The sequence below is a fragment of the Pinus tabuliformis genome, chromosome 9, assembly GCF_031772625.1.
Source record: "Pinus tabuliformis cultivar Carrire ecotype Pingquan chromosome 9, CPIR1, whole genome shotgun sequence".
Classification (NCBI taxonomy): domain Eukaryota; kingdom Viridiplantae; phylum Streptophyta; class Pinopsida; order Pinales; family Pinaceae; genus Pinus; species Pinus tabuliformis.
In genome coordinates, this window is record NC_142307.1 from 598017209 (window position 1) to 598089297 (window position 72089).

The following is a 72089-nucleotide window of genomic DNA, read 5'->3' on the forward strand; positions in this document are numbered from 1 at the left end:
AGAGCCTCATCAACATCATGAAGAAAATGCTAGAAGAAAACAAGAAAAACTGGCACAAAAAGCTGGTGAATTCCCTATGGGCAGACAGACTTTCAAGCAAAAGATCAATTGGAATGATCCCTTATGAGCTGGTATATGGCATGGAGGCTAGATTTCCTTCATCCCTGGGCATTACTACTATCAAACTGTTATAGGAAATTCAAGCTGAACCAAATGACATTCAAAGAAGAATTAATCAAACAATTCATCTTCAGCAAACCAGAGAAAAAGTCTATGACAGAGCACAAATCTTACAAGAAAAGCTCAAAAAGATGTTTGATAAGAGGGCTAAGGCTGAAGATTTCAATATTGGTGACAAAGTTTTGAAGTGGGACTCAAGAAGAGAAGACAAGGGCAAGCATGCAAAGTTTGATTTCCTATGGAAAGGCCCATTTATTATTTCTGTTGTTCAAGGAAACAACACCTATTTTCTCAGAACCCTGGAGGACAACACTGTTGAAGAAGGCCCTGTGAATGGCTGTATGTTGAAACATTATCATGACCCTTGTTGTTGAAACAATGCAAGTTTTGTAAACATCTTTATACAGTTATATTGTGTATATATGAGCACTGTTTAATTCCTTTTGATAAGTAGGCCGATTATTGAGAGAACAACAGTAAATTCAAGAAGGCACAGCCGGTGCTGATTGTCCAGTTTTTAAAGACCTATCTCTGTATCAATCCCAGCAAGGCAGCAAGAGTAACAATGTCATAACAGCAGTTCAGGGCAAAGAGAAGCTGTTTTGCACTCGTAATTTTTAAGCAAGAAAAGGTTAACAGAAGAGGAAAAATTTCAGCAGATCGTTTCAGACCAAAGCTGAAGGAAGTACATCAATTTGCAATCCATGTTTTCAAAGATATATTCTCAGGTAGAATTGTACATAATAACCCAGCACGCAGAAGAAAGCAGGCGTTGCTAGGCAGTTCACAAAGATTCACTCGAGGAGAAGGTTGTTTTGTCACAAAGTTTCATATTTCTAACAGCCAGAGCAAAAACGTTTTTCAGTTTACGGTGACAACAGAGATCAAGGCAGTCTGACCTGCTGTTCTTGACTTTTCACAAGGAAAAGCCATCCCCAAGTGGAGCCACTGTTAGCCTCCTGTTGCAACAGGTTTCATTTTTCATGATTGACATTTTACATGCCAAATATGTCACCTTTCTTGCAGCAAGGTTCCATATTTCCAGAGAAGAGAATCAGAGAAGAAGTAATAAAGTGTGCCAATTCAAATGCCACTGTTGTTTCCAATTTTGATGAGTCGTTCTAGTTTTGAAGAATTTCTTAAAGGGTGGTCCAGACAGTCTAATCCTGGCCTCCCTAGGTTTCAATTTCCTGTTTTAGAATATAGAGAATGACATTTGTCCAAACAGTTTAATCTTGGCAGATTTGTAGATAGGTAGAGAATCAAAGGGACCCAACTGCTTAATGTGGGCCCTGGCAGAAATAAGTGCAGATCTAGATAGGAAAATTCAAAAGAAAAATTGTGAATCTGGGTCTGCAAGTCTAAGTGCACCCAAAACGAAAAGAAGAAAAATGTTAGGACAGTAGGTTGGGTAGGTAGTTGTTCGGTGGCAGAGTGATGATTGATGATCAATTTTGTATCTCACAATGTCTTATCCTTTCAGATCACAGTCATCAGGCATTTTTGTAGTCAAAGAAGGTACTCAAGCTGAATTTCACTAACCTCCCCTTCTCCTCATTTCCCCAAGTCACTTACTAACATCCCCCAAGAGGTCAAGATCTGCTTGAGCCGCTCAGTTTCACCATTTCCATGACATGTGCCTTGGTGAAGATCTGCTTCACTCAAGGATTGCTCACTCAGTGTTTGTGAGCCTTGTATTCCCCAACAAAGCCTAAGGTCTCATACCTTAGCGCCCTATTTTCATCTCCATATTAACTATTAACTTTATTGTATAACTCCCTAACAATTTTCCCATTTCCCTACTAAAAACTATGTATATAAATCCCCCTATGTAAATATTCCCCCCGGCAATATAGCCATATTTTACTAAGTCAGGGAAATCACAGTCCATATGGGACTGTTTTTAGCCCCTCCGTGTCCAGGGATTACTCTGACATCTGGTCAGAATAATAACCTTTTCCTCAGCCCAAAAACCCTAGAAAACCCATGCTTTCACATTTTTCCTTGTAAAATTTCACCCTAACGCTGTAAAAAAAACCCATATTCCACTCCTAACCCAAAGTTTCTGTGCATAAAGTGACTAAACCCCGCTCATAAATCCCCAAAAACCCACTTTATGCCCCTTATCCCTAAGTCTCGAGCACAATATATTAACTCGCCCGTTATTAAACCCCATATAACAGTCAAACCCCGCCAAACCATAGTTTAAACCCACCGCCGCGATATATTAAAACTGGAATATTCCTGCGAATATTCCCACTCGCTAACCCTCCATTACCCCGCGATCACCGCCAACCGTTGGATCGTCTGCCCCACAGATCAACGGCTCTCGGGCTTTCCTATATGCAACACGCCTGGCCTTTAGCGTCCGGGAGTTCGGCGGTTTTGCCGTCGTACTCCCGCCACGCGTCAGGCTCTGGGGTGTGGCGGAGCCCCTCCCTTCGAAACCGCCACCCCCGAAAAGCGGTGCACCACAATACCGCTTACCACCCTGTGACGTCACCACCCACGTCACCCCCCTGCGCAGTCCCTGCTTACGTCACCCCTTGTCCAGTCACATGCCCAGTCACCTGCGTGCGTGGCCTCCTGCCACGTCACTGCCACGTGTCTCGCCACCGTACCTGCCACGCCATCGTCCGTACATGATGACGTCATGCTGACGTCATCCTGCCACATCGCCCTACTGACATCATGCTGATGTCACCCACCGTACAATGCTGATCTCATCAACACTTTTTGGGCGCAGAGGCGCAAAAGTCGCACTTCGGAGCCCCGGAATCGAATTCTGAGGCATTTTTTGATGAGCAATTTGCGCCTAGCGCAAATTGCTCATCGCAGGATTTTTTAGGCCAAAATGGAGAATCTTCAGGGAATCTTTAAGGAATCGTTTCACCATGCGGTCCCAGGAAGCCCGAAAAGGCGCAAAAATGATCCGTTTTCTTCACAGGGCATACCAAAAGGACCAGAAGACCATTTCGGAAGATGCAGAGGCTGAACAACGACCATTTATTAGTGATTAGACCTGCAGCACATCAGATCAGCAGTCCAGATTTTGTCAAAGAGTATCAGAGAAGGAAAAAACGCCAAAGAGTATCAGTCGAAGATATTTTAGTGGCTTAAAGCAGCTAAGAATTAATGAGCCTCCTAGAAAGTCAAATCAAGCAGCTAAAGCCCATTCCTGCACTCAAATCACAACTTAAACTCTAAATGCAGGTAGACATCGAGGAGCAAGAACCCATGCATATTTATTTCAGAAGACGCTACAGCAAGCCACCAAGGACCAGATCATTTACTTATTTCTGATACGACGACCCTCAGCGCCGCTCAAAACATTTTTTGCATTTAATTCCAGATAGATTTAGGTCAATAAATTATTTTTATGACCTAATTAGGTCAATATGTAATAAAAGCAGTATATAGAAAGTTTTTCCCTATATATACCACCCTCTGTATAGTTTTAAGGGTTGGTTAATTGAGAATTTTCACTAGAGACTCGCTGTGTATACCTGAACTTTTCTGTAATCAAAGATTGCTTTAAAGCTTGGAGAGCGAACTGTCCATTGTTCATGAATGTTTTGAAGAGTTGAAGATGGAATTCATGCGCTGCGGCCTGAAGCAATAAGTGCCTCTTATCTCTGTTTATGTGTTTGCCATTATCTAAATAGCAGAAAAAAGGAATAGCCTAGAATTAGTTTAAATACTCTCTATGCTCAATTTCTGCTGTTTCTTGATGTTTTCCTCTAAAAGAATTGGTTATGAACATTGAATTCCTTCTGGCTCATGTTTACCCCAATTCACCTATGATTGGCCAATTATCTAGGGATTCTTAACTGCCCCTAGGTAGCGCCCCGTTGTTTTCCCTGCTAATCTGTTGGAGAGATTCCTAACTGCCTCTCTTTCTTTAGCATTCAGTTCATCGCTTAAACTTGAAAATTGCTTCAACCTCAGCTATCTTTCTCCATGTTCCCTCACTGTTATTAAGGAACTACACCGTCAGTTCCCCTCCTTGACTCCACACCCAATGGTTTGAAATATTCAGACTATGCTCTGCCTCTCTGCCTGAAAGTGTCAGTTTTCCCACCAAAATAAAACAAAAAACCCTCTGGACCCAAGACCTAGCCTAAAATCTATTAAAACAAAGCTAAATCTAAAAGAGAGAGCCCTCTCTGACTGCAGGTTGGCTAGAACCTGCAGTCCAAAGTTGGTTTGTGGTTACCTCGGCCGTATCCCTTTCTTAACCTTCAAGGACAACCTGAGTGATAACACAACTAATTTGTCTCTGATTAAGACTTTGGTGCTTTCAGGCTCTGTTCTTAAAAAATGACCAGACCTGTGATGCTTCTTCTCCTTTGACATCTTTCCTTTTGAATTCCTGTAACAGAACCGGTCTTGCTTGAAATTTTGTTGATCAGCCTCACTTGCCAATGGTGGTCAGACTCACCTGAATTATGGATGAGGAAAACCTTGGTGGAAAATTACCAAAGCTTACTATTTGAACACAATTATGTTTGAGGGTTTTCTTGCAAACTAAAATGATGAGACTAGCCAACCCTTTCGAATTTGAAATTATCTTTCATAATGAGCCCTAATTTCGAAATGATGAGTTTGGATGGCGACATGCTTAAGGACTGACTCCTAGCTGACACACATGCTTAAGGACTGACTCCTAGCTGACACACAATAATGAAAATTTTAATGGAATATTAATGGATTGATTTTTCACAAGACTCTTCTACAAATTCGCGATTTCGTGGCGCGCAGGGAAAGGTGCTACGAAAAGAGCACCTTTTTCGTAGCACAAAATAGACATTTTACACTATCTGCGCTATGAAAACGTGTTTTCGGGGCTAATTCCAAAAATTTTCAAAATGGCTTAAGCTATGAGTTTCTAAAAAGAATGTAAGACTCATGAAACATGGAAAAAGGATGTTAGGCTTTATTTGGATATGAAGAATGAAGCCTTTGAGACTCCTAACCTATCACCTACCCCTTAAAACATAGGGTGACTTGACACTTATCTAAGACTATGACTAGGAACAATGTAAACCCCTATTTTGGTGATAACAGTTGGTTTTACATTCTATATCTTAAACCTTTTCAACACCTTTTGTATGTACTCACTCTGATACAATGTTAATTTTTGATTCTTCCTGTCTCTAGTTATTCTCATACCAAGGATTTGTTTTGTAGCACCCAAATCATTCATTGAAAATGAGTTTGCCAATTTTCTTTTGAGCACATTTATTTCCTGCATGTTAGAACCTACAACAAGCATGCCATCTACATACAATAACAATATAATATAGCTGCCATCATTTTTCCTTTTAAGATAAACACAATGATCAAAGTGACATCTAGTATAACCTTGTTCAGACATAAACCTGTCAAAAATTTAGATACCACTACCTTGGAGCTTGTTTTAAGCCATAAAAGCTCTTCTTCAACCTGCACACTAGTTTCTCCTTCCCTTTTACCTCATATCCTTGTGGCTATTGTGTTAGCCTCCTATATCAATAGGGATTCATTTTTCATGATTGATAGTGAAAGTGCCAAAAATTTTCATCTTTGATGATCATTTTTGTGAAGGAAATAGATAGTTAAAAAATGTAAAGAGGGTATGCCTTAAAAGAATAATCAAAAGGCAAGAAAATGAATTGGTCAGAAAAGATAATTGAAATGAACCCCAAAGAAAGACCAGGAAAGTGGCCAACCAAAATTCCACTGCTATCTTGATGGATGGCCCAACAGTTCAAGTTGGGCCATGCTATGTTTTAAATTGCCTGTTCTAGACTAGAGAATGAATACCTGTTCAAACAGTTCAAACTCGATAGATGATTAGCTGGATAGAGAAAGGGAGGAGCCCAAATGCTTAATCTGGGCCCTCGGAAGACATAAGGGTAGATTTAGATAGGAGGGTAGCAAAAAGAAAAGAGGATTATCAGGGTTTGCAAGGCTAAGTGCACCCATCCAAAAGAAGAAAAAATGTTAGGTCTATTAGGCAGGGTAGGCAGTTGGAGGTTGCAGAAGCAAGCTAAGAGCACCTGATATGTTGAAAAACATATCTTATCTCATCAATAAGAGAAGGGCAAGAACAATGGTCCATATGGAAAACTACCAAACCATCTCTAACTTCCCTCATTCCCTTCAGCAACTTTCTTACTAACATCCCCTTGAGGACTTTAGGACCTGCCTAAGTAGTCCTCCTTCCATTTCTCCTTTGAAAAATTCATGACAAGTTGTGACCTTCTTCTTCGAAAAGAAGCCACATTTCTTGTCTAAAACCCTTACTTCATACTTCATCCATCTCTGGTTTCTAAATTTCAGTTCTCAAGCTCAAATTCTCCCTCACAGTTTATCTAACATACCCATATTAAATTCTAACCCTATTATATAGCTCCCTAGTTATATCCCTACCCCTATTTTCTACAAAAAACTATAGAAAATTCCAAAAAATATATTAATATTCCCCCCCCCCCCCCTTTTTAGCATTATAGCTAAGTAACATTGTCATGGGAGACATTAGTCCATCTGGGACTATACTCAACCCTTCTGCGTCCTTACCCTGGGATTAGTCTAACCCCTGGTTAAGACTAATAGCCTATGCCTAAACCCTTACCCACCTAAACCATTACCCACCTAAACCATTGCAGAAATGACCCCCGCAATTAAAACCCAATGTTTAAATGTTTTTTATTAAACCCTGTTGCATTAACCCACATTTATTCAAACCCCAAAACCCACCAGAACTAAAGTTCTTCACCCGTGCCACTAAATATCATTTAAAAATTGGGCGGGTCCCGCTTCCAAACATGCGCGCCACACAACAGGCCCCGCCAGCCGTTGATCTCCCGCTGTGCCTGATCCAACGGTGGGCAGGTGATATGGGCCACGGATGTGCCGACCTTTAACGTCTGGGGGATGGGCGGTTTTGCCGCCGTACCCCCGCCACGTGTCGGCAGCCCGGGGTGTTCGGAGCCCTCCCCCACGAAACCACCTTTCCCCCAAAGGCAGTGCGGGGAAACCAGAAACCACCTCCCGCAAACCGGTCGCGCCCATTACGTCAGCACCCTCGTTAGCATGACATCATGCCCGGGCCCCCGCCACTATCCCACGTCGCCCGCCACTCTGTCCTGACACCCCGCATTCCGCCAACGTGTCCCGCCAAGTTGTCATCCCAGTCAGCATCCACGTCACTCATCTGTACCCGGGGCCCGCTGATGACGTCATGCTGACATCATCGCGGGAAAGTGCCAAAAGCGCGTATGCGCCAAATTTGTGGTTAAAAAGGCCAAAAATGACCGTTTCTTATCATTTTCATAATACAAACGCAGCCGCGCTTTTCAGCTGGTCACCTCCAACTACCTCCAGATTCCAAATTCGTTGCGTCAGATGCTGCTACCCGCCAATTCAACGACATTCTCCATCTTCTAGTCAATTCGACAGCCCTCAGCATTGGCTAATCTAGGTATTTTTCCAAATCCAACCCGTTTGCCCGTCTTCTTCCCATTCTCTGCAAATTTTTCCAGTGAAATTGCCTAAAAACTCCTGAATTAATGATGATTGTCCTATAAATGTTTGCCCAAAAACAATCTAGACCACCCCTTGTTTAAAATAGCCGCGAACCATACATAATTTCACTGTTGCACAGTCGTTTTGGGCTTAAACGCGTGCTATACTCTCACACCTGCCCGGCATTGTTCCCTTTTGCCGAGTTTTGATTCAAGCTCTCATTATACTAAGCTGCAATCCTTTTTCTCCTCTGCAATTACCCTCACTATCTATAAATCCTTTGAGTTCACCAGAAGAAACCAAAGTTCAGTCAAATTTTTCAAGTTGCTCTTTTCAAAAAGCAACGTGGGCTCCAGCTGCACTCATTCTGCCACTCCTCTGCAAATTCTCATAAGCTATCATCTTCAGCCTGTTATACTCAAAATATTCAGTCTAAAGATAACACCTGAAAGTTCTACAATGGCTACACCATCAGCTCTTAGTGTCACTCCTATGAATCCACCAAACAAGGAGCTTGAATCCTTGCCTCTTGCTGACAGAGATTACCTTATCCAAGATCTTATTGGTGACAGAAACCACTTGCAGACCTTCCGCCAATTGAGAGACAGCTATCTAAGCAACAATGACACATATGGTATATGGGAGTCTAATCTGCCTTATTATTTCCTCCCATCTGTTAATATCTTTCCAGAGATCATCCGCTTGTGTGCAGAGAACTATGACCCAAATCAGAGAGCTGTGAAGTCTCCAACTGGGAGCATACTTTTCCACATTAATCCTGACTCCATTAACCAAATGCTTAATTTCAAGCAGACTCAGCTGTTGTTTCCATTCTCCATGAACTATTTGCTGGATGCAGGCGCCAAACTCTCCAGTGCTAACATCGAAAAGGTCACTAAGACATTCATGAGGGCAGACGCCAACCTAGAGGGCCACCTCCTTTCTTATATGTCCATTTCAATGATGTAGGCAAGCTCCTAGTTGATATGATCTCCTATGTGCTGGGTTTCAAAACCAGTGAGCACATTGATGAGACATTGTTGGTATTATTAGCTGCTTATAGTCCAAGCCAGCCCCCTGCTTACAAATATAACTTTGCCAAGTTTATAGCCAATAAAATACATGACCAGCTTTTGAAAGTGGATAGGGAGGGAGTGTTTAAATATTCATCATATATCTACCACTTATTCATGTATTATCAGTCTGAAGTATTTCAATGCCCCATCAAGAAATTTGATTCTAGGGGTGAAAAGAGGTCTGTCATCTTCTGGTAATTAGTTTTTCACCAGGTTCAAGACTCTCCATATTCTTACTGTGAGTTTATTGAACAATGTGTTTACCTAGTCTCTTGCCTCTTGATGAGATCCCCCCTCCCAGACTTTCATTTGAGATCCAGAAAACTTTGCAATTGTCCAAGAATTATAAAATAGGTGACTGGCACCTATATCAAAACCATACAGTCATTAGAATTTATGGCTGTGAGCTCTGTCCTTACAGGCTCCCAAGGTATGTACCAATGAGATTGTTTGCCTTGGAATACTATAGGCAACTCATTAGCTCTGACCTCACCCATTTTCATAGTGCCAAGAAGAAAGCACATCTCAAATTCAAAGACCATCTAGGCCCCTTCACCATGAACAAGAAAGAAGGTTGGCAAGATGCTGATCAAATTCTCAGGGATAAATATAAACTAAAGAGGAGCTTCTGGTGGGTCCCTTATGACACGAAAGGTTTTATCAGTGCTAGAAGAGTTAAATACAGGCTGCTAGGTTATGATCACTGTAAATATCCACAAATTGAGCAGTATTCCAATCAAGATGAATGGTTGCAAGGCACATTAGTTGAGGAATTAACTCAAGAGGAAAAAATGGAGAAAAATGTCAAGGATTTAGAAAAAACTCTTGACTTAGATTTTGTGCAGCAGGTGACTTTCAAACAGCCACATCAAATTGGAGAAGGTACATCCACTGCTGCAACTGCACCAGCCACCCAGGGGTCATCTACATCAGCAAAAGGAACAGAAAAGGGAAAGGGGATAATGGGTGCAGAAAAAGAAGTAGTCACAGAGCAGCCTGCCTCTTCAATTGGGCAACAGCAAGAACAGACTCCCCCACAACAAACAGAGGCACCAACAGTGACTGCCTTGCAGACTCCTGCACATGATGAAAGAGGCAAAAAACTAGACCGAGAGGAGTCCACACCTGCTAGTGGATCCACTCAGCAACCCGAAGCCAAAAGGCAAAGGTTTGATTCTCCAGTTATAGAAGAAATCAGTGAAGAGATCCTTGAAAGCCCAAGGAAAGAAAAAGAAGATAGTCAACAAACAACCACAAGCTCTTTTCAACAAGAGCAGGAAAGATAGCATGGGATGGAGGTGTCCTCCTCCACTCAGTAAAGCAAGAAGCCATCTAGTACCAAGGCCACCTTAAAAGAAATTAAGGCACAAAATGAGCTGCTAAAAGTACAGTTGTATGAACAATTTCTCAAGGCAACTCCGACCAGACAAGAAAGGCTGATGGCAACATATGATATCAAAGAGGAAAAGATGATCCTCAGCCATTTTCAACCCAAGGTACAGCAGCCTCAGTCGGCCGCAGATTTTGTTAGAACAAAGTTGGAGGTCATGGCAAAAGACATTCACCCCATGGATCAGATAGAACTGCATAATCAAACAGGGGAAATGGTCTATGCCACATTGGTAGACAGGGCCACAATGGCACACGAATTAAAGTAATCACTAAAGAACACTAATACTCAGCTTGATTTAGAGAGAATGTTCTCCACCGCCAAGGACAACAGAATCAAAACATTGGAGGACATTATTGTGGACTTAGGACATGATCCTAAGGATCCTAAGGGTGTGAAGGCCCTTATGAAAAAGAAGGATGATGACATTGTTGCATTGAAGAAGAGATTAAGATTACTTCCTACTGAACACCCTCAAACAGAAGAATTGCAGAAAGAAAAGGAAGCTGAGGATCAATTGGAGCTAATGATGAAGCTAAACCAAAGAGTAATTGATCTGGAAGGGGAGCTGGAGAAAGCACTGCAAGACAAACAGGGAGAATCAACCTCCCACCCTCTTCAACCTGCCCCAACCACTGCAACAACTACAGAGGCAGCAGTGACCCCTCCATCGGCTACAACAACTACAGATGTTGTAGCGGCAACGACAATAGCTCCTGAGGCTAGCATAAACATGGATGATTTGACCAAAGCTATCAAGGAACTGGAGCTTCAGGCAATAGAGATTAAACAAGCCAAAGAAAAGTTGGTTGAGCTAAAAACAAAATATGACAAATCCAAAATGACAGTAGCAGAGCAGAACAAAGAGATTAAGGCCTTAAAAGACAAAATAAAGGTCTTGGAAAAGGAACTAAATTTAGAAAATACTCTGGTAGAGATAAAGAAAATTTTGTGGACCCAGATTGACCACTCTATTACCAAACAGTGGAAGTCAATCAAAACAGTACATGAGCAGATGGAGTTAATAGGCCAAGCACAAGTTGAAAGCCAGAAGGCCAGAACAACACTAGGGAATAAGCCTGAGCAGGCCAACAGGATGATACATTTCCTCAACAATCAGACCAAGGAGGAGTTGGCAGCCCTAAACATCATCAGCAGAACAGATGCTGTCCTAACAGTTAAGAAAGTGCTGCCCCTCAGAAATTTTGTGCAAACTGTTGAGAGAAAATGTCATGAAATGCAGGCTGAGGTGGATAACTACAAACTTAAAATGGGAGCATTGCAAGACAAAGGATTGCCCAGCCTTTTGACCGGTGCAGGAAGACTACTCACCCGTGAGCAATATGCCACTAGGATGACCAATTTCATTACAAATCAGATCACAACATCCAGCAACACTTCTGAAGAAGCAGGACCTCCATCAGGGCAGAGCCTCTATGACAAGCTGGAAAATTTATTTTACATTGAGCATGAAATTAATCACCTGTTTGAGGTCCCACCAAATTTTTACAGGTATACAAAGACAGATGAAACTTTAATAAAAATACGAAGGCACCAGCTACCTAAAGAAGATTGGTGGCAAGAAATGTTGCAAATTTTGCCCCAGTAATCCCAATTTGGTTTCTTCTAATCAGCTTCAGGTCAATGAAAAATTAATGCGGCATAAAGAAAGCAGGCAAGTCGGGTGAGAGAAATGACCAAGTGAAATATTGGGACAACAAGCCAAAAAAGGGAAATGCGCAAATTTTGGACAATACAGCTCCAGCCGACTCAATGGGTCACAAAAGTCAATATTTTCTGACAAAGATGGACAGCTAATGCACTAAATAGTTATTACAACATTTACTCTCTCAGTTGTAATTCCTCAGGGGTTGGCATAGAATTTATGAGCCATTAACGCATAAGCTAGATATTTTTTATCTAAATTTTGTATATATACCTCCCCACACAATGTATTTGGGGTTGGTGATTTTCTCTCAGAGACACTGTGTTGTATATTTTCAGATTATCTAATACAAATGGCTGGAAAAGTTCATGATCTCTGCACTGTTTGATGTCAAATTGATGATCTGCGTTCTGCTACAGAATTCCTGTGTTGTTTCATGGAGCAATAAGTTATTCTAAACCATGTTTTGTCTTTCTGTTTTTACTTAATTCAAATATATGTTTCATTAGCTTAGCAAAGGAGAAAAAGAATAGTTGAGGAATTGTTTGAATACACCCTCTGCTCAATCTCTGTTGCTAAATATGTTTTCTTCATAATCAATCATAAACATGAATTCTTAAATGCTCATGTTTGTATTTGTTCTATCACTATGAATGTTGTTTAGGAATTCTTAAATGCTTCTAAGTAATGTTCCCACCATTCCCTCTATCAGTTTAGTGAAAGATCCTTAGTTGCCTTTCACTCTCTGATCACATCTCATCATATTACAGATTTGAAAGATTGTTCCATATACGCCTGCGCTCTGTAGCATAACCTTTTTCTTCAAAAGACATTTTCAACAGTTCACCATCATCGACTCCATGCCCAATGGCCTATATTATTCTGCAAAAACATATCTGTTCTGACTGAAATCATCATCCCAAAAAATTCAAAACAAAATCCTGTGCACCATACCTAGCCTAAAATTACATCAAAACAAAGACAAATCAGAAAGAGAGAGCCCTCTCTGGTTGCAGGTAGGCTAGGACCTGTGGCTAAAGATTGGTTAGTGGTTACCTCGGCCGTATTCCCTTTGGAGTCAAAGGGAACAACCTGAGTGTTAACATAATTGGCGACTCGACTGGGGATCGAACCCAGAATCTCTGGTTTCGCAGACCAGAACGAATTTTTCAACTGCTATCTGCTTTTTAAAACTACAGATGAAGCCTGAATGTCAGCCAGGAAGCCTTTGGAAGTGTTTTTGCTTTGCATGTACATGAGTAAATAAAAGCTGCTTTAGTCAAACTTCATGCTAGTTTTAGACTCTAGATAGTTGTTTTAGAATTTGAGCAGTTCCTTGTTAATTCTAAAAAAATTCCCAGAAATACCAAAATAAAATTCGGAAGCTGGCTCCTAAAAAGAATCCACGATATACTAGGTCAAATCCTGACCCAGATCCCCCAGCTGTTTTTGAAAATCCTAATTTAATCCCAAAGATCCTTAGGAATCAAGAAAGACAGGAAGATTTTGTTGATAATACTCCTGAAATAGTTTACCCAAGCAGTGTTCCAACTCCTGTCAAGGTTCTATTTCGTTCAAACCCTGCTTCCCCTTGTTCATCATCTACATCTCAAAGCACTCCTTCCACACCTCCATTTACTGCACATACTACAGCTACCACTACTACTGCTCCAGTTACTCCTGTCATCCCTGTTGTCTCAGTTGTTACACTTATCCCCATTGTCCCACTTATCCCTGCCAATATGGCTAATAGATATGCACCCTTGCAACTACCTGCTAATCCTAGGGTCCTCCCTCAGGATTACCAATCTAAAATCACTCATTTTGATAGTACTGGTCCTTTCACAGCCATACAACATACCAAAAAGATGCAAGATTATTTTTAGAACTACGAGATAGATTATGATAGCGTGAGAATGAGAATTTTTGTTCAGAGTTTAACAGGTGATGTAACAACTTGGTTCAGATCACTTGCTGCAAACTCTATAACCACTCCAGATGAGCTTTACCAATCCTTTACCAACAGATGGGAGAAAAAGAAACATCCCTTACACATACTAGCAGAATATGATACAATCAACGAGGCCCTCAAGGGACTGTTTTGGAGTACTGTGCAAGATTCAATAATGTCTACAATGCAATACCACAGAACTTGAGACTGCCCCCTGACCTTGCCTTGTACAAATTTCCTGATGGCTTTGACTTAGATATGGCATACCAGTTAAAGGAAAGAGCTCCTCAAACCCTTGCAGATATGCAAAATGTTGTTGTCAGCGTAGATGCAAATTTAATCGCCAAGAGAAACAGAGCTAGAATGGAAAGAAGAACCACCTTTAAGGAAGAACCCTCAGCGTTTGATCAAAAACTTGATGCTATTATCAATGGCCTACAAAGGCTAGGAGAAAGATTAGAAAATGTTGAGAGGAAAGCATCATGGGAAGGACAACATTCCAATACCATAAGGAACCCAAATTTTAGAAAGAATCAAAATCCAAATGTTGGAATCACTGATCCCGACCAGCACATTAGACCCCCTTTTTCAAGAAAATTATGTTGAGGCCTCAACATCTAGTGAACCTACCAAGGACCCTCACATCAACCTAATGGGTTTGGATAGCGAACATCAAATCTTTCTAACACAAGAAGATCAAGAGGCCCATAATTACAATCAATTTCAAACCAAATCAGGAGAGTCTTTTGACTTTAGGGAAGTCTATGATGCAGTGGTGTATGAGGTGCACAAATAGTATAAACTAAGGAGTAGAACCATAGATGTACCTGAACCTATTAAACCAAAGGACAATAAACAACCAAAAAAGACAAAAGATAAAACTGTTCTTTCAAAATCCTCTGATAAAACAGACCCGCATCCCACAGAAGTCACTGTGGAGGATATTTCAGATCAACAACCCTCTGGAAACCAGGCATCCCCATCCCACCCTTCAAAAGCAAGTTCAAACAACATCTCTGAAAATAAATCCAGGACTGATTTCCTTCAAAATCATACCAATCATGAAGAAAGGATTACCGAAAATCCAGCTAATAAGGAAAAATCTGCTGCACTTAATGCCAAGACTCAAATGGAAAAGCCCTTTAACTTAGAGACATAAATAAGTAAGCTAAAGATAGCTGTCCCTCTTTTTGAATTGGCCAAACATCAAGTGTGTAGACAACAGATTAATAGGTCACTCCAAATATCAGACACTAAGGATGCTGTGAATGTTCTAGATGATCAACCCGAATTACTGTTTGGTACTGAGGTTAATGGAAAGACAACAAATGGAGGGGTTCCACCCTTCTATGTCAGTTTAAACATTCATGATAAGGTTTTACACAATGCAATGTTTGATTCTGGGGCCTCACACAACTTAATGCCCAAATCTGTAATGGAAAAATTAGACCTAGATATCACAAGACCTTACAAAGATCTTTTTTCATTTGATTCAAGCCAAGTCAGGTGCCTAGGCTTGATTAAAGACCTGTGTGTCTCCCTAGTCCAATACCCAACCAAAACAATTTTGATGGATGTGGTGGTAGCTGACATACCTCCTAATTATGGTATGCTCTTGTCCAGATCTTGGGGGGCCAAACTCCAAGGATCTTTGCAACTGGACATGTCCTACGCCACCATTTCAGTCTTTGGACAGCCAAAGAGATTATACCGTGAAACATTAATGAAATATGTGGTGAGCAGTCAAGAGAAGCCCCAAAACTTCCCTATCTATTCAATACATTCTGACATGGATTCATTTATTCTCTACAATGCTGACATGTGCAATAAGGCTTATTTTGAACTATTAGTGGTAGCACAGGCAGAGGGATTGAATGAACAATTTGCCTACCAAGACCAAAGGACTTTTGGTATAACTGATGTAACAAAGGAGGATAATGTATCAAATGACTTACAAAAAACCAATCTGCCCATCATCCTACTTTCTAAGAGTCTCAATCCAAACCTTGACCATGAAACCTTATGGTATTTAGAATTTGATGGTTCTGTAAACATGTTAGGAGCTGGTGCAGGAGTCTGGATTCACAATATGCAGAATGACCAAGCTGAAGGTCATGCATATAGCTTAAAATTTCGATGCACGAACAATATGGCTGAGTACGAAGCCCTTTTGTTAGGCCTCAAACTCATAAAAAATTTAGGTGCAACCAAAGTTTCAATCTTAGGAGATTCAGATCTGATCATACAACAGATGAAAGGAAACTTAAGAGCTTATAAGGCAGCATCTATCCAAGTACTTGACACCTTCTCAGAATCTCAATTAACCAAAATTTCAAGAAATCTCAATCTACATGCTCATAGCTTGGCAAGCTTCGCCAACACTTGCAAGCTTCCTCTCAAACCCAATCACAGTTTCACTGCTGAAATAAAACATAGGCCTACAGTCCCGGACAACATCAAGAATTGGCAAGTCTTTGAGAGTGACACACAGATAAATAACTTCCTCACTCTAAAAGAGGAATTTTCTGGCATTAACATTGATTCTAGCACTATGGATGATCAACAGCTGGCATACACAATCAAGCAGAATATATCAGCTGAAAAAACGAATCTGGTTTTGCACCCTACTACCTTTAATAATGAAAATATACAGGAGCTGAAGCAAACAGATTTAGACGAAATAGCTGAGATAGAAGCCGAAGTAATTGATCTAAAAGACAATTTTCTGCCCACAGGTTTAACCCCTTTGGAGGATTTGTTTGATTCAAATGATATCTCAAGAAAACCAAAAATGCAACTGCTAAATGCTGAAATTGAAGACTGTAACATTGGAACTGCAGAAAATCCCAAAATGGTAAAATTATCCAAGGCACTACCAGCTGATCAGAAGTTGAAATACATCGAGTTATTTAAAGAGTTCCAGGATATCTTTGCCTAGAGTTACGAGGACCTCAAGTCCTATGATACCTCAGTCATCCAGCACACCATACCTTTAAAAGAAAACCAAAAGCCTTTTAAACAAAAGCTTAGAAGAGTAAACCCTGTGCTCCTTCCCCTCATTGAAAAAGAAGCGAAACGTATGTATGAAGCAGGGATCATTGCTCCAATCAGGTTCTCAGAATGGATTTCAAACCTAGTGCCTACTAGGAAAAAGACGGGAGAGATCAGACTGTGTGTTGACCTAAGGAATTTGAACAAAGTCTCTCTCAAAGACCATTACCCCTTACCAAAAATTGATCATATCCTAAAAAGGGTAGTGGGAGCCTCTAGGATCTCATTATTAGATGGCTTCTCAGGATTCAATCAGATTTTAGTACACCCGGATGATCAAGACAAAAATGCCTTCACAACACCTTGGGGAACTTTCAAATATGTAAAAATGCCTTTCGGGCTTAAGAATGCAGGGGCCACATTCCAAAGGGCAATGGATATAGCCTTTGCCAAAGAAATCCATGATTTCCTAGTTGTCTATCTTGATGATCTTACCGCCTTTTCAAAATCAGACCAAGAACACTTAGAACATTTGAGGCAGGTTTTCTTAATTTGTAGATATGGCATATCTTTGAATCCAAAGAAATCACTGTTTGGCCTAGAGGAAGGTAAACTCCTAGGGCATATAATCTCAAAGGACAGTATTAGGATTGATCCAGACAAAATTCAAGCCATCCTACAAGTACCTCATCCGAGAAACATCAAAGAACTACAAGGCTTTTTAGGAAAGATCAACTTCTTGAGAAGATTCATTTCTAATTTGGCTGAACTCATAAGACTGTTGAACAATATGTTGAAGAAAGATTCTAAGGTCAAATGGACCATGGAAGCTAAACAAGCCTTTGAGGATATCAAAAGAGCATTGACAAACACACCAGTCCTAACAAGCCCTAGTTTTGATAGAGATTTCATCATTTTTTCTTTTGCATCTGAGCATACAATTGCTGTTGTCCTGTTACAAAAGGATGACCAAGGATGTGAAAAACCCATTGCATTTTTTAGCAGAGCCCTTCGAGATGCCCCCTTAAAATATCAGATTATGGAAAAGCAAGCCTATGCATTGGTAAAGGCTATCAAAGACTTCATAATCTATATTTTGTACTCTCATATAATTGCCTATGTCCCAAATGCAGTGGTTAAGGACATTTTAACCCAAGAAGGAATTGAAGGCAAAAGGGGAAAATGGATTTCCAATATCTTAGAATATGACATTGAAATCAAGCCTACCAAACTCATAAAAGGACAAGGTCTAGACAAGCTAATGACTGAAACCAATTTCCAAGCCCTTGACATTAATGAACTGGACAACGAAGAGGAGATGGCGACTCCACAGATCAACCAAACCTTTTTTCAATCTCCCTGGTATGCTGATATATATTTTGTATTATTAAACCTGCAAGCTCCTCCAGGGTTGTCCAAAACTAAGAAAAGGTTCTTGAAAATGAAAGCATCAAAGTTTTGTATCATAGACAATGCTTTATTTTGGAGGAATCATGAAGGAATTTTACTTAATTTCCTAACATTGGATGAAACTAACAATGTCCTCAAGGAATTTCATGAAGGTGACTGTGGAGGACACTTATACTGGAAATCCACAGCTGATAAAATCCTACGGGCTGGATTTTATTAGCCTCCCTTGTTTACTGATGTGAGAAAATTTGTAATGTCTTGTCACAAATGCCAAATTTTCAAAGGCAAGAGACAACTGTTGCCTTTACCACTCAAGCCTGTTTCAACCGAGAGACCATTCCAGTAGTGGGGTTTAGACTTCATTGGTGAAATCCACCCTTCATCCTCTGGTCAGCATAGGTGGATTCTGACTGCTACAAACTATTTTACCAAATTGATAGAAGCCATCCCTTGTAGGCAAGCCAATGACTCCATTATTATATAATTTCTAGAAACCAACATCTTGTCCAGGTTTGGCTGTCCGGATAAAATTATTACAGACAATGCTGCTGCTTTCAAGTCCAAAAAAATGATCAACTTCTGCCATAAATATCAAATGACCTTGGGCCATTCTACTGCCTATTATCCTCAAGGCAATGGCCTGGCTGAGTCTTCCAACAAAATCCTTATCAACATCATCAAAAAGGTCTTGGAGGAGAACAAAAAGAATTGGCATAAGAAGTTGGTAAATGCACTATGGGCAGATAGACTGACCACCAAGAGATCCATTGGTACAAGCCCATATGAACTATTCTATGGAATGGAAGCAAGATTTCCTTCATCTTTAGGGATCCCTGTAATCAAGTTGCTGCAAGAAATATAGGCGGAGCCTAATGACATTCAAAGAAGGATCAATCAGACAATTCACCTACAACAAACAAGAGAGGAAGTCTATCAGAGAACCCAAGTACTGCAAGAGAAGCTCAAAAGAATATTTGACAAAAGAACCAAAGCTGAAGACTTCTTCATAGGAAGCAAAGTGCTGAGATGGGATTCCAGGAGGGAGGACAAAGGAAAACATGGGAAATTTGATTTCTTGTGGAAGGGACCTTATGTCATTTATGTTGTACAAGGTAATAACACCTATTTTCTAAAGAGTTTGGATGGCTCAAACACTGAGGAAGGCCCAGTCAATGGAAGGATGCCCAAGCATTATTTCGACCCCCTTTGATGAAACACTACACAACCACATATTGTACATAAATATTTGTATTTTCAGTATTTTCATTTACAACAGATAAATAAAGGTCCAAGTGAAGTAGATTTTGAGAAGGACCAAGGTGCTGCACCATTTATGTTGATCCCATCACTGGAAAACAAGAGAAAACGCCTGGGAACTATCAAGGTGATGAGTAATACTCAGAGAAACAAGTAAAAAACAGAGCTGTAATTTCACAGAAAATCAACTTGCAGAGTATTTCATACAAGTGTTTAGGATTCAGATCAATGGTCTCTAACAAAAGGAAAATTCAGACTGCAGCAAGAATGGAAAAATAAGGCAATCTGACCTGCTGTTCTTGGATTTTCATCGGGAAAAGTCATCCCCAAGTAGAGCCACTGTTAGCCTCCTATATCAATAGGGATTCATTTTTCATGATTGACAATGAAAGTGCCAAAATTTTTCATTTGATGATCATTTTTGTGAAGGAAACAGACAGTTAAAAAATGTAAAGAGGGTATGCCTTAAAAGAATAACCAAAAGGAAAGAAAATGAATTGGTCAGAAAAAATAATTGAAATGAACCCCAAAGAAAGACCAGGAAAGTGGCCAACCAAAATGCCACTGCTATCTTGATGGATGGCCCAACAGTTCAAGCTGGGCCATGCTATGTTTTAAATTGCCTGTTCTAGACTAGAGAATGAATACATGTTCAAACAGTTCAAGCTCGACAGATGATTAGCTGGATAGAGAAAGGGAGGAGCCCAAATGCTTAATCTGGGCCCTCGGAAGACATAAGGGTAGATTTAGATAGGAGGGTAGCAAAAAGAAAAGAGGATTATCAGGGTTTGCAAGGCTAAGTGCACCCATCCAAAAGAAGAAAAAATGTTAGGTCTATTAGGCAGGGTAGGCAGTTGGAGGTTGCAGAAGCAAGCTAAGAGCACCTGATATGTTGAAAAACATATCTTATCTCATCAATAAGAGAAGGGAAAGAACAATGGTCCATATGGCAAACTACCAAACCATCTCTAACTTCCCTCATTCCCTTCAGAAGCTTTCTTACTAACATCCCCTTGAGGACTTTAGGACCTGCCTAAGTAGTCCTCCTTCCATTTCTCCTTTGAAAAATTCATGACAAGTTGTGACCTTCTTCTTCGAAAAGAAGCCACATTTCTTGTCTAAAACCCTTACTTCATACTTCATCCATCTCTACTTTCTAAGTTTCAGTTCTCAAGATCAAATTCTCCCTCACAGTTTATCTCACATACCCATATTAACTTCTAACCCTATTATATAGCTCCCTAGTTATATCCCTACCCCTATTTTCTACAAAAAACTATAGAAAATTCCCAAAAATATATTAATATTCCCCCCCCCTTTTTAGCATTATAGCTAAGTAACATTGTCATGGGAGACATTAGTCCATCTGGGACTATACTCAACCCTTCTGCGTCCTTACCCTGGGATTAGTCTAACCCCTGGTTAAGACTAATAGCCTATGCCTAAACCCTTACCCACCTAAACCCTTGCAAAAATGACCCCCGCAGTTAAAACCCAATGTTTAAATGTTTTTTATTAAACCCTGTCGCATTAACCCGCATTTATTCAAACCCCAAAACCAACCAGAACTAAAGTTCTTCACCCGCACCACTAAATATCATTTAAAAATTGGGCGGGTCCGGCTTCCGAACATGCGCACCACACAACAGGCCCCGCCAACCGTTGATCTCCCGCCGCGCCTGATCCAACGGTGGGCAGGCGATATGGGCCATGGATGTGCCGACCTTTAACGTCCGGGGGATGGGCGGTTTTTCCGCCGTACCCCTGCCACGTGTCGGCAGCCCGGGGTGTTCAGAGCCCTCCCACCCGACACCACCTTTTCCCCAAAGGCAGTGCGTGGAGACCAGAAACCACCTCCCGCAAACCGGCCGCGCCCGTTATGTCAGCACCCTCGTCAGCATGACGTCATGCCCGGGCCCCCGCCACTATCCCACGTCGCCCGCCACTCTATCTTGACACCCCGCATTCCGCCAATGTGTCCCACCAAGCTGTCATCCCAGTCAGCATCCACGTCATTGATCCGTACCGGGGCCCGCCGATGACTTCATCGCGGGAAAGTGCCAAAAGCGCGTATGCGCCAAGTTTGTGGTTAAAAAGGCCAAAAATGACCGTTTCTTATCATTTTCATAATACAAACGCAGCCGCGCTTTTCAGCTGGTCACCTCCAACTACCTCCAGATTCTAAATTCGCTACTTCGGACGCTGCTCCCCGCCAATTCAACGACATTCTCCGTCTTCCAGTCAATTCGACAGCCCTCGGCATTGGCTAATCTAGGTATTTTGCCAAATCCAACTCGTTTGCCCGTGTTCTTCCCATTCTCTGCAAATTTTTCCAGTGAAATTGCCTAAAAACTCCTAAATTAATTATGATTGTCCTATAAATGTTGGCCCAAAAACAATCTAGACCACCCCTTGTTTAAAATAGCCGCGCACCATACATAATTTCACTATTGCACAGTCGTTTTGGGCTTAAACGCGCGCTATACTCTCACACCTGCCCGGCATTGTTCCCTTTTGCCGAGTTTTGAGTCAAGCTCTCATTATACTAAGCTGCAATCCTTTTTCTCCTCTGCAATTACCCTCACTGTGAAGAAACCAAAGTTCAGTCAAATTCTTCAAGTTGCTCTTTTCAAAAAGCAACGTGGGCTCCATCTGCACTCCTTCTGCCACTCCTCTGCAAATTCTCATAAGCTATCATCTGCAGCCTGTTATACTCAAAATCTTCATTCTAAAGATAACACCTGAAAGTTCTACATTGGCTACACCATCAGCTCTCAGTGTTACTCCTATGAATCCACCAAACAAGGGGCTTGAATCCTTGCCTCTTACTGACAGAGATTACCTTATCCAAGATCTTGTCGGTGACAGAAACCACTTGCAGACCTTCTGCCAGTTGAGAGACAACTATCTAAGAAACAATGACACATATGGTATATGGGAGTCTAATCTACCTTATTATTTCCTCCCATCTGTTAATATCTTTCCAGAGATCATCCACTTGTGTGCTGAGAACTATGACCCAAATCAGAGAGCTGTGAAGTCTCCATCTGGGAGCATACTTTTCCACATTAATCCTGACTCCACCAACCAAATGCTCAATTTCAAGCAGACTCAGCTGTTGTTTCCATTCTCCATGAACTATTTGTTGGATGCAGGCGCCAAACTCTCTAGTGTTGACATCGAAAAGGTCACTAAGACATTCATGAGGGCAGACCGCCAACCTACAGGGCCACCTCCTTTCTTATATGTACATTTCAATGATGTAGGCAAGCTCCTAGTTGATATGATCTCCTATTTGTTGGGCTTCAAAACCAGTGAGCACATTGATGAGACAATGTTGGTATTATTAGCTGCTTATAGTCCAGGCCAGCCCCCTGCTTACAAATATAACTTTGCCAAGTTTACAGCCAATAAAATACATGACCAACTTTTGAAAGTGGATAGGGAGGGAGTGTTTAAATATTCATCATATATCTACCACTTATTAATGTATTATCAGTCTGAAGTATTCCAATGCCCCATCAAGAAATTGGATTCTAGGGGTGAAAAGAGGTTTGTCATCTTGTGGTCATCAGTTTTTCACCAGGTTCAAGACTCTCGATATTCTTACTGTGAGTTTGTTGATCAATTTGTTTACCCAGTCTCTTGCCTCTTGATGAGATCCCCTCCTCCCAGACTATCATTTGAGATCCAGAAAACTTTGTAGCTGTCCAAGAATTATAAAATAGGTGACTGGTACCTATATCAAAACCATATAGTCATCAGAATTTATGGTTGTAAGCTCTATCCTTACAGGCTCCCAAGGTATGTACCAATGAGATTGTTTGCCTTGGAATACTATAGGCAACTCATTAGCTCTGACCTCACCCATTTTCATAGTGCCAAGAAGAAAGCACATCTCAAATTCAAAGACCATCTAGGCCCCTTCATCATGAACAAGAAAGAAGGTTGGCAAGATGCTGATCAAATTCTCAGGGATAAATATAAACTAAAGAGGAGCTTCTGGTGGGTCCCTTATGACCCGGAAGGTTTTATCAGTGCTAGAAGAGTTAAATACAGGCTGCTAGGTTATGATCACTGTAGATATCCACAAATTGAGCAATATGCCAATCAAGATGAATGGTTGCAAGGCACATTAGTTGAGGAATTAACTCAAGAGGAAAAGATGGAGAAAAATGTCAAGGATTTAGAAAAAACTCTTGACTTAGATTATGTGCAGCAGGTAACTTTCAAACAGCCACATCAAATTGGAGAAGGTATATCCACTGCTGCAACCGCACCAGCCACCCAGGGGCCATCTACATCAGCAACAGGTACAGAAAAGGGCAAGGGGATAATGGGTGCAGAAAAAGAAGTAGTCACAGAGCAGCCTGCCTCTTTAATTGGGTAGCAACAAGAACAGACTCCCTCACAACAAACGGAGGCACCAACAGTGCCTTCCTTGCAGACTCCTGCACATGAGGAAAGAGGCAAAAAACGAGACCGAGAGGAGTCCACACCTGCTAGTGGATCCACTCAGCAACCCGAAGCCAAAAGGCAAAGGGTTGATTCTCCAGTTATAGAAGAAATCAGTGAAGAGATCCTTGAAAGCCCAAGGAAAGAAAAAGAAGATAGTCAACAAACAGCCACAAGCTCTTTTCAACAAGAGCAGGAAATACAACATGGCATGGAGGTGTCCTCCTCCACTCAGCAAAGCAAGAAGCCATCTAGTACCAAGGCCACCTTCAAAGAAATTAAGGCACAAAATGAGCTGCTAAAAGTACAGTTGTATGAACAATTTCTCAAGGCAACTCCGGCCAAACAAGAAAGGCTGATGGTAGCATATGATATCAAAGAGGAAAAGATGATCCTCAGCCATTTTCAACCCAAGGTACAGCAGCCTCAGTCGGCCGCAGATTTTGTTAGAAAAAAGTTGGAGGTCATGGAAAAAGACATTCACCCCATGGATCAGATAGAACTGCATAAGCAAACAGGGGAAATGGTCTATGCCACATTGGTAGACAGGGCCACAATGGCACATGAATTAAAGGAATCACTAAAGAACACTAATACTCAGCTTGATTTAGAGAGAATGTCCTCCACCGCCAAGGACAACAGAATCAAAACATTGGAGGACATTATTGTGGACTTTGGACATGATCCTGAGGATCCTAAGGGTGTGAAGGCCCTTATGAAAAAAGAAGGATGATGACATTGCTGCATTGAAGAAGAGATTAATATTGCTTCCTACTGAACACCCTCAAACAAAAGAATTGCAGAAAGAAAAGGAAGTTGAGGATCAATTGGAGCTAATGATGAAGCTAAACCAAAGAGTAATTGATCTGGAAGGGGAGTTGGAGAAAGCACTGCAAGACAAACAGGGAGAATCAAACTCCCACCCTCCTCAAACTGCCCCAACCACTGCAGCAACTACAGAGGCAGCAGTGACCCCTCCAACGGCTACAACAACTACAGATGCTGCAGCGGCAATGACAACAGCTCCTGAGGCTAGCATAAACATGGATGATTTGACAAAAGCTATCAAGGAGCTGGAGCTTCAGGCAATAGAGATTAAAGAAGCCAAATAAAATTTGGCTGAGCTAGAAACAAAATATGACAAATCCAAAATGACAGTAGAAGAGCAGAACATAGAGATTAAGGCCCTAAAAGACAAAATAAAGGCCTTGGAAAAGGAACTAAATTTAGAAAATACTCTGGCAGAGATAAAGAAAATTTTGTGGACCCGGATTGACCACTCTATTACCAAACAGTGGAAGTCAATCAAAACAGTACATGAGCAGATGGAGTTAATAGGCCAAGCACAAGTTGAAAGCCAGAAGGCCAGAACAGCACTAGGGAATAAGCCTGAGCAGGCCAACAGGATGATACATTTCCTCAACAATCAGACCAAGGAGGAGTTGGCAGCCCTAAACATCATCAGCAGAACAGACGCTGTCCTAACAGTTAAGAAAGTGCTGACCCTTAGAAATTTTGTGCAAACTGTGGAGAGAAAATGTCATGAAATGCAGGTTGAGGTGGATGACTACAAGCATAAAATGGGAGCATTACAAGACAAAGGATATCCCAGCCTTTTGACCGACGCAGGAAGATTGCTCACCTGTGAGCAATATGCCACTAGGATGACCAATTTCATTACAAATCAGATCACAACATCCACCAGCAGTTTTGAAGAAGCAGGACCTCCATCAGGGCAGAGCCTCTATGACAAGCTAGAAAATTTATTTTACATTGAGCATGAAATTAATCACCTGTTTGAGGTCCCAAAATTTTTTTACAGGAATCTGAGAGGCAGATGAAACTTTAATAAAAATACGAAGGCACCAGCTCCCCAAAGAAGATTGGTGGCAAGCAATGTTGCAAATTTTGCCCCAGTAATCCCAATTCGGTTTCTTCTAATCAGCTTCAGGTCAACGAAAAATTAATGCGGCATAAAGACAGCAGGAAAGGCGGGTGAGAGGAATGACCAAGCGAAATATTGGGACAACAAGCCAAAAAAGGGAAATGCGCAAATTTTGGATAGCACGGCTCCAGCCGACTCAATGGGTCACAAATGTCAATATTTTCTGACAAAGATGGATAGCTAATTCACTAAATAGTTATTACAACATTTACTCTCTCAGTTGTAATTCCTCAGGGGTTGGCATAGAATTTATGAGCCATTAACTCATCAGCTAGATATTTTTTATCTAAATTTTGTATATATACCTCCCCACACAACGTATTTGGGGTTGGTGATTTTCTCTCAGAGACACTGTGTTGTATATTTTCAGATTATCTAATACAAATGGCTGGAAAAGTTCACGATCTCTGCACTGTTTGATGTCAAATTGATGATCTATGTTCTGCTACAGAATACCTGTGTTGTTTCATGGAGCAATAAGTTATTCTAAACCATGTTTTGTCTTTCTGTGTTTACTTAATTCAAATATATGTTTCATTAGCTTAGCAAAGGAGAAAATGAATATTTGAGGAATTGTTTGAATACACCCTCTGCTCAATCTCTGTTGCTAAATATGTTTTCTTCAGAATCAATCATAAACATGAATTCTTAAATGCTCATGTTTTTATTTGTTCTATCACTATGAATGTTGTTTAGGAATTCTTAAATGCTCCTAAGTAATGTTCCCACCATTCCCTCTATCAGTTTAGTGAAAGATCCTTAGTTTCCTTTCACTCTCTGATCACATCTCATCATATTACAGATTTGAAAGATTGTTCCATATATGCCTGCCTGGCTCTGTAGCATAACCTTTTTCTTCAAAAGACATTTTCAGCAGTTCACCATCATCGACTCCATGCCCAATGGCCTATATTATTCTGCAAAAACATACCTGTTATGACTGAAATCATCATCCCAACAAATTCAAAACAAAATCCTCTGCACCATAACTAGCCTAAAATTACATCAAAACAAAGACAAATCAGAAAGAGAGAGCCCTCTCTGGTTGCAAGTAGGCTAGGACCTGTGGCTAAAGATTGGTTAGTGGTTACCTCGGCCGTATTCCCTTTGGAGTCAAAGGGAACAACCTGAGTGTTAACATGTTGTATGTATATCTCTTCCTCCAAATCCCCACGGAGAAAGGTTGTCTTTACATCTAGCTGCTCAAGATGCAAATCTTCAGCTACTACTAGACTTAAAATAGTTCTAATTGAAGTCAATTTAACAATACGAGAAAATATCTCATCAAAATCTATAACCTTTTTCTGTGCAAACCCCTCCACCACAAGTCTAGCTTTATACCTTTTGCTACCTCCATCTTCTTCCTTCAATATGTAAACCCTTTTTTCTGCAATCCTGTTTTACCTGTTGATCTGAAAATCACTCGTGAGTGACCTCAGTTAATTAATTAATGAATGAAGGTATTACAGACTCATGTGCTAGTGTGTGTCTATGTTATCTTAGGTAACGGATCGATAAGATTGAAAAATACATAGACACGGGAAAATGGAAAACAGTAAGAGAAACACAGTAAACAAATATAAAAACACAACAAATTAATAAGGAGTTCACCCAATCCTCTTGGGCTACTTCTCCAGTCCAGCTTTCAGTGGTGGCCTTCTTTTATTGTGTCTTAAATTAGTGTTTTTACAACGAGGAGCTCAAATTGAGTCTCCTGAAATAGATGATGCTTAGTAGGGTGGTACTTGGATCCCCCAAGCCACTAGAGTGCACGGACTCTTCCTTACCAAGTCTCGACCTCAACTAGTCTTGATGGGATGAGTCCAATTTGGTACTCAGTTCCCGACAGATATCCCCATAGGGATTGCTTGAACCTCTCAAGCCTTCTGCCTACTTGATGTTGCCTTAGCTCTGGAGGTCAGCTCGACTGTCTGCATCTGCTTCTGTCTCTTCTATCTCCTTCTTCACTGTTCTCTTCTTTTTGACAATGCTTCCTTCTCCTCTTCTGTCTCGCTTATCTTTATTCTCTATTTGCTCATGGATTGAAGCTAATATGTCTCATGACCATTTGTTTCCTCTTCCGCCCCTTCAGATTGCCTGTTGTTGTTTGCTTGGAGTTCCCTGCCTCTGCATCATCGCCACTATGTAACGTCTCATAGGGAAGTGGCCACTTGTCCTCTCACAAACTGCGCCATCTCTTCCTCAAATGGTTTGGTATTTCAGTTACTCTGTGTAATGATTCATCCACCAACTCAGCGGTCAAATTGGACTTCAGACTTTTATATGCCATCACTTAATTCTCCCTCCAGATCTGGTTTCCCATCGGGCGTAATCTCCGCCGTTAGATCTGGGGCCTCCAAATCCTACAGTTATCGCTCATATCACGTGGTTTACTTGCTCGGACGTTAGCCCACAATGAGAGGCAGTTTTCTCTCTCATCCATCGGACACACATCGTTCGCTGTATGGCATCATTAGGTCTCCCGACAATTCCGCTTACCGCCCAAAACGCCTCTGATATTCCACCGATTTTGGAGCGCGGGACCCGCATTTCATTTTAGTGGTTTTCCCATGGTTTTAGGATTTCCTTGTGACTAAGCGCGCGGGGCCTTTCAATTTCCAGGGGTTTTCCCTAATCACGCATCAGAAACGGCCTCCATTTTTCGATCTGGACTTCCTAACTACTAGTTTGCACCCTGCGTAGTGTCCATCGGCCTCGATCAGTGCACTTTTACTGAGGTCCTCATCATTCCTTGCTGGCTACAAACTGCCAACGTCCAGAGGTCCTTCCTGATAGCTCATTGTCCACAAGTTTTTGAAGACTGTCCTGATTTGATTTAGTCATAGCACTTTGATAATTTTCATGGATCCAATTTGGATCATGGCATTCCCACTAAAAAAGCTTTTGGACCACCAAAAGTTGGTTTTTAAGCATCAACTAAGTGAGGGTACAATTGTCTCACTTGTCCAATCTCTATCCACTTTGCACTACTCAGCTTTGAACCCTTGATCCCAATTCTAAGGTACTCAACATCTCCCCTACGCGTCGTCCTCACCTTCCTATCCAGAACTGTGTCTTCCTGCAATTCGTTAATATATTCAAGTAACAGGTCATTAATAGAAGGAAATTGACTCTCCTCTTCGGGATCCTCAATTAGTGAAGGTTCAAATAACCTTAAGCAATCTGCATTTACGACTGAGTAGATGTGCGTGTAAGCTGGTAGATCAAGGCGAAAAGCATTCTCACCAATTTTCTCAAGTATCTTGAAAGGTCCATACCTAATAGGCTTTAGCTTTTTACCTTCACCTTGCATTTTGTCCTTTTTGATGTATAGCCAGACTTGGTCTCCGACTTGGAAACTATGCTCCATCCAATGCTTGTCATGCCTTGCCTTGTATTTGGCCTGGCTCTTTTCCAACTGTTCTTATACTTCCTGGTGGATCTCTTGGATTTGTTCAATGAACCTAGTTTCTTTGTCCACATCACTGTGTCCCTCAACTGTGGTGTCTTTACCAAAGAAAAAATCCAAAGGTGACCTTGGTGTGAAACCAAAACAGGTCTCAAAAGGAGATCTCTGTGTAGAAGAATGTTTGGCTCTGTTGTAAGCATGCTGCACATAACATAAATGTTCATCCCAAAGCTTAGGATGCTTGCTACAATATCCCCTGAGTAACTAGATCACTGTCTTGTTAACTATTGTTTTCTGGCCATCAATTTGTGGATGAAAAGCTATGCTTTTCTTCAGCTTGGTGTCCATCAGTTCCCACAAACTTGACCAAAAAATCCCCACAAATTGGGTGTCTCGATCAGATACAATAGAAGTAGGTAATCCAAAATGAACCCATACATGTTGAAAGAACAATTTTTCAGTTTGTTCGGCTGTAATCTATTTATTACAAGGTGTAAAAATACACATTTTGTTGAACTTATCCACAACAACATACAAATAATCATGACTTTTCCTAGATTTAGGCGGTCCTCCAACAAAATCCATGGAAACACTTTCCCAAGGGTGAGAAGGAACTGGTAATGGAGTGTACAAGCATAGTTTTCTATTGTTGGGCTTGCTTTTAGCACACATAGTACACCCTCTTACATATCTAGAAACTGTCTCATTCATTTTTGGCCAATAACAAAATGTTTGCAGTTGTGCAACTGTTTTACTTACCCCAAAGTGACCTGATATTAGAGAAGTGTGTGCTTCTCGAATTATCTTTACTATTTCAGTTTGTGGAATGCATAGCTTCCCACAATGATATAGTAGTTGGCCCTGTACAATCTAGTTCTTATACTCGTTTGCCTTGACTTAAAGTTGCATATACATCTTTGAAATCTATATCTTGAGCATATTGTTCAATGTAGCTCTCATGTAACACAGAATTATGCTTAAGTATAGTAGATGCATTTATAATGGGTCTAGATAACATATCTGAAACTTTATTGCATATGCCCTTTTTATATCTGATGACTAAATGAAACTGTTGTAGAAAACCCATCCATCGATAGTGCCTTGATTGCTGCAACTTAGTTTGGGAGTGTAGATATTGAAGTGGTTGATGATCAATATGTATTACTGTCTCATTGCCCATTAAGTAATGTTTCCACTTTTTCACACTCTGCAATAATGCATACAATTCTTTATCATATGTAGGATAGATAAATACTGCATAATTAAATGTCTTAGAATGATAACATATGAGTTTACCATGCAGTGCCAACACTACTCCCATGGCATAGTCACTAACATCCATTTAGATCTCAAATGGTCTTTGAAGATCAGGTAGTGCTAGTACAGGTGTTGTACTAATCTTTTCTTTCAAGGTGTCAAAGGCTTTCTGCTGTTTGCCTCCCCATTGAAACACCTTGTTCAATCTTGTTAAAGCATGTAAGGGAGCTACAATTAAGGAAAAGTTAGAAATGAACTTTCTCCAATATTGTGTTGCTCCTAAGAAGCTTCTAACTTCTATAGAAGATTTGGGTTTAGGCCAGTTCATAATGATTACCACTTTAGAGGGATCTATCTTCAATTCAGCACCCCTACTATACGTCCCAAATAATTCAGAGATGTTTTTCCAAATTCACATTTTGAGAGTTTAACATAAATTTTTTCTCTTTTCAAAACATCTAGTGTCTGCTTAACATGCTTTAAATGTTCTTCCCATGTTTTGCTAAATATCAGAATGTCATCCAGATACACAATAACAAAATCATCAAGAAAAGGTCTGAGTACATCATTCATTAATCTCATGAAAGTAGCAGGAGCATTATTTAATCCAAAAGGCATAACCAGGCACTCATACAATCCCTGCTTTGTTTTGAAAGCAGTCTTCCATGCATCTTGTTCTGCCACTCTGACCTGATGATATCCACTATGCAAGTCTAACTTGGAAAAGTAAACAGCTTCTTTCAATTGATCTAAAAGATCATCTATGCGAGGAAGGGGATAATGATTTTTTATTGTTATCTTATTTAGTGCTTGGTAATCAATGCACATTCTCCACGAGCCATCTTTCTTTCTCACCAAAACGATTGGTGACCCACATGGTGATGTGCTAGGTTTGATGAACCCCTTCTCGAGCAACTCTTGCACCTGCTTCTTGATTTCAGCAGTCTCTAAAGTGGACAACCTGTACATTCCAATGTTAGGCAATGGAGCATCTTGTTGAAAAATAATATCATGTACTATTTCCTTTTTCGGTGGCAGACCTTTAGGTTCTTGAAACAAGATATCATACTCTAAAACAACTTTTTCTAAATCTCTAGAAAACTTCTTCTTATACATGCTTCATCAACCATTATTCCATCAACATTTTGCATACATATCCATGTTACTCTATATCACCACTCTCATTTTCATCATCCTCAATCTCCTGGGTTCCTGACTCAATTGTAACCTTGATGTCGATGCTCCTACATCATACTCCCTAGGAACAAAAACTCTTCATAGACACACATCCATGGGCCCTCTATCTCTTGCAATTTTTTTCCTCATAGTTATCTCTTCTTTTTCGTATCCTCAATGATCATTTTATTCCTACACAAGCCCCTTTTTCATTATTTGAAATCTACCTGAATGCTTCCTGACTAAGATCAATGACTCTGTTAGGTGTAGACTACATCAAATCGGTGGTTCTACCGACATAGAGTTTCTCTCTTAATGATCTGACATCCTCTTTTAGTTTATGCTTACCATAATAACACATGATGAAAAGTATTTTACATTAGTGGTTTTTTACCACAAACTTTATTGACTTAGGTACACACAATTTTAAAAGTTTTTAATCTTTAGCCAATATCATTATTAAATGACATTATCCAATAACTATTTCTTAGGAATGTATTCCTTCAAGTATTTATTGTATATACCTCTCAACCCACACACAAAATACTTTTATTTATAACTCACTTCGTTTTCTTCTACATCGTTAACCATGCTTCTATTTATTTATTTTTCCATCTTCTGTCACTTCATCCTTTTCCTTTCCTACATCATTATCCACTTTTATTTCCTATTGTTTCATATGTGACTTGTAAATTATTGTGGACATTCCACTCAACAATTCATCACAATAAATCTCATAAATTGTACTTAAAAACCTGAAATCTACACCACAAGGGTTTAATTCTCTTTACGTTTCTAGATATGTAAATTATTGATTATTGTGTATGCATGCTAATTATAATTACGAAAAATAGAGAACAATGAAATAAAAACTCATAAACTGCAATTGACACAAAATATATCTTGGTAAACCCTTTTGGGAGAAAACTCACTTGGAAGGTGAGGTTGCTTCGCTCTCTTTATTTGAATAGAAAATGGATGCAAGTACAAAGAAGGCATGTGGCCTTTGGGCTAACAAAATGAAAAAATACTCTATGTGTGCTCTCTCCCTATCCCTCTTAGTTACTCTATTTGTCTATGCAACAAAATGCACTCGAAAAGAATGGAACCCCTTTTCCTCCTAGTGGCCCATTTATAACATAACCTAATAGCCAAGTAGTAGTTAGGTTTGACTTCCTCAACTCTTAACCAGAGTTACAATATGGACTATTCTAGAGTCTTATTCATTATTATCACATGTCTATCACATTTTCCATGAATAAATGGGGATGACATGGAATCCCCTCGAATTATGTTGGCAAAAACAAGAAGGTCAACTTCCGAGTGGCATAAATTTTCCATATGGACTCCAACTAAGTTCATTCTCGCATTGTTGGAAAGGTATTTGTGTGTAGAATAGGAGAAAAGAGTGTAGCACTAAAGTGTCAAAGTTTTACCCCCTAAAAAACACTCTTTGATGCCTCCAATTTCTCCCAGAATATTTTAGATCGTAATTTCCCAAATTGCGTTTCGCAAATAAAAATGGTCCTATGAGATGATTCCTCTACTTTTTGCGCCCTAAAATAATTGAGATGGATGAATAAAAATACAATTATCAAATATGAATCACTCCCCATTTTTTGGGACTTTTAGTCCTAAAATGCTTCCAACGAATGAGGTAAGGAAATTTTTACTCCACCTTCTCTCGGGTGTGCCATTTAGCTTTACCTAGAAGTTTTCCTTTCAACCCAATTTGTTAAAGTTCATTCTGTCCTTATCTTGTAGTTCTTAGTTTCTTTTGCAAAACTATATCCTCTACCATCTAACATACTTTGTGCCTGCAAGTACTGTAGTGGTTGGTGATATATTGTCTCCTTATCCATTAGATAATGCTTGCACCTCTTCACAGATTGCGCCATGGGATAAACCTCCTTATCATAAGTAGGGTAGTTAACAACTACCCCATGAAATAATTTAGAATGGTAGCATACAAGCCTTCCTCCCCACATCAAGATCACTCCCATAACATACTTACCAACATCTATCTCCACTTGAAAGGGCTTATCCAAGTTTAGTAGTGAAAGAACTAGTTCTTGACTAATCTTCTTCTAACTCATCAAAGGCCCTTTGTTGACCCTTTCCCTATTGGAAACTCTCGCCACTTATTATTATGGCATGGAGTGATGTTGCTATCGCTAAAAATTAGGCTATGAATTTCCTCAAGTATTGTGTCGCCCCAACAAAACTCCTAACCTTAGAAACATTAGTAGGCATGAACCGTTTTATGATGGCCTCCATCTTGATGGGATCTATTTTTGTCTCTCCTCCACCTATCACATACTCTAGATACACTAGAGACTACTGTGAAAGCTCACACTTCTTGATATTCTCTAGAAATTGGTGCTTATTTAATGTCTCCAATAGTTACGTCACAGGTGATATGTTCTCCTCCTAGGTAGCATTATATACCTGTATATAATCCAAATAGAAAATAACAAATGAATCTATAAAATGGTGCGTCATATAATTCATTATCCTCATAAACATAGTTGGTACATTGCATTGGCCAAATGGCTTGACTACCCACTCATACAAAGCTTGCCTAGTTTTGAAGGTTTTATTCCAAGTATCTTATTCTCTTACTCAAAATTGGTGATATCTAGACTTTAAGTCCACCTTGGTGAAGTATTTCACTTACTACAACTAATTCGACAAATCATCAATCTTGGGTAGGGGGTACCTATTCTTGAGTGTGATTTTCTTGAATGCAATGTAATTAATACACATCCACCATGTCCCATTCTTTTTGGAACTATGATGATAGTTGACCCACATGGCGGTGTACTTAGTCGAATGACACCCCATTCTAGTAGTTTTTGCAACTATTTCTTCACCTCACTTTCTTGTATAACAGACTAACTATTCAACCCAATGTTTAGTGAGGGAACCGTTGAAATATTTGGATCTTATGATCTGCTTCCCCCTTGGGTGGTAGCCCTTTAGGCTCCTAGAACACATCCCTGTAAGCCTATAGAAACTCTTCCAGTTGTTTTTTATGTTTCTTAGTACACCCCTCCAACGATGCCTTTTCTCTTGTTGACTCTTATACAAGATGATTCTCTCTTAAAAACAATAAAACAAACTTCTTGCCATAAATGATCATTTTCTTGGCTTGGTTGACATTTACTGGTGAAAATTTTAACTTTCCTTTGTGCACATTGATGGTGAACGATTTTCCATCATTTGCGAGCTAGTACTGTTGGCTATGCACATGAAGATTGCATATTACATGTACATGTAGGGAATTCCAAACACCACTCCACATACATCAAAGGGAACTACATCTAATTCTACCTCATTAATAAAATAAACATAGATAACTAATATAATTTCGCATTTTTCTTTTTTACCTTTAACTATGCTTCCTTATTTACTAAACCTAATGCTTGGATGATCACGAACTTCCAATGCAAATTTGTTTACTAGCTTTACTGAAATGAGATTTGCATGTGACTTGAGCCAAAGAGCATCAATATGTATCTTAATTACTTGTATCTTCATGTGGAAGAGTTTGGTCATTTATTTCTCTTCCTATTGCTAAAGGCTATTGAGTTTGCTATAATTTCAAAAATGAGTCCTCTATATACACTAGAACAATAATTTAATACACTCACATTCTAAAATCATAGATGGATCATCCCAATGCACTAGAACACCAAATTAATAAGCTTACATGCTAGGAAATAAGCTCTTTAGATGAGCAATATGATGAATTATCTTCCAAACGTCATCGCCAACCCCACCATAATTGTCAAAAAAGGTGTTGGCAACAACAACATTCACATTCCAATGGTTTAAAGCATGTTTTCAACATAAAAAACAAACATTGTTCCTGATACTTTCTTGAGTTTTGCTAAATTTGTTTTGTCTACTTTGATTTTGTTTAACTCTAATATGTATACATTCTCTCAAATAACATCTTTAAACCAAAAACTATTAATATTTTGTGTCTTACAATATAAAATTTATATTAAAGTATCTTTTGCTACAAAATATATAGAATTTAAAAATGTTCAAGGATGGTGAATATCCTTTTGGAAATATGTATATATATTATATAAGAAATATAACTTTACTTATTATTAAAATATTTATATATAATAAATAAAATATTTATATTTATATTTTAACATATATTTATATTTTATCTTTAATATATATACAATATGTAGATTTTCCTGTTAATCAATTCTATATATCTTTGTATTTATATATTTTACCTCTGCCATAATGTTTCTAGCCCCTTTAGATGCAAGATCCTTCTATTGCGATAATTGCACATGGCTCTCACTTTTTGGTAGTGATACTACATCTCTCCCAACAAAGGAGTTGAGATATCCAGAACTAGTGACTCTAACTTTGGTATGCAAATTTGAATTGGAAGTGATTTCGGAAGCAGTCTTCCTTAACCTTGTGTCTCTCAGGGTGTTATATTTAGGTGACATGGGGTAAAATTATTGCCAAGATCATTGTGGAAACTAAAACAATTTGAATTTTAGTTCTTCAATTTTCTCGTTGCTAAGGAAAACAGGTAAGGGCTAACCACCAAGGGTGCAATTTGTGGAGAGCGATCGTTGAGGGAGGGAGGGTTGAACAATGAACCCTGGCCTACTTGGACTCTTGTTCTTGCATCTTGGCCCAACTTTTTCGATTGTGCCCTCATCCTCTATTATTTTTGTCGTCATTGTCAATGTAGAAGCTCTATATTGGTTGGGATTCAGAACTTTGTTACAGTTCTTCTCAATGTGTCTTCTACTACTCGGGGTCACTGTTGCCCTGTTTCCAGTTACTGTCGTTGTAGATGGGATGGTCATGTGGAGAACCTTGTCTACTCGACTCTCATGTTCCTATGTATTGGCCTGCCTTGCTTGACTACACCCCCTTCCTTTGTAGTTGTCATACATGTGGCAATGTGGAAGCTTTGTTCGCATCAGGGTTCAAGACTTCGCTACGGTTTTTCTTATTATGTCTTTACTTCTTAGGATCATTACTGCCCTATTTCTAGTTTTCATCGTTGTAGCTTTCTTTGGTGAAAGTTCATCGATATGACTGTTTGGTCGTGGCCATGGGATTTGTCAGGTCTTGTCACTTGTTTTTCATTATCTCATTCCTATGTTGGGTGTTGATACTACAAGATATTTTATGGGGTCATTATCCCTAGTGTTGCTTCCGGCGTCGGTTGCTGGGGTTTCAATCATTTTTTATTTGTGGTTAGACCACCTTTCACATCGTTTATAGCTCCCACTTGGGATTTTTGCGGGCCTGCATTCCTTGGGGTTTTATTTGGCTGTGCGTGCATGCCCAAATTTTTTAAATCTCTTTGTGATGTGTTATGGTGCTTGTCAACCCTAGGGTTTTATACACCGAATCCTCATTTTCACATCTTGTCGGTTGGAGCATCTTCTGGCAGTGCTAGAATGATGTGTGGATGGTCGTTGTTAGGGTATATATTGTGCTCCTTTCGAGGTTTCTTTGAGGGGTTTTTGCACCCTATATATTGTTATCAATCATATGTAACTGGGATTATACTGGAACATATGTTATATGCATGCTTATGTAAACATATTTTTAATTAATAAAAAGTTGTTGGTTTTTTATTTCCTTAAGAAAAAAAAAACAAACAAACAAAACAAAACAAACAAACAAAAAACAAAACAAAAACAACTTGAATTTCTTAGTTGAATTATACTAAAATTGATGATGTGCATTCAAGCATTGACAATATTTTAAACAATCAATTTTTACACCTCAAGGGATGTAAATGGTTAAAATCATTTCCATGTGAAATTAGAGATCTCAAAAATCTCATATTTTTGGATCTCAATGGATGTTGTCATTTAGAATCATTTCCATATGAAATCGAAAACTCAAAGATCTCAAATATATGGATTGTAAGGGTTGTTGTAAGTTATAGGTGATTCCTCCTAATATCAAAATGCTTTCAAATTGTACAATAGAAAAGAGTGTGTTTGAACTAAGAAATTTTAATATAAGAAGGATTTTATCATATTTTTTGTTGATGAAAATTTATTATATTAGTATAGATATATCTTAATTACAGATTTAGCATGTTGCAAGAGGGATAAATCTCTTCAGGTGCAATCCTCTTTTAGAATGTAAAATATGAAAAAAATTGTGTCTGTCTCAGTATTTTATGGATCCCAATGAATTTGGTTCTCTCTCTATATATAGAATGTGTTTTTCCTCATTGTTTAAATTGTACTTTTGAATGTTATATTAAACTTGTTAGTATAAAAAAAATTATTGCATTTCACGGAAAATTGGCAAAAAAATATCTATATACCTAAAAAATATCAAAATGAAAAATAGTGAGACTACTTCAAAAAATTTACTCTTAAAATTTAGTTTCCGTTGTTTCTTTATAGGACATATACAAAAAAAATGTAAACAATATATAATATATACATAGTTGAGATTAAAGTATTTTGCATAGTATGTGTATTGAGACATTTTATCTATAGACTATATTGTCCACATTAATTTTTTTGTTATTAACATATTTTTAAGTATATGTCAATATTACTTGATCTTGGGTATTAGAATATTTTATGAGTAGAAATTAAATGTGTTTATTATTATAAATATTTTTAAATGTCACATATTATTTTTATATTAAGAATTGAATGAATTACACCTCCTTATTATGAAGTATTTGATATTTTTTATTTTATTTTGCAACTTTTAATTACATTTTTCTTTAGACATTGAATATTTTATTATGTACAACATTATAATATTTTCTTTCTATATATAGATATATATAAAATTGATATCTACATAAATTAGTTAACATAGATCTTCAAATAATTTATTTAAATCCTTTTGTGAAATATTTTAGAAATGTATAAGGTTTAAATATTTTATTCACACTTCTTTTTACTTCTAATTATTTTATTTCTTTTTAAAGTTAGATAACAAATTATGTTAAGTAATGTTGAAATATTTTATTTATGACTAAGTGTGAGTGAAATAATTTACCACATTGAGTTGTAATATTAACAAAAGATTGAGTGAGAATAGTGAGGGTGATATTATTGATTTTTTGTAATGCTTTTAATTAAAACTAATTAAACATGTGTATTCATTTTAGTTTTCTATTATAGTCGACATTGCTTTCCTATATAGAGAATATTTTATTTTTATCTTAGGAGGAACACATGTCAACTACAAATTGAGCACATAATCACACATTACTGAGTAGTAAAATGTGTAATTCACTTCTTGGGTATAGAATACTTGAGCTAACCCTTGGGGCAATAAAATTTTGGGCATTTAGTATAGACTAACTTAAGAACACAACATGGTTACTATATTCTAGAGTGTCAATAATATGTTAACTTACAAGAGAACCTGAGGGCCAATAAAATTTTGGGCATTTAGTATAGACTAACTTAAGAACACAACATGGTTACTATATTCTAGAGTGTCAATAATATGTTAACTTACAAGAGAACCTCAAATTTTGGGCATTTAGTATAGACTAACTTAAGAACACAACATGGTTACTATATTCTAGAGTGTCAATAATATGTTAACTTACAAGAGAACCTCAGTAGGGAGAATAACAACTATTCCGCCAAACAACTCAAACTAAACTCAATTAACTTTCCATACAAATAAATAGATTATATAAATATTTTGCTAATTTTAAATTAAATATATATATTATATTTAATTTAAATAAAATTATTGATTAAAAAATTATGTTTTTTTAATAAAAAATATAAATTCAAGTTTGAACAAAAACAATAGTCAAATTACTGTGCCCGAAAATGTGTCCTTATTCCATACAAAAGATGTAGTTATACCTCCCTTTCTGTGATCATTGGATGGATCAGCGGTGTAATTAGTGACCAAAATTCCGAAGTCTCTACGTGCTGCGACAGAATGGAGGCTTGGGAAGGGTAGGTCAAAGTTGTAATTATCTACGGAGACTCCAACGTTTGGGTAGGGCAGACACAAAGTTTCAGTGCGGGTGTACACTAAACAGGTATGTCCCCATCATCAAATATTAAGCCTAATACATAGGTATTTCTGCATGTTAAATATGTTTATGGGGTTAAATTTCTGGTCCGTTTTGTTGGATAATTAAATAATGCTGCAGTATTTGGGCTAAACTTACAGAACAATTTTCATCAATTTCCTGAACTGACTGAGAATTGAATCGTTTTTAAGTTGATTTTCACTCTAAATGCTCATTCTAGGTATAATATCTTATTCAATGATCATTGTAATTTTACTGGATTGTCTGGAATAACACTGTTTTTCCTTGTGCATATAGTTAAGTTCTTGGCTTTAGGGGCTTACATTTATCCCCCCATTTCCATATGTCATGGGGATTACAAAATTTAAAAGACAGTTTAACAGGTTTTCTCGCATACTGTTTATCTATTAATCAATTCGACTGTCATTTCCCGTCATGGCTCAAGCTTTCCAACTTCTTAATTATCTCTAACCCCTATAAAGTGCGGGTTTCAGTTATGTAATTTATGGTTTGTCTGTAAGCGGTGCTACCGCTACTGTTTGAACTCTAGATGCTAAAATTCATTGTTCTAGTTGCATTAAACCTTGTTTTAATGGACTATCATTGACATTCCTTCTCTCTTAGCTCTATCATACTTCTGTTAGTTTTCTTCATTTCCTCATCGTCACAGAACCCTGCCATAGCTCGCCACCTTTATTGGTCCTGTTCCTTCTCGGCCCTCTCAATTTTCCGCTGGTTTCAGACTTTCCCGGGCGGCTTCAACTTTCCCAGCGGGAGATGTGGGATTCCGGCCACATCTGACAGCGCATATCATTTATAACACTTATTCTATACGTGTCATCTACACTCATCTCAAGACACCTATTTATTTCCACATCAGGCCATATCCACAGTATCATTACTTTTGTCAATTTTTTAATAAAATTCCCATTCTGGATTGTCAATCGGCGGCGTTCGGACACAAGGTTCCATATAAATTTGTACCTGTGCCCCTCCTGCATTGCCTATTTTTTCAGAACTTGGTGATCCCAAGGGATTGTATAGTTAATAACGTCAGACTTTCTCCTTTCCATAACGTCAGCCCTAAAATTCTTTGAAAAGATGTTAGAATCCTCTAACTTATACGCCATTTCATACCCTAAAATTAATTCATGGTGGATTATCCTTCTGACGTTTCTGCCACCTATTCTCTCATTTGTGCCACTATGGAGGCCAAATCTCGTCGGATTGGTGCTGATATCCATGTCAGCCAAAGCAATCCACACTCACTTAATGCATGGTGCACTATCTTGGGTGACGACAGCATGCCAAATGTTGCTGAGAGGCCTTCTGATCAATTTGGTGGCGGACTTGCATTTCAACATGGACGTTCTAAACATCGCTCCATTAAAACCACTCCTCCTCCTCCGACTTTTGCTTTGGATAGTGATACCATGGCGGACTGTATTACAAGTCTCCAAAAACATGCCTTAGTTGGTAGATGGTATTTCTCAGAGATGGAAGACTCTGAAACATGTAAATGGATTGATAAGAAACAAAAATCGATGTTAGTGTACATGTCTACGGTTGCTAGGCTTCTAAAGGGATGGTACAACTTTCACTTTCTCACTCAGGAAGACTTGGAGAAAATTGTAGCCATCCCATGGATTCATGGAAAAAGTTTCATTTCCCTCCATAAGTGGTACATCGGGTACAATCCCCTTCGTAATACACCCTCCAACAAGCTCGTATGGGTAAAATTACCAGGACTCCCTCTGGAATTATGGACCAAATAGGCACTTGCTGACATTGGCAACACCATCGGAAAGTTTATCTACATGGACTCTCACTACGTGGGAGCACAGGACAAAAGGGTATCCTGGATCCTCATTGAAAAGGAATATAGAGGGGGATTCCCTGATCACATCGAACTTCATTGGGGTTGTTAGAGTTGGTCCTTACAGCCCTCTGTCAGAGATCATTTCTCCTTTTGCAATTCATTTTTAGGTGTCTCGCACAACTCACTTCGATGCATTTCGCTAGGGGCATGCCATTGTCTAACGAAAGGGTTTGGAGTTCTTGCTTCCCTCATGCTTGTACCTGCCTGGGCTAGTCAAAATTTCTCTATGTTCATCAAAGTTCATTTCAGTCATTCATAGTCATTATGCTATTTTGGTAAAAAAGTGTTATTTTCAGAGTCTAGGTCTAGTGGTTCGTCTTCAAACATGTCGAATAATGCCCGCAGGCCATGAGGATGGTTTTCGAAGAGGTTCTTAGTTCAAAAGTTCATCATCAAACACATTCGAGGACATTTCTTGTTCAAAACTCTGTTTTGAATAAGAAATTGTCGAATTCATTTTTTGTAATAATCATGTATTTTTTCTGCCATGGAGTTTTCAAAGCAGGCTCTGGTTTTCCTTTGCCAAACATCAACACCAATATCCCTATAAAAACAACCAAGTTCATCAGCTCAAAACTCAGAAAGTCAGTGAGAAAGCCAAAGGACAGAAGTTTCATTAAATGATAAAGTGCCAAAATGAAAAACATTACAAAATGGGTTTTGGGAGGAAGAAAAAAAAAAATCAAATCCAACTCTTGCAAGATATTTCTCCAATTTATATAAATCATTTGTGTCAAGTTACATTCATAAAATCTTATAGCAAAGTAGAATTTGGAGGTTGAAGAACAAACTGCAGTTTGAAAGGCCGTGACTGTGTTAAAAGTTGGAGCGCGGCGCACACAAAGTAGGCGCAGCGCATAGAATGCGCGCAACGCATTGGGCGAAAATTTGCAGTGTAAATTACCAAGGGCACGACGCACCAAACCAACACGGCGCATTGGGTCTGCGCGCGGCGCGTTGAGCCCTCCAGCCCGGAACTCATCAACGTTTTGTGATTTTTCAAATTCAAATAATCTTTCACCTCCAAAGTTTCTGATTCTTGATGATGGCTGGAAATCTGTTGAAATGGACCCTAATGCAAAGCCTCCTCCAGTTGGTAGTTCAACAAATTTTGCAAATCAGTTGACACATATGACAAAGAATTACAAGTTTCAAAAAGATGGAAAGACTAGGCAGAGACAAGAGGATCCCGCTTTGGGCCTTAGACGCATTGTTACAGAAGTAAAGAAGCCCCATAATTTAAAGCATATTTATGTTTGGCATGCTACTGGAGTGTTTATGCAACCTGATTGGGATATGTTTCATAGTCTTCATCCAACGGGCGAATACCATGCTGCTGCCCGAGCTGTTGGGGGGTGCTCAATTTATGTCAGTGACAAACCTGGTAAACATGATTTTGACTTGTTCAAAAATATCCTTCTTCCAGATGGATCCTTACTACGAGCACAGCTTTCAGGAAAGCCTACAAGAAATCGCTTGTTTATTGATCCAGCTCGTGATGGGACAAACCTCCTAAAAATTTTGGAAATTGAACAAGCATACTGGAGTTCTCTGTGTCTTCAATTGTCAAGGTGTCGGTGGTGCAGGGTTGACAAAAAGAACCTGGTTCACAATTCCCAACCCAAAGCTATTTCTGGTGCCATTCGCTCAATGGATGTAGATTATTTACCAAAGATTGCAGATGAAAATTGGGACGATGATTCCATTGTATACTCTCATAGAGGGGAAGAGCTTGTCTGTCTTTCTAAAGGTGCAGGTTTACCGATTACTCTTAAAGCACGGGAGTATGAAGTTTTTGCAGTTGTTCCTCTGAAGAGGTTAGCCAACGGCATCTCTTTTGCTCCCATTGGACTGATCAAAATGTTCAACTCTGGAGGAACTGTTAGTGCATATATGTTCGCTGGTATTAAAGGAGAAATTGCAGCTTGGACCGTGGATTATTACAGAACTGTAGATGTACAGGTGGAATTTCGGCATTCTTATGGCAATCAAATTCATGTCGCCGATGGATTTTCTGGCAAAGTCTTCGTTCAAAGGTGTTTTTATTGAAAGGTTGGTTTTCATTCAAATGGCAGATGGAAGGCGTAAAGTCAAAAACTGAAAGCCAAATTAAATGGAGAATACCTACCACAGCAGAAGAATAGGATTTGATTTCCTATTTATGACTTCAGTTAACAATTCAAATTGATCTGCGCTCTAGTTTTGGTCTTTCAATTGGCCATCAGAGGAATTCAAGGGGAACGATGTTCTGTTTTTAGAGCAAATGAATGACTTTTTCTATTCTTGTAATTTTAGTTGAAACGGCTCCTTATTTTCATCAATTTGTTTTCCCATCTCTGAGTTTTCCTTTTATTATTGTAAATCATTTGTTGAGGAAGGAGAGTTCTGAGGAAAAGTGTGGGAGGAAAAAACCCAACACTATCATTGTACGGTTTTGACAGATGATTAATTAAATGGTGCAGCTCTGATTTATAAGATTCTTGCGGTATGAATTTAGCATGTGTTTCTTCCTTTATGTTTCATATGTCTTTGTTATGTTTTGCCATTCATTCATGATCGTTTCCAGCCGAATACTTTTAAGTGACAAAGGTAGAATTCAGTCATTGCTCTGCCTTGAGGAAGTGTTCAGACTTTATGTGTTTTCTTATTCCTGGAAAGGATTCATACATTAATGCCCTTTTCAGCTTCCTTAAACAGTCTTTTCACCCCATTTAAATTCAATTTGATTGCTAAACCTCATGCCTATCTCACCTTATGAAATATCCTGTGCCTTTGGTTAAATCTCTACTCATGCTATCCTTGTCCCATAGAGCCCAAAAACTCAGTCATTTATTGAATTAACTATTTCATATCAGTTTACTAGCCTAAAATCATTATCAGTTTTGCATTTGGGTCATCTTAGGCTCTATTGGATATCTTTAGCCGAGATAGACCTGGAGAGAGCCCTCTCCTGTCCTCGTTGGGCTAGCTACGAGGCTAAGCGTGGTATGGTATTATCTTGAATCCTACCTTCCTTCAGCCTAAGGCATATTTTGGCTCTAACATAGTGGCAAATCCGATGGGGAAGAAAATGGTTTTCTTGAAGATTGTTTTACCCCAGTACATATCTCAAGTTCAGAGCTGATTGTTGATGGTGAACAGCGATCGAACATAAGAAGGATAAAATCATTCACCTAGCGACTCCATTCACTGAAGAATCCAGCAATCAATCCTTCATGGTGACTCCACTGCAGAGAGATTAGTAGCTTTGAGATTTTGAAATGGAGCGGGTTGCAAGAAGATACGCTCCCATGAGCTGAGATTACATCCCAGGTTTTCCGAATAAAATGCCCAAGGTGGATTGGCTTCAGAATTTGCTTATGTTCAGAAATGTGGAAGATGATGATGCTGCTCTTCATCTGGTGAAATTTCACATTCATGTGCATAAATTAAAGATCAATTTTCCTGAAGACTGTTTGATGAAAATGTTTATGGCTACTCTCGAAGACGAAGCTCGATCGTGGTATGAAAGTTTGCCACCTGCTTCTATTCATTGTTTAAAATATTTTCATACGATATTCTTTGAAAGGTATAAAGAATCGTATCCATCCTTTGCTTTAGTTCAGGACTGTTGTAGCCATGTTCATAGTTTTATTGAAGATCTTGAGAATTTTTATGGGCGTGATGACTTAATGGATGGAGAAATCATGGAAACCCTGTATGAAAATCCATTTCAGCAGCCTACATAACTCTTAGAGGAAACTTTGCAGCAGGATCAAAATTAGCAGGTTGAAGATTTCCATATGGTTGAAAATGATGAAAGAAGAAGTTTTATTTCAGATCTGGTTGAAATAAATGAGGATACGTAGGAAAATGATGTTCCAATCTAAGAAAATGATGATGATAAACCAAATCGAGAGACAGATTGTGATGAGGAAAAACATGTTGTTCCGGATCTCATAGAAGAGAATTGCATTGTTGAGGCTGCCTCAAATGAAGAAGACAGAGTTACAGACCTAACTGCCCTCATCTCATCAGAACACAACCTTCCTAACGAGGTAATCCAGTCAATTCATGAACAACAAGAGGATATCTTTGTTCAAGTAGGTGAAAAAGTTTCTCTGGATGAATTTATGATAGATGATAGAAATGTCATGCTTGAGTTTCACGAAACATCTAAAGTTTTTTTTCTTATGATTAATGAATGTAATGAGAATCTGGTTGTCATATCATATGAAGATAACCTGCAAGATGTTCAGACTACCGAAGATCAGACCATTCAGGATGCCATTTTAGATTCTTCTTCCTATGTTTCATGTTTTGAATTTTTTGAGGACCACGATAATACTCTTATTTGTGAAAAGAGATCAACATCACAAGAAATGGACCCCTTGTTTCTTCAGCAGGAGGTAAATCTTCATGTTTTTCTAGACCCAATGGAAAATCTGTTGCAGTTGGCAGTGAAGGTGTTTATTGCAATATTCGGTGATGAAGGAGATCAGGGACAATTAGCTTTTTGGATGCCCAGTTACAAGTATCTACTGTTGACCAGGAGATTTGATCAGGAGAATCAATCAAGAAGGCATCTGCTTGATTGGTTACATTGGAATTTTGAAATAGTTTGATCGTATATTGCCTTGTAAGAAACACGGGTGGCCATGTACTGCCACCAAGCTTTAAGTTTTAAGTTCAGGTCTTAGTATTTTTGAGTACAGTTTGTTGAGTCAGTTTTTCAGTCATTTCAGTTTCACAATTGAGGCGGTTTGAGTCAAGTTTCAGTCAATAAATGCGTCAAAGTCTGTATTGTTTGTCGAAATAATGACTCCATAGCCCAATGGACGAAGGCACTATCTGCTCTCCCAAAGATCTGCAGTTCTTGGCACCTCCATGGAGCTGGAGCTACCATCCCCATTGGAGACCGTGTTAGAGTCGGTCCTTACAGCCCTCCGTCAGAGATCATTTCTCCTTTTGCAATTCATTTTTAGGTGTCTCGCTCGACTCACTTCGTTGCATTTCCCTAGGGGCATGCCATTGTCTGACGGAAGGGTTTGGTGTTCTTGTTTCCCTCATGCTTGTACCTACCCGAGCTAGTCAAAATTTCTCTATGTTCATCAAAGTTCATTTTAGTCATTCATAGTCATTATGCTATTTTGGTCAAAAAGAGTTATTTTCAGAGTCTAGGTCTAGTGGTTGGTCTTCAAACATGTCGAATAATGCCCGTAGGCCATGAGGATGGTTTTTGAAGAGGTTATTAGTTCAAAAGTTCATCATCAAACACATTTGAGGACATTTCTTGTTCAAAACTCTGTTTTGAATAAGAAATTGTCAAATTCATTTTTTGTAATAATCATGTATTTTTTCCGCCATGGAGTTTTCAAAGCAGGCTCTGGTTTTCCTTTACCAAACTTCAATGCCAATATCCCTGTAAAAAACAACCAAGTTCATCAGCTCAAAACTCAGAAAGTCAGTGAGAAAGCCAAAGGACAGAAGTTTCATTAAATGATAAAGTGCCAAAATGAAAAACATTACAAAATGGGTTTTGGGACGAAGAAAAAAAAATCAAATCCAAATCTTGCAAGATATTTCTCCAAGTTATATAAATCATTTGTGTCAAGTTACATTCATAAAATCTTATAGCAAAGTTGAATTTGGAGGTTGAAGAACAAACTGTAGTTTGAAAGGCCGTGACTGTGTTAAAAGTTGGAGCGCGGCACAGACAAAGTAGGCGCGGCGCATAGAATGCACGCGACACATTGAGAAAAAATTTGCAGCGTAAATTACCAAGGGCACGATGCACCAAACCAACGCGGCGCATTGGGTCTGCGCACGGCGCGTTGAGCCCTCCAGCCCGAAACTCATTAACGTTTTGTGATTTTTCAAATTCAAATAATCTTTCACCTCCAAAGTTTATGATTCTTGATGATGGCTGGCAATTTGTTGAAATGGACCCTAATGCAAAGCCTCCTCCAGTTGGTAGTTCAACAAATTTTGCAAATCAGTTGACACATATGACAGAGAATTACAAGTTTCAAAAAGATGGAAAGACTAGGCAGAGACAAGAGGATCCCGCTTTGGGCCTTAGACACATTGTTACAGAAGTAAAGAAGACCCATAATTTAAAGCATATTAATGTTTGGCATGCTACTGGAGAGTTTATGCAACCTGATTGGGATATGTTTCATAGTCTTCAGCCAATGGGCGAATACCATGCTGCTGCCCGAGCTGTTGGGGGGTGCTCAATTTATGTCAGTGACAAACCAGGTAAACATGATGTTGACTTGTTCAAAAATATCCTTCTTCTAGATGGATCCTTACTACGAGCACAGCTTTTAGGAAAACCTACAAGAAATCGCTTGCTTACCGATCCATCTCGTGATGGGACAAACCTCCTAAGAATTTTGGAAATTGAACAAGCATACTGGAGTTCTCTGTGTCTTCAATTGTCAAGGTGCCGGTTGTTGGGTCCCTATAATACTAGTGATTACCCCATTAATATTGTAGTTATACCCCTTATTTATATTGTTGTGCCCCTATTACCCCCCATATTGTTATTTCTGTGCCCCATAGAAGCCCCCTATTGTTATTTGTGTGGCTTTATATTATTATTGTTAGGTCAGATGGATTATATTGTGACTCCTTAGACTCCTATATATAGAAAGGAGGTTTTGTCATTTGTATCATCCAATAATTGTTCATTTATGTAATGTAAAGGAGGTTTCCCCCTCGAAGAGGCTGAATTCTAAGGCGTTGATCTATCTTTTCTATCTTTTCTTGAGTTGGTTTCATAACATTTGGTATCAGAGCTTTGGATTCTAGGGTTTCGCTGCTCCAAACAGGTCATCGTGGCATTTTCGCTATAACTTTTTTTCTGTGACGTTTCAGAAGTCGCAAAAAAAAACCCACTTGAGAAGAATTGGCGCTGAACCTTGGGTCCGAATTTCAGAGCTTTTCGCGCGATATTTTCGGAGATATGATCTGAGGAAGTTGGCCTTTCTGCAGACTCCTGAATTACATTCAAAACAGGTGACCTGGGGGAAATCGTCATAACTCTCTCTCTGAGGATCGGATTGAAATTTCGTAAAAAGGTACAGAAAGAGGACGGACTGTAGTTTCTTGTATGTGTGTTTCAGATTCAAAGGTTGAAACAGTGACTTGTGGCATGTCGTATAAGTTCGCTCTACTGAACTAGTCTAAAAGCAAGTCACTGTGGGAGATTTCACATAACTCTTACTTGGAGAATCCAATTTGGCTCAGACTTGTGGCATTGGAAAGAGGACGCAGAAGACTACTACAGGTAGTAATTTCAGAACTGGATGATTCGAAATTACAGAGATACATCAGATTCAATATCAGGCTTCTATAAAGTGAAAAAAGGTGTGTAGTTTTTTTTAAATTTTTTATGTAAGCTTGGTTTAACGAAATTCAAAGGGCATAGTAAAGCATTATTATCGGTAACTGATGCCCCAAAGAAAGAAAATGCAAACACCTAGTAAGGAACCTGAAAGCTCTAGCATGACGCATGAAGAAGAGGAAGAAATGCTACATGATATATCAAAATTACAAGAACAAGTGCAACAAATGTCACGCTCACAAAAGCTAACAGAAGCTAAGATAAGTGGCGTGGAATCGAAGATAAATGGTGTGGAATCTAAGATAAATGGCGTGGAATCTAAGATAAAGGGCATGGAAACTAAGGTGGAGGATTCGATGGTAAATTTGAAGATAGATTTGAAGACAGACATGGAAGAATTGAAGAACTTGCTGCAAGAAAGGGTCACTAATGCTGAAAAGGTAGTAAAGGAAACTCATGATGAGAACAAAAGAAATGCTAATCATGATTCCATAGACTCTAATGTTGGATGGAAGACTCACCATGTTCCAAAAATCGATATGAGGAAGTTTGATGGCAAGGATCCCGCCACATGGATATTACAGATGGAGCAATTATTCGATCTCAATAATGTGCAAAACACACAAAAGGTACGTATGGCAACTTTATATTTGGAACCAAATCAGTTTGTATGGTATCAATGGCTTTGTTCTCGTAAACAATTTATCACTTGGGAAATTTTTACGGAAGAATTGATAGCACATTATGAGGATACAAAAAGCAACACTTTTTTTAGCCAATTGATAAGTCTCAAACAAAAGGGTTCAATAATGGAGCACATTGAGGAGTTCCAAAAATTGAACATAAGGGTGAAAGATATTCCAGAGGAGCATAGGATTGATGTGTTCATAGGGTCTTTAAAGGATAATATCCAACATGATGTGCGCCTTTGGGAACCTGATTCATTAGAGAAGGCATTCAGGTTAGCAAGAAAAATGGAAAGCAAAATTATGGCAGCTAGGAAGCATACCACTCACAACTATAAAGATGGAAGTGTTGTTGCCCTTAGTCTTCCACAACCTACAAGGTTGACACCACAACAATTGGAAGAAAAAAGAGAAAAAGGGCTTTGTTACAATTGTGATAGCAAATATACAAAAGGTCATAAGTGTGCTGAGAAGAAATTATTCTACATAGATTGTGAAGAGGAAGAAGAAAAGGAGCAAGAAAGGTCAAAAGGAGAGGATATATTCCAGGAACAAAGCCTAGATGAAGAACAAATAAATCCAACCATATCTTGTAATGCATTGGCGGGAATTACCACTCCTCAAACCATCAAGATAGAAGGACAAATCAAGAAGAAAAAGGTAATAGTGTTGATTGATTTAGGAAGCACCCACAATTTTATTCATTGTAGGGTAGCAAAAGAATTGAATTGCTTCCTATATCCAGCACTAGAGTGTCAAGTGATGATTGCAAATGGAGGAACAATAAATTGCTCTGGAAAGTGCCATAATATCAAGCTATCCATGGGAGAATATGTATTGACTAGCCCAATGCTTTCCATTCCAATGGGAGCTGCGGATGTTGCACTTGGAGTCCAATGGCTACAATCCTTGGGTACAATAGCTTTTAATTTTCAAGAACTTTTCATCAAATTTTCTTCGGAAGGAAAGGAAGTTGAATTAAGGGGTATTGCAGGGAAACCAGGAAAGATAATCAGCTCTCATGGTATGACAAAGCTTCTAAGAAAGGAGCAAAGAGGTGTAATTGCACAATTATGCTCGCTAGACGTTTCCACATTGGAATCATCTATTTCTCCAGATCTCTAAAAAGTCTTGGACAATCATTCGAAGGTATTTGAGACTCCCAAGGGTCTCCCACCTATGCGTGATCATGATCATGCTATTCATCTGATTCCAGGAAGTGTTCCTCCAAACATCAGGCCGTATAGATATCCCTATGTCCAAAAGAGTGAAATTGAACGTATGGTTGCAGAAATGCTAGAGGCTGGTATAATTCAACCGAGTCAAAGTTCTTTCTCAGCTCCAGTAGTATTGGTGCACAAGAAGGATGGATCATGGCGCATGTGTCCAGATTATAGGGAGCTCAACAAGCTCACTATTAAAGATAAGTTCCCCATTCCTGTTATTGATGAATTACTGGATGAATTGCATGGATCAATTTACTTCACCAAGTTGGATCTTCGTTCGGGATATCATCAAATCAGAATGAAGATTGAAGACATTCCAAAAACGGCATTTAGAACTCATGAGGGTCATTATGAATTTTTGGTCATGCCTTTTGGCCTTACCAATGCACCTTCAACATTTCAAGGTTTGATGAATTCAATTTTCAAACCATTCCTTAGAAAATTTGTGTTAGTATTTTTTGATGATATACTAATCTACAGCAAGTCTTGGAAGGATCATGTTGAACATGTTGACAGGGTGCTACAACTATTGGAGGAGAAACAATTATGTACAAAAAGATCCAAATGTTTCTTTGGAGTCCAGGAGGTGGAATATTTGGGTCATATTGTATCTCATGAAGGAGTGAAGGTAGACCCTAGCAAAATTAAAGCCATTAAGGAATGGAAAATCCCCACATCCATAAAGCATCTGCGAGGATTTCTTGGGTTGACAGGGTATTATCGCAAGTTTGTTAAGAATTATGGGAGAATAGCAGCACCTCTAACAACATTATTGAAGAAAGATTCATTTTCATGGACTCCGGAAGCAACAAAGGCCTTTGAACATCTTAAAGAGGCAATGTGCCAAGCACCGGTCTTAGCTACACCGGACTTCACAAAAACCTTTATTGTGGAATGTGATGCTTCAGGAAATGGAATTGGTGCTGTTCTAATGCAAGATGAAAGACCCATTGCTTTTGAAAGTCGTCCAATCAAGGGAAAGTTTTTAAGCAAAGCTATTTATGAGAAGGAAATGTTGGCAATACTCCATGCACTTAAGAAATGGCGACCCTACCTAATGGGAAGACACTTCAAGGTAAAAACGGATCATGATAGCCTTAAATACTTTTTAGAACAAAGATTATCCTCTGAAGAGCAACAAAAGTGGGTCACAAAGATGTTGGGTTATGACTTTGAAATCATCTACAAAAAAGGGAAGCAAAATGTGGTGGCAGATGCACTCTCAAGAAAGGATGAGGATGTGGAAGCATTGTTGTGTGCCATTTCTATTATCCAACCAGATTGGATTAGCGAAGCAAGGGAGGAATGGAAGAATGACGAAGAAGTGTGGGCACTTATTCGAAAGCTACAACAAGATTCCAGTACTTCTGATACATTTAGCTGGAAAAATGATTCGTTATGGTACAAAGATCGCTTATACCTCTGTAAGAATTCCCAGCTAAAACAAAAGATTCTTATGGAATTGCACACCTCTCCCTTAGGAGGGCACTCAGGATTTTTAAAAACTTACCACAGGGTTAAGAAGGATTTTTTTTGGGATGGCCTTAAATCAGATATTCAAAAGTTTGTGGCGGAATGTTTGGTTTTCCAGCAAAATAAAGTTGAAACAATTAAGACGCCGGGTCTATTACAACCTTTATCCATTCCAAGCCAACGTTGGGAGGAGGTTTCAATGGATTTTATCACAGGTTTACCCAAGTCTGAGGGAAAGAGTGTCATCATGGTGGTAGTTGATAGAATTACCAAGTATGCACACTTTTGTGCATTATCACATCCATTTAAAGCCAGTACAGTTTCTACTGCATTTATGGAAACAGTTCAAAAGCTACATGGAAACCCAAAGATTATTGTAAGTGACAGAGATCCCATTTTCACTGGAAATTTTTGGACAGAATTATTTTCTTGTCTTGGTACTCAGTTAGCTCATAGCTCATCTTATCATCCTCAATCTGATGGGCAAACTGAGATAGTAAACAAATGTTTGGAAGGATATCTTCGTTGCTTTGTATCTGATAAGAAAACACAATGGGTCAAATGGTTGCCTCTGGCTGAATGGTGGTATAACACTTCCTTCCATACAGCAACAAAAATGACCCCATTTATGGCACTTTATGGGTATCAACCACCATCCATCACATCATATTTAAGAGAAAATTCTAAGGTTCAGGCAGTGGAACATCACATCGAACATCAACAACAAGTCCTCCAACTCTTAAAGGATAACCTCGTGTTGGCACAAAATAGAATGAAACAACAGGCAGATCAACATCACAGTGAAAGAAGTTTTGATGTAGGTGATTGGGTATTCCTACGGCTGCAACCATATAAGCAAATGTCCCTAAAGCAAGCTAAGAAGGATAATAAATTATCACCAAAGTATTATGGTCCGTACAAGGTGTTGTAAAAGATTGGTACTATGGCATACAAATTGGAGCTTCCTGCAGCTTCTCGATTGCACCTAGTCTTCCATGTTTCATGTTTAAAGAAGGTTATAGGTGACAAGCTCCCAATTCAAACAATATTGCCAGAACTTGATGAGGAAGGAAAAATTATATTGGAACCGGAAGCAGTCATAGAAACAAGAACTCGACAGCTACGAAATCGATCAATTTCAGAGTATCTTATCAAGTGGAAGAACTTATCCGCTGAAGATTCCACATGGGAGGATGAGAATTTTATGCAGAAGTATCCAGAACTACTCAAGCGTTGAGGACAACACTTTTTTGAAGGAGAGGGGCATGTTGGGTCCCTATAATACTAGTGATTACCCCATTAATATTGTAGTTATACCCCTTATTTATATTGTTGTGCCCCTATTACCCCCCATATTCTTATTTCTGTGCCCCATAGAAGCCCCCTATTGTTATTTGTGTGGCTTTATATTATTATTGCTAGGTCGGATGGATTATATTGTGACTCCTTAGACTCCTATATATAGAAAGGAGGTTTTGTCATTTGTATCATCCAATAATTGTTCATTTATGTAATGTAAAGGAGGTTGCCCCCTCGAAGAGGCTGAATTCTAAGGCATTGATCTATCTTTTCTATCTTTTCTTGAGTTGGTTTCATAACACCGGTGGTGCAGGGTTGACAAAAAGAACCTGGTTCATGATTCCCAACCCAAAGCTATTTCTAGTGCCATTCACTCAATGGATGTAGATTATTTACCAAAGATTGCAGATGAAAATTGGGACGATGATTCCATTGTATACTCTCACAGAGGGGAAGAGCTTGTCTGTCTTTTTAAAGGTGCAGGTTTACCGATTACTCTTAAAGCAAGGGAGTATGAAGTTTTTGCAGTTGTTCCTCTTAAGAGGTTAGCCAACGACATCTCTTTTGCTCCCATTGGAATGATCAAAATGTTCAACTCTGGAGGAACCGTTAGTGCATATATGTTCGCTGGTATTAAAGGAGAAATTGCAGCTTGGACCGTGGATTATTATAGAACTGTAGATGTACAGGTGGAATGTCGGTATTCTTATGGCAATCAAATTCATGTCGCTGATCGATTTTCTGGCAAAGTCTTCGTTCAAAGACGTTTTTATTGAAAGGTTGGTTTTATTCAAATGACAGATGGAAGGCGTAAAGTCAAAAACCGAAAGCCAAATTAAATGGAGAATACCTACCACAGCAGAAGAATAGGATTCGATTTCCTATTTATGACTTCAGTTAACAATTGAAATGGATCTGCACTCCAGTTTTTGTCTTTCAATTGGCCATCAGAGGAATTCAAGGGGAACAATGTTATGTTTTTAGAGCAAATGGATGACTTTTTCTATTCTTGTAATTTTAGTTGAAACGACTCCTTATTTTCATCAATTTGTTCTCCCATCTTTGAGTTTTTTTTTTATTATTGTAAATCATTTGTTGAGGAAGGAGAGTTCTGCGGAAAAGTGTTGGAGGAAAAAACCCATCACTATGACTGTACAGTTTTGACAGAGGATTAATTAAATGGTGCAGCTCTGATTTATAAGATTCTTGTGGTATGAATTTAGCATGTGTTTCTTCCTTTATGTTTCATATGTATTTGTTATGTTTCGCCATTCATTCATGATCATTTCCAGCTGAATACTTTTAAGTGAGAAAGGTAGAATTCAGTCATTGCTCTGCCTTGAGGAAGTGTTCAAACTTTATGTGTTTTCTTCTTCCTAGAAAGTATTCATACATTAATGCCCTTTTCAGCTTCCTTAAACAGTCTTTTCACCCCATTTAAATTCAATTTGATTGCTAAACCTCATGCCTATCTCGCCTTATGAAATATCCTGTGCCTTTGGTTAAATCTCTGCTCATGCTGTCCTTGCCCCATACAGCCCAAAAACTCAGTCATTTATTGAATTAATTCTTTCATATCAGTTTACTAGCCTAAAATCATTATCAGTTTTGCATTTGGGTCATCATAGGCTCTATTGGATATCTTTAGCCGAGATAGACCCGGAGAGAGCCCTCTCTTTTCATTATAGGATAGCTACGAGGCTGAGCATGGTATGGTGTTATCTTGAATCCTGCCTTCCTTCAGCCTAAGGCAGATTTTAGCTCTAACAGTGGTGACACCTTCCTCCAGCAAATATTGGACTATTGGGGGGTTGCTTTCAAATGCTCTTTCTACCACAGAGCTGGACACATGCGTGATGAATTCCCATTTGGTTCGGGCAGATGCTTCCATAGCAGAAGATGCTATAATGGTGCCATGGGGCCTCACTTGGATATGGGTCGTCAGACTCTAAAAGCTAAAGAGAACATGCCACATGAGCATCCTCCTCATTAATCAGGTATGCACTCACGCCAGAATTCCCACCTTCCACATGATTTCGGATCAATTTTTTCTTCGCCCTTTACCATACCATCGTCACCGATAAACTCAACCAGATCAGATTTTCCTTCTTCTGACAGCCAACCAACTTTTATGTGTCACCCACCTCCCGAGCCTGCAACTTCCTAGGACATACCAATTCCCATTACAACTCCACATCCATATCCGGATATTCCATCCACCTCACAAGTTGCATACGTTGCCCCTTTGGCTCCACCTCGCCAACAATCAAAAGATAAAGGTTCATGCCTCAATATTACTCCTCCAAATTCTCCCACAGCCTTGCCTACAAATTTGGTTGGGAGTGACTTAGACCTCCTCCTACAAAGGAAGACCCTTGATCTCCATACCCTCACTATCCACAAACCAGCAAGCAGCTCATCCCCCCACATTACCCCGACCTTGGCGGGAAACTTTATAGTGCATAGAAAGAAAAACCATGGCAGTCATCACTTTCATGGATGATCCAATAAAAATCTATTTTCCTCCCCTTTGGATAGGTTTCTCATTGACATACCCATAACTAACATCTCCCCTGCACGGGCCCTTACAGCACGGATGCCTGAGAAAGACCTTCCATGATGTGCATCATCTACCTTAATATTTAGGGTCTGCAGACTACCCCAAAATATTTTTCCCTCAAAAAACCATTGTTATCTCTACAACCTTTCATTATCCTTATTCAATAAACAATGCACAATGTTCCCGACACTATTCAATATTTTCGGAAAATGTTTCCAAACTGGTATATATCTGCAACTGCTGCTATGGGCCTCTTGGGTGGTCTGGTGGCCTTATGGGACCGGAGCTGGATCAATATGAAATACTTTGAATGTTTTGCTGGTATACTGTTGGAAGGTAGTATTCATGACCTGCAAAGTCATGTACATATCTTAAACATATATGCCGCATACAGAGATAGAGGGAACTTCTGGGACCAGTTCATATCATTTGGTTTGATGGATCTTGAGATGCTCACTATAGTAGGAGACCTAAATTGTACTATCAGCCTTAATGAAGTTTGGGGATTCTTCAAGAAATCCGATCCTCTAGCTAGGAAAATTCAGAATGCCACCACCATGAACAATTTTATGGATGTTTGCCCCTCCAAAATTGCCCCTACATGGGACAATGGATGCTCTAGCTCTGCCTATGTTGCTAAGAGACTGGATCATTTCCTGATCCATGAGCAATTGCTGGACCACTTGGGAGATGTTCAAGTTAACACCATCAGTAACTTTATATCAGATCATAGGCCCATCACTCTGCAATGGAGGAAAAGGGAACTTTGCTCGGGTTTCCCCTTCAAATTCAATAAAATAGTCTTAGAGGATCCTGACTTTAATAAGATAGTGCTTGAAAATTGGGGCAATATTAATGTCTCAGGATCCTCTCCCATGCTCAATATCCTAGAGAAACTAGACTCCCTCCGGGGAACTGTTAAATACTGGCAGAAAAAGAAAATTAGGGACAATAGAAAGGAGCTTGTGAAAATACAAAAATGTCTGGACTCTCTCCAGGCCTCCATGTCCACTCATTTCTTTCCTGATCACATCTGATCCAACATTCAAGCATTGGAACATAGGAAGAAGCAAATTCTAATGATGGAAGAATCTACATGGAGACTAAAGAGCAGGGCACTCTAGTTAAAAGAAGGTGACCGAAACACAAAATTTTTCCACAGATATGCTAACTACCGCCGAAATATAAATTCCATATGGCAAATCACTGACTTAGATGGACGCATATCCCAGACACAAGAAGAAATAAGCGATGCTACTATAAACTTCTTTCAAAATGCTTATGGAAGCAATGAAAATCCTTCTATGGAAGATATGATTTGGGGAATTGATCCATACCCTATCATGTTTGATCTGGAGAAAAATGAGGATTTTTTAAGGAAGTTTCTGAAGATGAGCTACTGGGAGTTCTCAAGTCTTTTAAGAGTGACAAAAGTCCCGGTCCTGATGGGTGGACTATCGAACTTTTCTCTCACTTCTTTGAAATTATCAAGATGGACCTGCTGGGTATGATTGAGGAATCCAGGAATATTAGCTTCATTCATCATAAGATAACTTCCACATACATCGCTCTCATCCCTAAAAACAAATCTGCTGAAAGCTTCTCAGACTTCAGGCCTATTTCTCTGTGCAATGTCATCTATAAAATCATATCGAAGACTATTGCGGGGTGGTTGCGCAGGATTCTCTCTCTCTCTTCATATCCCCTGAACAACATGGATTTCTTCTGGGTAGAATCATCCATGATGCCGTGGAAAATGCACAGGAAAGCATGCACTCCATCCACACAAAAAACATGAATGCAACTATTCTTCAAGTTGATCTTTGTAAAGCATATGATTTTTTGGATTTCAGTTTTCTTAGACTAATTCCTAGCAAGATTGGTTTACAACCTAGGTGTATTAACTGAATCATGGTCTATGTGGACAATGTAAACTATGCTATCATTATCAATGGATTCCCAACAATATTCTTCTAGGCTGGCAGAGGTCTTCGTCAGGGATGCTTGTTATCTCCTTTATTATTCATTCTGGTCATGGACTATCTGAGTTTGCATATCAAAAAAGCGGTCCTGGAGGACCAATTCAAACCACTGAAGCTGGGGAACAACATCAGTATCTCTCATAACCTCTTTGTTGATGACATCCTTATAATGGGTATGCTTTGTCGTTTTTCCTGGTATTATCTTTTTCATATTTTCAGTAGATTTGCAAATGCTTTGAGACTGTGCATGAATTCCAATAAATCTGTTCTTTATCATAGTCAATCTGTTATGGTAACTATTGCATATATTAAAGACTTATTTGGAATTGAGGCTAGACCTATGCAAAATGGATTGAAATATCTTGGTTATCCACTTAAATCCTCCTCCTATAGAAATTCTATCGGAAATGGCTTACTGAAAAATTCTATAGTAGAATTTCTGGGTGGGAATTTAGATGTTTGTCCTTAGGGGATAGAACCATCCCTACTCAAGTTTTTCTAACACAACTGGGTGTCTATTCGTCACATCTTTTTCATATTCCTACCTCCATCATTAGTGACATAAACCGACTTATGGAAAATTTCATCTGGGCAGGCAACCACAATAAAAAAAAATTCCATCTGACCAAACTATCAAATATTACTCTTCCAAAGGACATGGGTGGTTGGGGAATTTTGGACCTTCGTCGTTTTGGTGAGGCATTGCTTATCAAATCTCTCTGGAGGGGTTTATTTGGAGCAGGCACATGGAGCAAGATTATCCATCATAAGTATTTAAAGAATAAAGACTTCATTTTTTGGTACCGATTTGGATCAATTGGTATAAAACAAGGTTCAACAATCTGGTTAAGTTTCCTAAAAATTGAGAAATTTTTCATTCAGCATCTGGCATGGAAATTCTAGATTGGAAATAGTATTCTTATTGGCATTGACCCAATATTGGGTGCTGAATCAAACTTCTCCATTTCTGACATTATCATCCAACACCTGAACGAGCATGGTTTCTTTTTCTGGGGCCAAGTCATAAAAGGCTGGCAGGGTACACTCCCCATATGGAAAAGTGCCCTTGAACTGGGGTTAACTAGCCACTTGGAAGGGGAATGGTTTCAAACCACCTCAACAATGAAGCAACTTGGCATTTGCCAATCAAGGACTCAGGACATAATTATATGGTTGGGCAAAATGATTTCTGATAACATTATTTTGGTGAACACTTATCATGCATTATCAAATAACGTCGATAGAAAGCTCCAATAAAAATTATACTTTTCATATGACTTGTTTATCATAACAGGAATCTTGTATGGAAAAAACTGCAAAAAAGGAATTGGTATGGCCCTGGTATATGCTACTTATGAAAAAATCATTCAGAAGATAATGATCACATCTTTCTGCACTACCATTTCACCACTCAGGTTTGGAAAAAGACTTCTTCCCTATTTGGCTTCCCATATATTCAACACACTTGCATTAGAGATTCATTGAAATGGTGGAGCTCGCAAAAGTCTGCCTGGCGAATTATTCCTCTCTTCCTCTTCTGGGCAATCTGGAATTGGAGGAACAGAAGTATCTTCCAGAACTGTAGGGAGGAGTTCTCTATGATAATTGAAAAAATTGCCTCAAATCTTTCTCTTTTTTCTGCACAACCTATATGCTCTAAAGACGATCCTAAAATGAAGGATGATATTCAATTCACTTACCCTATGGGGTTTTTTGATGGGGCTGCACAAGGGAACACCTGTGCTTGTGGTTTTTGGATTGCCATAAATGCCGATTTGTCATACAGAATGTACTGGAACTGTGGTGTTGGTACAAACACAAAAGCTGAAGCAGTGGCTCTCTAGGGTCTCCTATGGTTCAACAGCTTCCTTGGGAACCCCACTCTACACATATATGGTGATTCGATGATTATAATTGATCAAGTATTGGGGAGGGCATCCATCAACAATCCTAGACTTCAAGGATGGATGGAAAGAATCAAACTTCTATGGCAATGTCAAGATAGCTATACAATCCAACACATTGGAAGGAGCCTTAACAAGGAAGTAGACATATTATCTAAAAAAGGTTTGCAGGGTCACATTGGAAAATGGTATCTAGAGATCACATGGGAGCAGAACACTTTTGATATGGGGGACCTTCCAAATCCGGGTTAAATTTCCTCTCTGCATCACAGTCTTTTTGTAAATTTTGTTATATAGGCTTATAAACTCCATAATGTAGTTCAATATGTACAAAACCTTCATATGGCAGCACATTGTGCGAAACTGGCATACAGATAGGTCCTTTTAAGGTTGATCAACTGTGTTTAAATTTATATATATATATATATATATATATATATATATATATTTGTGACATTATTGGATGACTACCTAGTTCTCCTTTTTTCTTTTTGAACTTGTTTGCTTAGCCACTGGGCATAAACAGTGTCCTCTACGAGGGACTTTTATTAGTTTCCTCGTTAGATGGTGTAATATTAAGTTCCTATATCTCTGTTTTGACTGGGGTGCATTGTACTAATAGAAATAGTCTCATTGTAACTGCCTCCAAATGCTACAAGTCTCTCATGTGGGAGAAACAATTTTATAACTGATTCATGCAGCATCAACACTGTGTGGTTTATATTTCTGTATTCATCACCTCCACTCAATATTGATGCAAGACAACACTACAGTTCTGAATTGATGCATATCTATATTACTGATTAATAGTTGTTGAAATATGAATCTACTGTCATCCACCATTTCCAATTACTGGAACTCATCTTGTATCAAATTTTTTTGCTATCTGGTTTGTCATGATGTAAATGGACTATGGACTATTTATTTCCTGGTCACATCAGACTTTTAAAATGCAAGGGATCTGTATTTTGATTGTGTGAAGAGGCACTTGATATGAATTATGGCATATGTATATCCTTTTTCCAATATAATATAAATGAATCTTTTTTCGTAATGAAAAAAAGTCCCAGCATGGTGAAGACGAAGTCTGTTATTAGCCAAAAAGAAAGTCAAGATAAATCGTGCGGATGTTCGGTTCTTAATGGAGGGGTTTCTTTCTTTTCTTTCTGCTCTAAGCAAGAATATAAGAAAATTCAATATAAAGTCTATATAGTAAAGATAAACTTTAAAATTAAAGAAAAAATCAATAAAGTCAAGATAAATAGTACGAAGGTCACCCATGAAAGTTTGAGACCTTTCTTCTAAAAAAAAAATCCATAATTTTCTTTTTATAATTTTATTATATTTAATTTAACAATAATATTAGCTTATTTTAATGATTTTTTTTATTCTTGAATTCTCATTATAATTTTTTTTTGCTAATTTATATTAATAATATTATTAAACTTATTTTAATAAATATTATAATATTTTTTATACAATTTTTATCCTTTGTATTATTATTAATTTTATTTAATTCCTATAATATTATAAATTAATTTAATTAATATAGATACATATAATTAAAATAAATAAAAGCTAATTCTTAACAATTAGTTTATAATTGAGACAAAACAAAAAATAGCATTATAGGATAGTACATGAGCGAGATCTCATCGATCCTAGAAATGGAGTTGGGGATCTCAGTACGGGTTTTGTCGCGGTTTAGGGTTTCTTACAAGTCCCTGAACCACATTTACAACTACCCTTATGGTACCTCACCGCTCTTACCTGCTCGTATGCCTCTACTATTACTTTTCTATGTATGCTAACAATCGGTTGCGGTTAACACAGCCTCTCAGCCGTTTAGCCTCCCATGTCCCTCCTTATTCCTTACTATTCAGGGTCATTCAGCGATGGGCTCCCTAACAATTTGAAGGCAGTTGACACGGGATTTTAGTGACAGTTATGCAGGACATAGTTGATTATTCAGCAGACCCTTTGGAGGGTATCTCTATTTGGACACATCCTCATTCATCCCCGGCAGGTGTCCTCTCCTTTGACTGTGAACTGTCTGAGGCCATCGAAGCACTGCCATCTATCTTGGGGTCCAAAAGCTTGGTTATCACCCTCCAGGAAATCAGCCCCACCCTGCCTAACCTCACAGATCAGCCTCTATCGCCCTCTACTCTCCAGTTTGTAGATCATCCTCCAAACCCTAGTAGCGAAACCCTACCGGTGGGACCTGGCCCTTTCCCTCCCTTGGCTGGCTCATGGGCCTCCTTGATTGCTCAATCCCTCAATCCTGTGTCTCAAGGTGACACCCATCATCCCTCACTACCTCTTCCTGCCCCCTCCATTTGGACACCTCACCGGAATCCCTCTTTTATCTAGTGTCTTCACCTTGGTCCCTAACTCAGACTATACTATCCCTAGAACTAGCCCCCCTTTGACTGACTCTCAGCAACCCTCACTTGATGATTGGACTAGACCAACAATAAAAGAGAGGTGTTTGAAACCTAAGGCCTATGAGGTATTCCTTAGGCTCACCAAGGACACTCAATTGTGCGATTCCATGGACATAATAGATAGGGTTTTGGTGGGTTGTGTCAGGGGGCGCAACTATACTGCGGCAAGACTGAAGCAGTGGAAAACTGAGGTATGGGGTCATCACTTGGATGAACCTCCTTCCATCAAAACTTTTGTCAAGGGATGGTTTTCCCTACATTTTTCCATGGTCAAACACACAAACTAGGTGCTCTCAACCGTCTGACACGTAGAACAGGCCTTTGTGCTCCTACGGAGATGGACTCCCCTATTTGATCCTGAACAAGAGTGGCTTGAAGCTGTCCCCTTCTGGGTCAATCTTCCATGGTTACCATTACAATTCTAGTCTGAGGACATCTTCAGACGTATTGGGAATGCACTTGGTACTTACTTAGAACATGAAAAATCCCACCTCACTACAAGGAAGATGGCCTATGCCAGGGTCCTAGAACATTTGGATACCACTAATGGATTACAGGAGTTCATCCCTATCCAATGGAGGAATTTCTCTCGGTGGAAAACATTGGATGATGAAGGAGTTCCCTTCAGATGCAGAAGATGCCATAAGGTTTGGCACCTATTTCAGGATTGCCCTCTTAATGGCAAGTTGCGCATAGGGGGTTCTGGAAGGGTGATCCCACCAAAGTTACCACCGAAGCCGGGAGAAAAACCCCCTGGAATAGACACAAAGGTCCAAATAGAGCCAAGTACTAAAAATAAGACCCCAGCACAAGCAACCCCGAAGAAGCGAGGTAGACCACTTCTTCGGCCACTCTCTCCTCCTCTCACAAGGGCTAGGGCGGCTGCAAGGACTGCGGATGCTTTGGGTAAGAACTTTCCAACTACAATTTTTCTCGTCTAGTCTCTAATGTAAATGGTAATATTTCTTCTGCTTTTGGAACTATTCATGGCTTGGTCCGACTCTCTTTTCCCCCTTCCTCTCTAGCCTCCTCCCTTGGGCCCCCATCTACTTTCTCTACCATTCCCCCTTCGTTCCCAGATCCCCCTCCTCAAAACTCTTTTGCACCTGAGTTGGGGGGCCTCCCTCCTCACCATATCCGATCTAGAATTTATCCAGGATAAAGAATTAAAGGTATTACAGACTCGTGTGCATGGATGTGCCTATGTTACTTATGCAACAGATCGATAAGATTGCTAGAATACATAGACACTAAGGCAAACAACAAAAACATAACAGTCAAACATGTAAACAGAAAATTTTTAATAAGGAGTTCACCCAATGCTCTTGGGCTACGTCTCCTGGTCCAACCTTGTAGTGGTGGCCTCTCTATTATGTTTTCAAGTAGAGTTTTACAACAATGAGCTCGATTCAAGTCTCACTAACAGAATGAAGTTAGTAAGAATGGAGTGCACAAACTCTCCTTACCGAAATTCGACCTCTCAGGGTCACAGTAGTATGACAGACCTATACGAGGAGCTTGCTTGAACCTCTCAAGCCTTCAACGGGGTACAAAAACTCTCTGACTCTCTCTGGCTCTGTCTAGCTCGATGCTGCCTTCGGGTCAGCCCGGCTTCTACTCTTTGTTCTCTGCTATTAGCTTTTTATGTCTCTGTGTATTTACTCCTTTCTACTTCTGTCAGCTCATGGCTTTAAAGCCAGTCTGCTCTTCGACTGCTTGTTTTCTCTTCCCGACCTTCTGGTTTCCTTTCCTTTGTTTGTTCGAACTCCTCTGCTCTGTGTCATCATCACCAGGTAACGCCTCACAGGGAGGTGGCCACCTGTTTTCTAATGAACTGGGTGTCAGATTCCCTGAATCATATTCGAATGGTCGTTAAATCTGTTTGCTTCAAGATCGCCCATGAACACGAATCATTTACCAACTCATTATCCACGTTAGACTTCAAATCCATGTCATCTTGATTTTTGGCCTGTCAAATCTAGTCAGCCATCGGGACGTATCTCCACCATCGATCTGGGCCCCCCAAATCCAACAGTCATCCTTCATATTGGGCAGACAAGTCGCACAGTGTTTACCCATCTGATGCGGTCGGTTTTCTCTTTCATCCGCTGGATGCATGTCGCTTGATGTGTGGCATCGTGTGAAAGTCAGTAAAAACTGCTTATCGCCTCAAAGCCTTCCGATATCCTGCCAGTTTAGGGAATCCAGCACTACAAAACGAAAATAGTTACTTTTCCAAATTTTATAGCCATTTCGGTTCCGAGCGCTTCTGGGCTTTCCTTCACTGAGGGGGATGCCCTGCGATATGTGATTAGCGCTAATCGTGTATTAGAATCCACCTATGTTTCCCGAATTAGCCTCCGATTTTGCAAGTTTTGTGCCATCACGCTTTACCATGGGCCAACAGTCTGCACGCTTGATCAAGGGTCCTCGGTTCTCCGCTCTGGCCACAACTGCAATTGTTATTAGGATTCCTTCTGATAGCTTCGATCTTTTCTAGGACTGGAATCTTTTAACATAATTTGAAACAGTCTTGAAAACATAGAGAGTTTCTAGGATCCAATTCGGATCAATATATTAGACCCGATCCAAGGCAAAAAGACAGGCCATGGACCACATTGGATTAGATCTGATTTGCTTCCCCCTTCTCCCCTAAACTTCCTCATGGTCGACCCTCATCTCTCTCCAAATCGTAGAGCCTGGCTGGAGATGAGATCACTTCTGGAAAACAAGCAACCATTCATGGGGTGCTCAGAGCACGGAAATCCCTGAAGGAGCACCCTCCATGAAGATAGTCTCCTTCAACTGCAGAGGGCTAGCTAGGCCCAATAAAAAACTAGCACTTCGAAGAATGATAGCCATAGAACCAGTGGATGTCATATTTTTACAGGAAACCCTAGGAACAGCGGAACCTATCACTCACCTTCTAGAATTGATGCTCCCCGGATGGAAATTTCTTGGCCTTGATGCTAATGGAAGATCTGGTGGAATCACCTTAGGCTTCAACCCACGCACCATTATTCTCCACAAATGTTGGGGTGGATCTGGGAATATTGGGGCAGATTTATTCATAGCTGACGTGGTTTGGAGATTCATCTTTACAATGTGTTTGGGCCTTGCTAACATCGGCCTGAATTCTGGGGCCATCTCTTGAGATCCGAGCTCCTTCAAAAAGAATACCTTATCATGGGAGGTGATTTAAATTTCTCCTTAGGCCATTCTGAATCATGGGGACACCGAGCTTAGAGAGATCCCCTATCTGATTACTTTGAGAATGCTCTAGATGCACACAACTTGATAGATATCCCCTCTGCAAAGCTGCAACCCACCTGGAGGAATAATAGGATTGGGGATGACAGTCTAGCCCACAGACTTGATCGATTCCTGATCAGGGAAAAACTGCTTGACCATGGCTTTAATCATAGACAATGGGTGGGATCAGGAGGCATCTCCGATCATTTCCCTATTTATATGGAAATCTGTGGTGGGCAGGGGAAGCCTAAGGGGCCATTTAAATTCTGCTCTGCATGGTTAAAAGATGCTTCCTATATACGCATGGTCACAGATTTTTGGAAGAGAAATCCCCCAGATGTTGGAGGAAACATAGCTAAAGGTTTTGCTCACAATCTCACTGAGCTGAAGAGGCTTTCTAAAATATGGGCAGACAACAAGAGGGTCAAGGATGATCAAACCCTGAGGCAGGCAGAAAGTGAAATAGTAGAATTTGAAAATGATCAGGGGGGGTTATATAGCTCCATCGAACACAAGCAAAAAATCACCTCTTGCTATGCAACCAGAGGGAAAATCTTAAAGGACTAAGAAGAAGCTTGGAGATTGAGGAGCAGGGCGATCTGGATGCAAGAGGGTGATGATAACACTAAATTTTATCACAAATTTTCAAATGGGAGGAAAGCAATAAACTCCATCTAGCAACTCTCAGATGAACGAGGACAAACTGTAAACACTTTCCCCCAACTGGCTTCATTGGCATCCTCTCATTTCAAAAAGATTTACAGAGCTCCCCTTGATGTCAATCTAGCTGAAATAATTCAAGTAGCTCAGCTTTTTCCACGCTTTGTGGAATAGGAGGATGCCAGGGATCTAACTATGGAAGTCTCTCTAGAGGAACTGGAAGCCACTCTCAAATGTTTTAAGAAAGATAAGAGCCCTGGGCCAGATGGGTGGTCGATAGAGTTCTATCTAGCTTTCTTTGAGATTTGGGTGCAGACCTCCTCAAAGTCATTGAGGACTCCAAACTTAACGGCAGAATGCATGCTCCCTTCTCCTCAACCTTCATTGCACTCATCCCCAAGACCGATAAGCCGACCACTTTTGATGACTACAGACCGATTTCCTTATGCAACTGCATTTATAAGATCATGGCCAAAATTATAGCCAATAGACTGAAACCTATATTATCCAATCACATATCTCCGGAGCAATTTGCCTTCCTACAAGATCGCCAGATTCATGAAGCCGTGGGAACAACTCAGGAGGTATTGCACTCTCTACATGTCAAGAAAATCAAAGGTATGATTCTTAAGGTAGATCTCTCAAAGGCTTTTGATAGAGTTTGTTGGTTGTACTTAAGAATGTTGTTAACCCACCTGGGTTTTCCTTTTGCTTTTATTAAATGGATTATGAGTTGTATCACTAATATACCATTCAGTGTTCTAGTTAATGGAAGCACATCTCCATTCCTTCATTCTGAAAGAGGCCTCTGCCAAGGATTCCCTCCGTCACCATTACGTTTTCTCCTCATTATGGAAGGGCTCAGTAGAATAGTCAAAGAAGAATTCAGAAGGGGCAGATTGCATGGCATAAAAATCATAAATGACCGGATCTTGACTCATTTGTTATTTGTGGACGATGTCTTGATATTTCTCAATGGAGGCATTGGGGACCTCACGAATACAAGGAATATATTCTCCGTATTCAAATCATCCATTAGAATGACTATCAACTACACCAAGTCTACTTTAACAGCGACGGGATGCTCCCAGCACGAAATCCATTATGCTCTTCAACGATTTCAATTCTCCCATTTGGGTCTGGAGGAGGGTCTCAAATATCTGGGATACAAGCTGAAACCTCTGGGTTACAAAATAGTAGACTGGACCTGGCTTATTGCAAAGATGGAAAAGAGACTCAACATCTGGTATCATAAATATCTATCCAGGGCAGGCAGGCTTGTTCTTATTAAAAGTGTACTGGAGGCCACCCCGGTCTATTGGATGACCCTAGCATGGATTCCCAAGGGAATTCTCTCTAGGATACATGCCTTATGTTGTAGATTCCTTTGGAAGGGTAGTCAGATGGGGAAAATTTTTGCATGGGTCAAGTGGGATGCTCTAAACCTGCCAAAAAAATGGGGTGGCTGGGGGATTAAGAAGCTGGAGGATTTCTCCTCAGCACTGGCAACAAAACTTGGTTGGAAACTCATTACTACTAGCAGTCTTTGGACAAAGGTGGTTGTCTCCAAATACATTGCCCCACTACAAGTGATGGACTGGCTTAGACTACCTCAAAGGCTCTCCACAGGGATCTCAATAATATGGAAGGCGGTCATCAAGTCTATGGACTCCATCAAAGCAGGTATTACTTGGAAAATACAATCTGGATCGGTTGTGAGGATTGGGCTGGACCCATGGATTGGTTGTGGTAATGCTCATAGGCTGCCAATAGAACTCACAAACCACCTCAATGCAGCGAATATCACTCACATTAGTCACATCGCAGACTCTGAGCATACCACTTTATTTCAGCAAGCATGGAAATCAGCTCATCGTCTGAATATCCCACATCAGTGGTATCAGACCTGGAATGATTATATCGAGGCTCTTACAGAAGCACACATCCGAATAAGTGAGGGTGAAGATGAGGTAATCTGGGCTCTTTCGAAGACCGGGAGATACTCTCCAAAGGAAGGCTACCTTGTTTTGGCTGAATCTCGCAGACCTCTAGACATAGAGTCATGGTGGCAGAATCTTTGGAAATTAAAAGCACCTCCCAGATGTAGACTCCTTATGTGGACAATCTTAAAAAACAAAATCCCCACAGGAGACAACCTCCTCAAGCATTCTCAATATGGTCCATATTGGTGTTGTCTCTGTAAATGCTGCAATGAATCAGTCCCTCATCTATTTATAGAATGCACAACGGCACAAGAACTATGGCAATCTCTTTTAACATTGGTGGCACCACAATGCAGGTGGACGGGAGCATCTATCACAGAAGCATGGACCGATTGGTGGACTAATGCCATCCCGACCAAGCTTAGGAACCTACCTCTCCTTACTTGCTGGGCTCTCTGGATTGCAAGAAACAGACTCATTTTTCAGAACATTGCCCCACACTGGCCCTCCATTGCTGCTCGTGTTTTGTCTGATTTCGCCCTCCTTCCAGATGACACCGAACTCCCCAGATCTCGTATTACTGAAACAGAGTCTATTAATCATCGGTTTCCTTGGGCCTATTTTGATGGCTCCACCCAGGAGGGAGGATGTGGTGGGGGTGCCATTCTTCATTTATCTGTTTCCCACCAATACAACATTCAAATGGGATTAGGGAGGGGAACAAATAACTTTGCTGAATTAACCACCGCAAAATTTATTGTGCAATTTTCTTTGGATAAACATTGCAGAGATCTACAATTATTTGGGGACTCTAAAGTTGTTTGTGACTGGTTAAACAAAACTACTAGATGCTCTGCTTTTTCATTGAGACATATTCTGGATGAGGCTCTGCGACTTATCTCTTATTTTGACTCTTTTACATGCCATCATATCTATAGGGAACGGAACACAACTACCGACAGACTATCCAAGGAGGCTGCGGACAGGCCTCCAGGCACTTGGTTAATTCAGGAATAGAGGGAAGGCGCTCATTACCAATACTTCCATCGGCCATATATGGACATACCTATATAACACTGACTGAATGGCATCTAGGACTACTTCATATGTTTTTCTCTTTTGTCTTCAATCATTATTCCACCTGTAAATATACATGTTTTCTCTTGAAATGCTCAGCACTATTCAAGTGTTGGACTACTTATTTGGTAAATTATTATATAGCATATTACAAGACATTGGTGCCTTCCTGCGTGGACATAAGGCATCAATTTTTTTGAACAGTGACACACCTGAAATTTATTTTTGGTCAGGCAACACCTCTCTTATAGCATATGCATCATGCATTTACAACATGTAATTTTCCTTACTTAATGAAAATTACGATTTTTCCAAGTGGAAAAAATTAGTTTATAATTAAATATTATTTTAATTAATTTAATAACTAATTAAATGACGACAAATTTATAATTTTTAATCCTTGTAATAATTATAAATATCCTTGTAATAACTACATATATATACATATATTTAAATAAGTCTAAAATCTACTACTGTAACAAAATAATACAAGGATCCAGCGTCTGCATTTCCTAGCCAAAGTTCATAGCATATTGAAACAAAAACAAAATGAGGACTGCCCAGATATGGGAAACCAGTCCAACCCAAAATAAGTTTGCTGCCCTCATAGGGGAAACCAACATATAAGCATATAATAATGTTTTCTTGAAATCAGTTCCAAAATTAACTATTCTGCTTAAAAATTCTGAAGAAACGACTTGATTGCCTGGAACCTAAAGACACGAACCTAAAGACACGTTGTGCTAGTTGTCATTTGTTGTTGTCAGCTATTCTTCAATGATGAGACATCTATAAGCGTCGAAGTCATCCTCATATTTCTGCCTCTTACCCGTGTCTTCCTTCGCTTGATTTGCTTGATTTTGGTTTGTGGTAGGAGGCTCGCCTTGAGCTGTATCTACCTCACCTTGAGTTGTATTACTTTTCTCCATCGCTTGAGCAGGACGACCTCCATCGCTGGAGGGATCCTCCTGAAACATAACTATGATGGTTGCCCTGATAATAGGTCGATTTAGAGTGCAGTGGTAGGTGAATTGGGCTGAATGATTGGTTGGCTGAGAGCTGGAAGGGGAAGCAGATGCAGAAGGATGGGTTTGTGGGGGCAGAGGACGAACAACGTGAATGCGGCCTTCGCCACTGCACGTATCAGGATAACGGTCTGAGATGTGATTTGATGAGGGGGAAGACGATTTAGAGATTGTGGAAGGCGAGCTTACGGGTGGCCATGTGATGGTGCCACTTGCCAACTCATTCCTCTGCTGTCTTGTCAACCTTTGGGTAGACCCGCATCCAGGAGTTTTGCTTCTTGGTGCACCAGGTCAGTGCATTCCTATAATTGAGTGCTATCATTAAGGATGTTGAATGATCCTGATCTAAGTACTTGATCGTGATCTACCCCTATATTTCCCAGTATATTAGCTATCTTGTTGCCTTCTCTTTTCAAATGATTGAAGGTGATAGCTCTTCTGTTTTTTAACCATTTCTCTATGAGTTCTAGACGAGCTGCTAGTCTCCAGCGAGTTGCCACTTTAGTAGCTAGGGTTCCTAGTTGAATTTGGGTAGCCATATTGATGAGGATTTGGGAATCCCCTTTGATTATGACAGGTTGAAAATTGTGTTGATGAGCCAAACATAGTCCCTACCAGAGTCCTTCCAGTTCTGTTGAGTTATTCGTATCCCAGCCAATTGATCCAAAATACAATAAAAGAGGGGTGCCTTCATGATTCCTAAAGATGCCTCCATAACCTGCCTTGCCCGAATTTCCTTTTGAGGCCCCATCAAAGTTTAATTTGATCACCTCTGTTGGAGGGGGTACCCACTGAGTTGGAGGCCTAGAAATGGTGGTAGAGATGTTGTGATCATCCTGAACATGTGAGATCTAGATATTCCAATTCTCCCAAATATTCCATTCCTATGCCTGAGTGGGGAAATCATCTGCCTATCACTGCTGGAGAGCCAAGGTTTCTTGAATGCTCTTGCAGAAATTGTTCCAAATAGTGTCCAAGGAAGTGCATTGGTTCTTAAAGATTTTCTTATTTCTTTCCTTCCATATTGTCCACAGAAGCAGACCCGGAAGGATCTGCCATAGAGAATTGAGTATCTTGCTGTTATAGGGTGTGGAGGCCTAGTTACGGATGGTACTTATGATGTTCCCTGACATTCTGTAGGATCTTTGACATCTGAAGCTAAGTTTTTCCCATAATTTGTTTACTAAGTTACATGAATCCATGAGGTGCTGAATGGTTTTGCTTTGTTTCTTGCAATTGGGGCAATATGAGGGTCCTTGGAATCCTCTTTTGATGAGATTGTCCCATGTGAGAATTCATTTGTGGCAAAGCATCCATATGAAAGTAGATACTTTGGGCCATGTTCCTGGGATCCATAAACATTCCCAAACTGGGTCCACTAGTGCCTGGGCTTGAATCATCAATCCATATGCCTCCTTTCTAGAAAATATTCCCCTTGAGGTGTATCCCCATCTCAAAATGTATTTTTCTCCTGAATATCTGATTTTCCTATTGTTTAGCTCTGTGTGCATTGCTTTGTAGTAGTCCTCTGTTTCTTGATGAATGATCTATTATGCCTTTTTCCATTGTCTATATCCCTGATTGATATGTTGAATCTAGTGCTGAGAAAGTTTTTCATTCTGATGAATAG

At 39.5% G+C, this 72089-nt stretch overlaps 2 pseudogenes; both read left to right on the plus strand.

The window, feature by feature from the left end:
- Window positions 1–42660: 42660 nt before the first annotated feature.
- On the plus strand, window positions 42661–43644 carry LOC149149983 (putative galactinol--sucrose galactosyltransferase 2 pseudogene; annotated as a pseudogene).
- A 3872-nt stretch (window positions 43645–47516) lies between these two features.
- Window positions 47517–54385, plus strand: LOC149149984 (putative galactinol--sucrose galactosyltransferase 2 pseudogene; annotated as a pseudogene).
- Window positions 54386–72089: the final 17704 nt, after the last annotated feature.